The sequence below is a fragment of the Triticum urartu genome, chromosome 4A (assembly GCF_056163025.1).
Source record: "Triticum urartu cultivar PI428250 chromosome 4A, HENAU_Tu73, whole genome shotgun sequence".
Classification (NCBI taxonomy): Eukaryota; Viridiplantae; Streptophyta; class Magnoliopsida; order Poales; family Poaceae; genus Triticum; species Triticum urartu.
The window spans coordinates 513,679,983-513,752,071 of NC_141876.1; the positions used below are offsets into that span (position 1 = coordinate 513,679,983).

Here is a 72,089-nt window from a genome sequence, read left to right on the forward strand (position 1 = left end):
CTTCGACTCAGATTCGTGTAGTCTCCTTGTGACGGAGAGGTTAAGGTTTCTCATTGTCCATGTGAGACGACGAGTTTTGAGCTCTTGGAAAGAAAAACTTGTTTTACTCATGAATGATGTAGGCAAAATACAGTGAGTCATTTCTTGGCATATTTTGATAGATCACATAGTCGTATTGTCGTATGACTAGGCAGTCGGCGGCGCTGGGGGTCTCCCAAGATTTAGGCCCATTTTTTTTCCAATATACATATGTTAGTATTGGCCCAGTCCAAACAGAGGACAAAGCGAGCCACACAGCGAACCAGACAGACGATCGAGCGGGTGAGGAGCCAAGCAGGCGAGCGCCCCTCGTCCTCTCCCAACCCCAGCAGTTCCCACTTCCCAGTCTCCCTCCCCCAATTCCCAATACCAAACCTAGCGGCGGTGGGCGGTGGCAATTCCAGGTCCGACCGGCCCTCTCCTTCCCTCCCCTCGGGCCTCGGCCTCCGGCTCCACTCCTCCCCTCCACGTCCGCCGGCGGCCGGTCCCGGTCCGCCGGCGGCAGGTATGGATGTATTTAGATGTATTTTAGTTCTAGATACATCCATTTCTGGGACGAGTAATTTGGAACGGAGAGAGTACGTAGGATAGATGGATATGTTTGGTGTGTAGATTGATGGAGGTCAACTTGTCTAATGAGCTAGATACATTCTGTTGGAAAATTTCAAGTTCAGGCCTTTTTTCGGTTAAATCTACGTACGTCGGCTTCATCAATATTGGACTAGTCTCTAGGTCGTTACATATCTAGAAAATTAAAATGTCTTTGAAAATGAAAGTCTTTATGTGGTTCATGCACAAGGGAGTGCTTTTGACTGAAGACAACTTGATGAAACGTAGGTGGGAGGGTAGTAAACGATTTGTATCAGGAGGAAATGATTCAACATTTGTTTCACAAATGTCCGTTAGCCATGTTATTGTGGCACATAATACATGTGTCCTTTAATGTATTTTCACCTAGTACCATTTCCAATTTGTTTGCAACTGGTAACTGAGGTTTAGCCTAATACAACGATAAAAAATCACATTGGAGCGTGTGTGCATTACTTTGGGCTATTTGGAATTGTCGAAATGACGTAGTTTTTAGCCGAACCAATATCTGCATTGATCCGTATGTGGCGGAGCTAGACACAATCGGTTGGGGGGCGAAAGGTAAAATATCTGTGTTTGGAGGGGCCAAAGGCTAAAAAAGTTTTCACCTAAGCACTCAAAGAAAATTTTCCTTCACAAGTTGGCCCAATGTCGGGGGTGGGGGTGGGGGGGGGGGGGCACAGCCACCCCAGCAACGTGCATAGCTCCGCCATTGCGTATGTGGTCATTACTCAATAGCGGAAGTCAGGGAACGTATGTCAAAATGATAGATATGGTTGACTAGAGGGGGGAGGTGAATAGGCAACTACCAATTTTTAGCACTTTTAACCAAATTAGGGTTAGCAACAAAATAGGTTGTCTAGATATGCAACTAGGTGGACAACCTATATGCCAAGCACAATATAGCTTGCACAAAGTAAAGGTTAGAGATAAACACAAGTGGAGTCGATGAAGACGAGGATGTGTTATCGAAGTTCATTTCCTTTAGGGGGGGAGTACGTCTCTATTGGAGCGGTGTGAAGGCACAACGCTCCTCAAGAAGCCACTAGGGCTACCGTATTCTCCTCACTCCCTCGTAGAATGCAAGAAATCGGAAGTACCGGGCGAGCCGTACTACCATTGTACATCCACGATACTACTGCTTATATCTTCAGAGTTACAACGAATGGAGTGGTAGTGGGGTAGTAGTATCGCCCAACTACTGTTGAAGCGAAAATCATCACAAAACCCCAAAACAAGCGGCGGTACCGCTTCAGTACTGAACATGCAGCAGTACCGCTGAAGTGATACTACCGCTCCCCAACGTTGTACTATCGTTTGGTTGCTTCAACTAAGCCAAGCAAAGAAGGAAAGATCTCTAAGTTGTCGGAAGGATAGGTAGGTGCAAAGGGAATGTGTACGTGTTGATTTCATCCTTCTTAATAATATGATTTTCCTATGACTCAATTCCACACAAAAATAGAACGTTCGAAACAACCGTCATCAAACACCAAAACCACCCAGGAAGAAATATGGCATAATAGTATGGCTTTTGGGTGCAACTGTCTGGAGACAATAGCACGGGATACATACAACCGATTTGGATAACAGTCCAATAATAGAATAGATATTTAGGCTTCTTGTCCTATTTTTGCCGGCCATGGATTTTAATTTTATGTTTCGTTTTTGCTTCCGTATCTAAGATGAATTTCATACATTCTATTAATGGATTGTATGCATCGCTTGATATAGAGGCCGGATAATCCTCCTTTCAAAGAAAAACTTATGTATATAGTACATAAATCATCATCCTTTCCTTTTTGCGAAATGTTATGCAGCATCATCTGGAAGGCTAACTAACTGCACATTTTCACGCTAAAAATATCCAAGCTAAGCACTGAAGGAGAAGGGACGCCGAATCGCGGGCGGCAAAATGCCATGCACCATTCGTGCAAGATGACAGGCCGCAGACGAAGGGCAGTAGCACAGCGGACGCACGGCAGAAATTGAGATCCAGCTGAAATCACTCTCACTCACCCTCCGGTGCCTCCACGCGAACTCCGCTCGCTTCCACTCACCCGCCCCCATATATACCAGCAGGGAGCACTCCGCCTCCATCACTAGTCAGCTGCCTCCGGAGTTCACCTCACCCACCCACCCACCTCGCCTCACCTCTCCCGCCCAACTCCCTCCATTCCTTCCCATGGCTCTCGTCCGGCAGCGCCGCCAGCTACCCCACCTCACCCTCCCGCTCGACCACTTCGCCCTGCGCGCCCCGCCGCCGCCGCCGCCCCCCGCCGTCGCGCCGTGCGCCCCCGCCGAGGGCCTCGCCCGCCTCTCCGACTACGAGCGGATCTCCCAGCTCGGCCAGGGCAACGGCGGCACCGTCTTCAAGGCGCGCCACCGCCGCACCGCGCAGCACTTCGCGCTCAAGCTCTTCGCCGCCGGGGACGGGGACCCCTCCGCGGCCCGCGAGGCCGAGATCCTCATGCTCGCCTCGGGCGCGCCGCACGTGGTGCGCCTCCACGCCGTCATCCCGTCGCCCGCCGCGGAGCAGCCGGCCGCGCTGGCGCTGGAGCTCGTGTCGGGGGGCTCCCTCGCGGGCCTCCTCCGCGCGCTGGGCCGGCCCATGGGGGAGCGCCCCATCGCCGCCGTGGCGCGGCAGGCGCTGCTGGGGCTGGCGGCCCTGCACGCGCTCCGCGTCGTGCACCGCGACCTCAAGCCGGCCAACCTGCTGGTCGGCGCGGGCGGCGAGGTGAAGATCGCCGACTTCGGCGCCGGCAAGGTGCTGCGGCGGCGGCTCGACCCCTGCGCGTCCTACGTCGGCACGGCCGCCTACATGTCCCCGGAGCGGTTCGACCCGGAGGCCTACTCCGGGGACTACGACCCGTACGCGGCGGACGTGTGGAGCCTCGGGATGGCGATCCTGGAGTTGTACCTGGGCCACTTCCCGCTCCTCCCGGCGGGGCAGCGCCCGGACTGGGCCGCGCTCATGTGCGCCATCTGCTTCGGCGAGGCGCCCGAGGCCCCCGCCGCGGCGTCGGACGAGTTCCGTGACTTCGTGGCCCGCTGCCTGGAGAAGAAGGCCGGGCGGCGCGCGTCCGTGGCGGAGCTGCTCCAGCACCCGTTCATCGCGGAGCGCGACGCGGAGGAGGCGCAGCGCTGCCTCGCCGCGCTCGTGGCGGAGGCGGCGGAGCTGGGCGACCAGTAGCCTAGCCAAACCGCCCGCCGGTTAATTAGTAGTCGGAGAGTTAGGAGTCCATCCATCCAAGCTGATGTGTACATAATCCGCGCCACGGGGAGGAATAAACCTGTCCCATGTGGCGTTTTTCTTTTCACCTTTTTGCCGTACCCAATGATTATTCCTTCGTTGTTTCACGTGAATTTGCAAGGGACAGTTTTGATAATTGATGGCACCTTCTTCATCAGAATCAGAAGCATGGCATATGGCGTCAGTGGAATGTTCTGATCGATCTGTCATGTTTTAAGGAAATTTCTCGAGCTATAAACCTGTGAAAGGCTCAGTTCCTATCGGGAACAGCACAGCGAACAGACTCACGAGAAACATGCATTACACGGACAATGCTTGGGTGCCGTAAGGCAACTACCTTTGTGTCTATGACATGTGGGCCCAATAGATGGCTGGCCCATATGTCAGTGTCTCAAAGGCAGGTGCCTTTAGAAGCTGCGTCCGCATTGCACAAGAGGAGATTGAGGGAGTTGCTGTTTGAGTAAACTGCAGAAAAACGATGGAGCTCTTTTTTTCCAGGGGAGATTGCAAATTCAGAACTGCCACAGGCGACTGGTTTGGTATCCAAATTCCAATCGCTTCTCCTGCTCCTGGTTTGGTGCCATCTCTTGTACGGGGTATCTGATTTGCCATTCTTAATGACGGTACCTGATGTGGCAGGAAGGCCATTTACTAATTTCCAATCTTGATGAGCGATGATCACTGATGACATGGGCTAAGCATACGTAAGAGGGTACCAGTGGGATGAATGGCTTAAACAAAGGCCAATGCTGGGGTTTCTGGATTCTTGTGGTGCTCCAAGTCTCGCGAATATGCCAATCCTTGTGGTACTATTGTACAGTATGATATAGAGAACTGTTGAGATGGCCCGAAATCAGTGCGCTAGCCGATCACAGATTAGTTATCAATCAGTGGCCCGAAATCAGTATGCTAAAAGCATTGGTTGCGCTGATAACGTAGTCCTAACCGTCGATAGGGTTTTCAATTAGATCGACAGCGCACTGTTCTGCACGGAGTAGTTGCATTTCCGTTAGGCAGCGCGTGCAATGGGTGCCACCGCCTCAACGGATCGCCAGCACATTCAAAATGTGCAAATGGCGCGTTCGTTGCCGCTCGGCTCAAGTACGTACTTGGGCATACGCCGAATCCTTGATTTTCTGTATATATAGTGTACTAGCAGCACACGCGCACGACCAGATAGATTCCGATTCCAATTCCAATTCCAATTCCAATTCCAATTCCAATTCGAAGCACGGCCGCGCTTATCCCAGACGATGTGGAACCGGCAGGCCTGCCTGTATCCATCCATCTTCCAACAGCTTCCACCGCTCACGGTCACGGCCTCGGCCTCACGGTGAGGCTCATGGCTGTCATTCTCAATCTGGACGCGGCCGCGGACGAGCAGGAAGGAGGCCCTGGGTACGTAGTCCCCGCTGTAGGATCTCTCTGAACCAGACGCCACCGCCTGCCGGTCGCCGTTTTGTCAACGTGGATGGATATGCGTACGGGGAGCAGAGCAGTACAGACAAGGCAGACCGGTCGCATCAGTTCAGCAGCAAGGATTTTTCTTTCCGATGGCCGGACGGAATCATCGGAGATGGTTCGCAGATGAAACGGAATCGCGTGCGGTGCGGTGCGGTGCGGTGCGCCAGCTGGGATCGGAGGATCTTGCGTGTTGCCCGCCGCGCCGATGGAGAGCCATGGAGGGAGCAAGCGGTGCTGCGTTGCCAGGAAGCGGTAAGCTGACGAGATTGAGTGAATTGCACGTACAGTCCCTGTACTCGCTGGTTTGGTCCAGAACGGTCCTGGAACTTGCGCGTTGCCTCGTTACGATCCCGCTACTTGCGAAACTGGTCCATCGACGGTCCTACGGCAGGCCCACGTACGTACACGACTACAAGTCCTGCCACATCAGCACAGGCCGACGCGGGCCGATTCAGTTTTTGCAAAGGGGGCCCTTGCTTTCAGTCGAGTCCTGCACCCGTCGAGGTAGGCAGAGGCAACGACGAGCAGCGGCGGCGGTTGATTGAGATCGGTGGCGATCGGCAACGCGATAGCGAGCATTGAGGGAGAGAGTAGAAGGCGATCAGCGATGGCTGCGAGGACATAGCCACCGTGAGTCGTCATCGGCGGTGATGGTTCCCGTCCGGCGGCACGACAAGGGGCCTGTACCCAAATATGGTGAGTTCGTTTCCGGCTCATACCTCTCCTCTGGCTGTTGTTAGTAGGGAAATATTGTTTATTGATTTGGAGCCTTTTCATGATCATCAATTTAGTTCAAGTTGGTACTGATTTGGTTAGGGTTTGGATGCAGCCGTAGGGTTTTTGAACGGATAAACTGAAAATTTTGTTTTTCCTTTGTTTGACAGCACACGAAACTGATCACTTCACTGCAGAGTTCGTTCAGGGTGGATTTTTCATGGGGATAGGAGGCAATAGGTCCTATGTTAATGGAAGGAAGGTTTGTTATGATTATTGCGAGGCTGACATGACATGTATGGCCATGTTTGATGAGTTAATTGAGACATTGGGTTATGAAAGGAAAGCAAGTATTAACACGTACTTGTTGCTGCCTGGTATGCAAATCAATGAAGATGGTCTTCGATTGTTATCAAAGGACAGCGACACAACCTGCATCAGGGCAATGGTTAGAGAGGGACATAGGTTTCTCATGTTTTATCTTGAGCATGGGGATAACATTACCACAGAAACATGGGATGTTGTTATTGCAAACCCCACCCCTCAATTGCATGATGTTATCAGGCCTATGAAGTGCAACAGAGAGCAGGAGCATGAGAGTGTTTTGGAGCAGAGCAATGTGCCATACAGTCATGTTGATGAGGGTACAAAAGAAGGGACAAGTACATGCAGAGTGAGAGGAAAAACAGAGAAAGAAGATGACGCGGGCAGTGATGATGAATCGTCTGACTCCGATTATGCTCCATCATTAGTAGATAGTGACTATGATCTAGAGGATGGTGATGAAGATTTGTTCATTCACAGGAAGCAGAATGGTGCGGAGAAGGAATGGAAAGGGAAAGGAAAAGAAGTTGTAGAAGATGACATTTCTGAAGATGATAGACTGGACCTTCCAGATTCAGATGAAGAAGACATGAAATTCAATTTCAAATACTTTACAGAGGCAGATATGAATGAGCCAAAGTTCCATTTGGGTCAAGTGTTCTCGTCTATTGATCAGTTGAGGAAAGCAATTAGAGAGTACAGCTGCAAAGAGAGGTTGAACGTAACATTTCCGAAGAATGACAAAACTAGACTTGGAGCTAAATGCAATGATGGATGTCCCTGGTATTTGTATGCATCATATGACAACAGGACACAATCAATTATGATCAAGACATTCATAGATGAACACACTTGTTGCAAGAAGTGGCAAGTAAAAGCTTTTACTGCCAGATATATAGCTCATAAGTATGTGGAGAAGATCAGAGCAGATGAGAAAATGACACTAAAGGGTTTAGGGTCACTAGTGCAACAAGAATGGAACATGAAAGTCAAGAGGGGAAAACTTGGTAGAGCTAGGAAAATTGCACACAACATAATATATGGAGATGAAATTGCACAATACAATAAGTTGTGGGACTATGGGCATGAGTTGAGGAGATCTAATCCAGGCAGCACTTTCTTTGTTGAGCTTGCCAATGATGGTCAATTTAGGAAATGTTACTTCTCATTTGATGCATGCAAGAGGGGTTTTTTATCATCTTGTAGGCCAGTTCTCTTTCTTGATGGAACCCATTTGAAGACCCAATTTGGAGGCATTCTCTTGACAGCTATTGGAATGGACCCCAATGATTGCATCTTTCCAATAGCTTTTGGTGTTGTCGAAGTTGAGAATACCAAAAGTTGAAGATGGTTTTTGACTGCATTGAAAGAAGACTTAGGCATTGCGAACACCTCGCGATGGAGCATTATGTCAGACAAGCAAAAAGTAAGATCATATGTCTCATGTATTTTATTAATGCTCACATGCATTTTATTGTTCTAATAAATTCTACATGCTTACATAGTTTTATTATCATATTTAATTCGGCATGCTTACATTGCTTTATCTCAACCAGGGATTAATTAGGGCTGTTAAGGAACTATTTAGTGACTCGGAGCATAGATTTTGTGTTAGGCATTTATGGCAGAATTTCACAAAAAACTTCAAAGGTGAAATCTTGAAGAACCAACTGTGGAGATGTGCAAGAAGTACTACAAAAGGTCAATTTAGGGCCAACATGGATCAGATGCTTATTTTAAATAAAGAAGCTCATGATTGGTTGGATGAGTTAGATCCGAAAACATGGGTTAGAGCTTCTCAAAATGAATTCCCTAAGTGTGATGTGCTATTGAACAATAATTGTGAGGTGTTCAACAAGTACATCTTAGAAGCAAGAGAAATGCCCTTCCTAAGCATGGTGCAGACAATAAAGGGGCAGATAATGGCAAGAATTTATTCGAAGAAGGAAGAAGCAGGGAAGTGGCATGGCAAGATATGTCCAAAAATTAGGAAAAGACTTGAGAGGCATGTGGAAGCTGCTAACACATGCACTGCTGACCCAGCAGGACTTGGGATATTCCAAGTTAATGATAGAGGTGCTGATTTTGAAGTGGACATCAAGTCGAGGACTTGCAGCTGCAGGAGATGGGATTTGACTGGAATTCCATGTTGTCATGGAGTGGCTGCTTGTAGGCATGAAAAAAATACCTCCTGAAGAAATGGTGCACTCATGCTACTCCATTGAGACATATTTGAAAGCATATGAGCATATTATCATGCCATGCAGAGATGTGGCTGAGTGGCAGAGGCTGTATGGCAGAGAAATACTTCCTCCACCAATTCTGAAAAAGAAGGGAAGAAGAAAGAAAAACAGGAGGCAACAACCAGAAGAGAAAGAAGGTAGGGCAGGGAGAAAAATGGGTAGAGGAGGGGTTGTTATCCATTGCAGCTATTGTGGTGCTGCAGGCCACAATATTGGAGGATGCACTGATTTCAAGCTTGGTTTGAGACCAAAGAAAAAGGGCAAGATAGTTAGAGCCGAGCCACCAGTTTCCTCTGATTCAGAAAATAAGGATCCTGTCCTAACACAGGTAATATCTCTAATAGTATGTATCATTTCCCATATATATATTTAATTAATTGTGTGTGTCATTTCCCAATGTATTTAATTAATAGCAAGTGTCATTATTAATATAGGAGCAAAATATGCACACCATGGGTTTGAGTCAACCAGAACATACTCCATATGAAGCAGAGGTTATTTCTACATTGATTGTTGAGGTTTGTTTGTATGTGCTTTCTTAGTGACATTTCTGAAATATTTATCTATGCCACATGCATAACTCAAATCCAATATTTAACATTGCAGACGCAGTCACGCCAGAGACAAAATGTGCAGCCAACTGCTTTACCAGAAAATGCTTTCATTCAAGCAAATGTCCAAATGCAGCCCCCTATGCAGGAGACAACTGCCACAATCCATGGAAATGTTCATAGGAAGAGAGAGGTTTTAGCTTTGGCCAAATTGAAGGCAGCTGCTGAGAGAAGGGAGGTTGCGGATCAAGCCAAATTTAATGCAGCAATGGCAAAGCTTAGAGAAGAAGAGAACAAATTAATGATAGCAGCTCAGCGGAGAAAGCAAGAGATGGAAGAAAAGAGGCAAGGTGCTGAAGAGAGGAAAAAAGCAATACTGGAGGAGAAAAAGTTAGCAGCCGAGGCAAGAAAAAGAGCTGCTAAAGAAAAAAAAGGAAAGCTCAAGAGGAGAAATTTGCACTTGCCGAGGCAAAAAGGTTAGCTATGCAAGCCAAAAAGAGAGAAGCACTAGAGGCAAAGCAAAAGAGGTCGGAAGAAAAAAAAAAGAATTCAAGAAGAGAAGAAGAGAGAGGCAGAGCAAGCATATGAAAGGGAGGAAATGAATTTCCTGTTCATGCAACAAGAGGAGCAAGAAAGGCAGCAGAGATGGAAAGAATATCAGCAGCAAGAGGAGAAAGCAAAGCAAAAGGCCTGTGAGGAGCAGATGCAAGCAAAAGAAAAAACATGCGAGACAGAGGTTAATAGGGTTCAAACTACTCCAGTAATGGAAGAGGAGGTTAATAGGCCTCAATCATCTACAACAAGGAAAGCCTTTGAAGAGAAAAAAAAGCTAGATGATATGGCAGCAATGAGGTTAAGAGCTGATGAGGAGAGGTATAGGGCATGGCTGCAAAAAGAGAAGGAAATGGACCAAGCAAATGGTCAACAAGGCACTTCCAACAAAAGAAGTCTTCCAAGCCAGCAAAACACTCAATTTAAGATGCCAAGAAAAGTTAGAATGTTTGATTATTTCAAGTAGTAGTCTAGTTCATGTGATGTGCCAAATTCAGTTTCTTCTGAACTATTATGTAGTTGAAACCATGTTTATTTTTCCACATGATTATCTTATGTTCATGATCATGGTGCCTAGAATGTAATGATCATCTTATTTTGGAGGATATTTGGAAAACTATGACATTTCGTTTCCTGAGATTTTCAAATTTCCTATGATATTTTCTGTCCTCAGATTTGCATATTCCCTGTGATATGTTCATACATTGCCCAGTTTCTATTAACATTGCATCTTTATATATCTAAATCATGTAGAAAATGCAGTGCAACACCAAATGGTACAGCACATAACCATATAATGCCTGCACTATGCATATACATGTACTGTTCATGCTCATACATTGCCCAGGTTCTATGAACATTGCCCAGGCTCATGTCTAAATTATGTAAAAATTGCAGAGAATGACCATATGTAACAGCACATGACCATATAATGCTTGTACTGTTCATACATACATATATATAATCCATGTACTTTATCCTGCACTTGACATGATCAAATGGCACATCACAGTACCAATTCCAGGAGAAAATACACAGCATACATGACCAAATGGCACCTGACCAAATGGCAAAGCTCTAATATAGCCCAGCTCACAACACAGTATATCACATTAGAATTTTTGTTCAAATTACAAAGCTCATGTAAAAACAAGCACAGATCACAACTATGAAATTACCAAAAGATTACACACACCCCAGATCATCTAACTTAACTAACAACATTTCAAACAGGATGGTAACAAACATCCCAATGCCATTACACAAGCCAAAGTACTAAACTTCAGTACTGTCCAGACTTGACACGCCTCCAACAACTCCCGCGTTCTCGTCGGTGACGCCGGAGCAGGCGGCGACCATCCTCCTTGCCAGCATTCCAACCTTTGGCAGAGGCACCACCACCTTGAGCACCTTCCGATCGATACACGAGTCACGCAGCAATGCATTAACCTGCAATTCCCACCTGTCAGAGGGCAGCTCGATGTCAATCAGCTTGCCGTGAAGCTCCTTCAGCACGCCCATGCGAAGTCCGGCTCACACGCACCGTCAGGGAGGCCTTCATTGCGGGTGCGGCTCGGCTCCGGCAGAAGACATGGTGGCTCTCCGCGGCGCCACACCTGCTGCGGGAAACCCACCCGTGCACGTTGACGGTGGAAGGTGGAATCGCAGGCGCGGGCCACTGTTGGGCTAGCTTTGCCTCCGCCCGCACAGGAAGCGGCGCTCATGCTCTAGCCGGGGCGGGTGACGGCTGGGACAGCTTCGCCTCCGCCCGCATAAGAAGGAAGGGGCCGGCGCAGGCTGGGACAACACTGCCTCGGCCCGAAGGACTCCTACTCTTGTCGGGGCCGGGAACGGAGCTACCGGAGGTCGCCGCCGCCGCCGCCGGCGGCGGCCGTGGTTCTAGGGTTAGCGATTTCTATCTAATTTTGGGGATCGAATTAGGGGATTTTCTCTTTTCTCGCTCGGGTTAGGAGAAACTGAATCGGCCCGCGTCGGCTTGTGCTGATGTGGCAGGACATGTAGTCGTGTACGTACGTGGGCCTGTCGCAGGACCGTCGATGGACCAGTTTCGCAAGTAGCAGGATCATAACGAAGCAACGCGTAAGTTCCAGGACCGTTCTGGACCAAAACCAGCGAGTACAGAGACTGTACGTGCAATTCACTCGACGAGATTAGTAGATTGGTGATGTCAGGTGTGGTGTCGCAGGTGTTTCCGTTCCCGTAAAGTCACGCTTGCACCAGGCAGTCCTGGGACAGTGGGACGAGACGAGATGGGCACGTCCCGTGTGGACGAGGTCAGCGCCAAGCGCCAATCGCCAATCGCACTGTTGAGATGGCCCGAAATCAGTGCGCTAGCCGATCACAGACTAGTTATCAATCAGTGGCGCAAATTAAACAACACGGGACAGAACAAGGAGGTGTACAAAACCCAGCAGTTGTCAGCTAAAAGTATTGGTTGTGCTGATAACGTAGTCCTAACGATCGATAACTTACAGCGAACTAACAAAATCATACACAAATTAAAAAACCCTAGAAAAATGATACACTAACTTATCTAACAGCACGTTTTGATACATTTTTTCGTTCATCATAACGGTGCACTGTCGTCGCTGTTAACTGCGTCTACGTGACCGTTTTGCTCTCCCTCTACCCTGTGTGGGTCCCAATCGTCAGTGGGACAGCGACAGCGAAATAAAATCAAAGAAAAATACAACTAGTCTGCGGGTTTCGAAACGGAGACCGACCAACCTACCACACCATTCTACCGCCCACGTTAAAAAAGAGGCAGACTGGTACTCGCTTTTTTTTGACTGTTTTCGTTTTTTTATTTGTTCTTTTTTGCTTGTTTTTTTTTCTTTTATCTTTTTTCAGAACTTGGGTATTCTTCGGGTTTTTCACTTTTTATTTTACATATCTCTTTTTTATGTACCCTTTGCAATATAAGGTGAACTTTTCTTCAATATGGTCGACTTTTTTTCAATATACAGTGCACATTTTTTTCAAATACACACCGGACTTTTTAATATGTGATCAATTTTTGTAAATACACACTAATCATTATTGTATAAATGCACACAAAACATTCTGAATATATGATGAATAATTAGTTATACACATTGGCCATTTTTTATGTCACATTGCCCGCATTTAAAGCGCACGCGCTGGCGGCCCCACTTGGCAGCCACCCGGCCGAGCGGGTCGTCGTCCTTTTTAATGTGGAAGCCATCGACCGGCGAGTCCACACTTTCACTCCCGACGACGCTTGCGTCCTCGGAACCTCACACACTCAGCAAGCCAGAGTTTCGGCCGCCTTCTCTCTTTCACCTCGCCGCCGGCACCATGGGCTGGCATTGGATATTTGGATCCCCGATCACAAGGGAAAGCACGAGCGCGTACGAGGCCGGCTCGTCTTCCGGCCGCCGCAGCCGCTCCACCCCTCCTCAGAGCCCGTCGCGGGCGCGCTCAGCCAGCCGTGCGCGCGCTCTCAGCCTGCTCCGGTCACACGGGCGTCCGCGTGTTCGCGGCCTGACGCCCATCCCTTCCCCCTCGCTGTCCCCACCACCACCACCTCCGATGACCAACAAGGAGGAGGTGGAGCTCATGAGGCGGGTGCTGGAGGACTCCATCCGCACCCATGATGAAGCCCAATGGGAGGGCCTCGAACATATGATGGCTCTCTCCACGACTGGCGACATCACCATCCTGGAGCTTGACCCCGTGGTCAAGGAGGAGGCCATGGAGGACCACCATGGCTAGTCCTGGTCGTGGACAGAGACGATGCCGTGCACGCCAAAGTACTTGTCCGTGTCGCCCGTGTGGGTGGGCGCCGACATGTGGTCACCGTCGCCACAACGGCCAGAGGTTGTGCACGCGCCACCGCAGCCGCCTCCGCCCTGCAAGGGCCGCCAGGCCATCTCCGGTAGCCACCACCGTACGTCGACCTCAACAGGGACGACGACGAGGACGGCGATGGCATCGAGGCAGCAAGTCATTTTTTAATTTTAAGTTAAGTTTAATGTGCGGTCGGGACTTGTTTAAACGGTTTAAAGATTATCATACTGTTTAATTAAGTTTATTAGGATGATTTTAAATGTATGTCCGGTTTTTTATTTTATTGCAAGCTGGACAAAATGCGATGGGCGTGTGATTCAGTGCCCTAGTAGGCGGAGGGACAAAACCGGACACGGCCGTCCGTTTCCCCGGCCCAAACAAAAATCTGGACATCCATTTAAGGTCAACGGTTGAAGTTGGCCTAAGGGTCTGATATCTTGTGAATGAATTGCATTGTGTATTCATTATATGGGATGAAATTTTGTCTTCACGATAGGGCAGACTGGACCTGTACAGTATTTGTCTAGTACACCGTATATTGCAAAATGGTATATAAAAAAGAAATGTGCAAAAAAAAGCCGAAGAATCCCAAGTTAGCGTATCATTTTTCTGGGTTTTTTTAGTTTGTGTATGATTTTGTTAGTTCGCTGCAAGTTCTTGTACAACAGATGTAATTAACTCTTTTCAATTAGATCGACAGCGCACTGTTCTGCACGGAGTACTTGCATTTCCGTTGGGCAGCGCGTGCAATGGGTGCCACCGCCTCACCTGATCGCCAGCACATTCAAAATGTGCAAATGGCGCGTTCGTTGCCATTCGGCTCAAGTACTTGGGCATATGCTGCATCCTTTTTTTTTTTTGCGAAAACTGCAATGTATTACTCAATCACAGGTTCAGTACAGTCTGTTGTTACTAACTCCAGCACCTCTGGAGGACCTGATCCAATCCAAGTCAAAGTCGTACCCTGAACTCTACCAAAAGTAGTTAGACTGTCGCTGGCCTTATTTTGCGACCGCGAAACATGAGTAATATAAGATTGCCGAAGAGTAAGAAGGTATCTAATCTCATTAACTAAAGAAGCATACGCTGAACGGTTCATATCCCCACCAGTGGTCATGGCCACCATCATAGCAGAATCCACCTCAATAGCAATAGGTAGATCGGAACGCCGAATAGACGATGATAGTCCCTCCATGCAGGCGCAAAGTTCTGCTTCAAGAGTATCTCGACAAGAGAATAAGGCTCTACATGCAGAAAAAATAATCTCACCCGAAGAATTCCTCAATATCATTCCAGCTCCGGCAGCATAAGTCGACACAAAGGATCCATCCGTATTGATTTTACCCAGCCCTGCGCTAGTTTCTCCCACCTTCGACATAACGCGTCGGTCTTTGGAACTGGAGGCGCACGATTCAAAGTAACAGAACTCTTTCCTTTCACCGGATCCATGTGCGTGTTGGTACGAACAGCAAACAGAGAACCTAGGTAGGATTGTAAGAAGCGAATAGAGACTTTCATAGGAGGTAGGACTGTATGCTGCATCCTTGATTTTCTGCGAGTATATATATAGTACTAGCAGCACACGCGCACGACCGGATAGATTCTAATTCCAAGGCTTATCCCAGACGGGCCTGCCTGTATCCATCCACCTTCCAAGCTTCCACCGCTCACGGCCTCACTCACGGCGCGGCTGATCGCTGTCGTTCTCGATCTGGACGCGACCGCGGACGAGCTGGAAGGAAGGAGGTCCTGGGCACGTATCCCTCTGAACCAGACGCCACCGCCCGCCGGTCGCCGTTTTGTCAACGTGGATGGATACGTACGATACGGGGAGCAGAGCAGTACAGACAGGCAGAGCGGTCGCATCGGCAAGCAGCAAGGATTTCTATTTGCGACGATGGCCATCTATCTCGTTGGATGGACGGAACCATCGGAGATGGTTCGCAAGAAGGAAAATTGCGTGCGTTGCGGTGCGGTGCGCCAGCTGGGGTGGGAGGATTTTGTGTGTTGCACCTCTGCGCCGATCCAGAGCCATGGAACCAGCGGTGCTGCGTTGCGACGAAGCCGGAGGCTCGCGAGATTGGCGATGTGAGTTGTGGTGTCTTCTTGTCTAAAAAAAAAAAAGAGTTGTGGTGTCTTCTCCCATTTTTTGGCGTGCTTTTCACACCGGCCCAGGCGTATCTTTCTGTCTCAGTAGATTAAACATGCTTGTCTCAAAAAAACTAGATTAAACATGCGTTTCTCAAAAAACAAAAAAGGGTAGATTTAACATGCTTGTCTCCAGAAAAAAAAAGATTTAAACATGCATGAGCATTTAGTGGAAAATTCTTATAGATAGACAAAAACAAAAAAAAGGAAAATAATATATGCGCATCCAGGGAATCGAACCCTGGTCAGTACCGTGGGAGGGTACTATGATACCACTACACCAGATGCGCTTCCATGTTGCTTGCACTCCTGAAGCTTTACTTATCGAAGTGTCACAAGACATGAAAGAGCAACCGCCGCTCATCATGTCAGGCGCTTATATAAGATCATAAAATGTATTTTTGACACGACGACAAGCTCTATATAGATGATTCATGTCTGGGAGCAAATACGATTTCTTATGTTAACGATGCTCGTTGTTTATCTAACACAATATACGTGTGCATCACTGCGTTGCTCTTTGACTCTTTTCGATAACCTCCGATAGAACAACACCCCCTCCACAAAAACAAACGCACCGAGGCGAGCTAGGAAAATATGATGTCTTTATTTAAATCACGTCATATGGATTCAGTATTTTGCATACTTAGGCCAATTTCACTGCGTGACCCCAAACGAACGTCCGTTTTGTCCGGATTCTGTCCGTTTGAGTAGGGCAATGGCGTCGTGTCCGGGCGTGTCTTGGGATACGGTGGCCGTGCGCCCAACTCGCGAACACATCCCGACCGCATCCTGTCTGCATACTTTTTTCTTTGCAAGCCCTGCAACTTTTTTTCATCATTCATTTTTGGTACATGGGAATACATCAACAAATTTTGAATAGAAAAGTAAGACCAAAGAAAATAAGAACCACAATAATACATTTTAGAAGATATCCAACTTCCATAACTGCTCCTGTAAGTTGGATTAGTCTCTCCCCGATGCATTCATTGTTGATCTGCGGAGGAGCCGCCTCCATCTTGCGTGTTTCTTTCTTCTTCGAGTCTAAAGAAGTAGAGGTTGCTTCCTCACATCTAGTTTCGTGTCTAGCCTCTAATCTAGCAACAAGTGCACTTGTCTCACCTACAGCTTCTATGCTAGCTAAAAGTGCACGAACATCTACTAAATTGCGCTCTATCAATATATCGATGTAGTCTTCTTCCCAGTACCAAAACTTGCATCCATTCTACACAACAAAATTTGAAGTTAGCACAACTAGTCAAATCTAGAGCACAAAACCGAAGCTAAAACGAGCACATACCTGAAAGTGCGTTATATCGACTAGAGGGGGGGGGTGAATAGGCGATTTTTATGAAAGTCTTCAAAACGTGGAAGTTATGAAGACAAACAGCAGAGATATGCCTATTACTATGCAACGGAAGTTAGATTATACTAGACAAGCCATGATCAAGTATTCAATAGAGTGAAAGCACAATGACAAAGTAGCTGCAGTGTAATAAGGATCAGGTAGAAAGAAGTTATGAAGCCAAACAAATCATACAGTTACGTTGTGAAGACAAAGGATATAGCAGGTATGTAATGGCTTCACAATGAGTAACAGTAAGTAAAAGGAAGTGAAGATGAAACCAATGACTCGTTGAAGACAATGATGTGTTGGACCAGTTCCAGTTGCTGTGACAACTGTACGTCTGGTTGGAGCGGCTAGGTATTTAAACCTTAGGAAACACAGTCCCGGACACCCAGTCCTGAACACGCAGCTCAGGACACCAAGTCCTCACCGTATTCTCCTTGAGCTAAGGTCACATAGTCCTCGCCCAATCACTCAGGTAAGTCTTCAAGGTAGACTCCCAAACCTTCACAGACTTCGTTCACTGGCAATCCACAATGTCTCTTGGATGCTCAGAACGCGACGCCTAACCGTCTGGAGGATGCACAGTCCTCAAGTGTAATAAGTCTTCAGATCACTCAGACAAGAAGACTTAAGTGATGCCCAATTTACTCTGGCTCTGGGTGGTTAGGGCTTTCTCCTCGCTAGGAATTTTCTCTCAAAGGCTTCGAGGTGTGTTGCTCTCAAACGACAAAAGCCGTGCACTGAAATCTGAGCAGCCAACCGCTTATGGTTGTAGGGGGTGGGCTATTTATAGCCACTTGGCAACCCAACCTGATTTGTCCGAAATGACCCTGGGTCACTAAGGAACTGACACGTGTTCCAACGATCAGATTTCAAACTCACGCGACAACTTTACTTGGGCTACAAGCAAAGCTGACTTGTCCGGCTCTAAACAAGATTCGCTCTCATTGTCTTCACTCGAAGACATAGGTTTTTGGTTTAGGCATCACTTCAATCATTCTGACTGGTTCTCCTGGACCCCACTTAACAGTACGGTGGTTCCTATGACTCAACACAAGAGAAAAAGAATTACGAAAGATCTAAGTCTTCGAGCTCCATTGGTTTCATATCGTGTCTTCTCTTGTCATAGACTTCAATGTGAATATCTTCATATACCACCTTTGACTTCAATGTCTTCATACAATTTTAGGGGTCATCTCTGGTAGTAAAACCGAATCAATGAGGGACTTCTACCTGTGTTATCCTGCAATTCTCACAAACACATTAGTCCCTCAACTAGGTTTGTCGTCAATACTCCAAAACCAACTAGGGGTGGCACTAGATGCACTTACAATACCCCATCGTTTAATCACTTGATAAACACCCGTCTGGGATGTTCCGGCGTTGTAGACACGCGGCGCACGACCATCTTTAGGCAGTGGTCACACTTAATGAGCGGCAACGGTGCGCCAACGAGCTTTTGTGCGTCGGTGTAGATCCGAGCGGCTAGAAGAGGAGCCACTGCCTGCATGTGGCCTTGCGGCCCTGCCATGGCCTTCCGGCCCGGTGCCCGGCCAGTCCATGGCGTGGCGCGGCCTCCCACAGCCCCAAATCCGATCGGCGGGTGCACAAAACAGGTGGCCGTGGTTGGATAGCTCGGGGACGCCGAGGGGAAGGGGAAGGGGCTGGGCGACGGCGCGTCCGAGCTGCACGACTACAATGACAGCGGCGGCGGCAAGAGAAGAGTGGGGAAGAATGGAGAAGAATGGAGGGCGTGCGGCCGGAGGGAGGGAGGGGGGCGGATAGAAAAAGGCGTTCCTGTGCCACCGACGGGCGGGCCAGAGGAGGACACACGCAGACGGCCCGCGCGTCCACGTGCTGTCCGTTTCACCCCCAAAAGCGGCCCGGGATGGTTCGAAAGCGGACAAAAGTCCGTTTGCACCCGCGCGCTGGGCCATCTGGTTCGTTCATTTTACCTCAAACAAACGCACACGAACAGGATAGGATCGCGCGATGGAGTTGGCCTTACACATCCTTTGTTGAAGGCAGCAGCCTCATACTAATAAGTTTCCTATTTCCCACTCGTCTTTTTTTTTGAGTTTTTTCTGCAGTTTTTAACTGACTAATTAGATCTTGACATGTGCATTATTCGGGGATTTGGTTGGGTACGATTTCGGTTTCGCCTTGTGCGATTTTATGGCAACGCGGTCGCTGTTTATACCCACCATATACTCGATACATGTTCCTCCCTCTCTCTCTAGATGACTCCCTTAAAGTGAAGTCCTATGGATAGACTTCTACCGTCCACCGTCTACGCACCGTCAAACCAAGGAAGTGCATTGCATGGTTTCACATCGTCTAATCATAGGTCTCGCGCGTGACCGGCCTGGGATTTCGGCCGGTCGACCTACGCAGAGTACCACCCTTTGAACGGTGCACAAACCGAATTTCATCGAAACGTTTCGCGCTTATATTGCAATCATCAAGGACATCATAACAGTACGTAGCTAAATATTTTTTTCTCTACTCTAAGCATAGTGTATCCATAATCAGACTGTAGGGCGATGTTTTGAATTCCGATTTGCTCGGCAAACCAGAGCATAGACCAGCACGGTGGGCCAACTTGAATTCTGAGGATTTCGTTTTATCAAGGCCCAAAAATGGCAACCCATCGGCCTGAGCCCAGGCCCAGCAAGGCAGCAGCCCGGTCCCAGCTACTTTCTTGCCAATGGATACCCAAGTGATATTGAGGATATCGTTGTGCACTCGTAACATTCCTGACTTCTGGGCTTGGCACCACAAAAAGCACGGTTGCTTCTCAGTAAAATCAGCGTATAATATGCTTGTTGCAACTAGAAACAGAAGGGAAGTATGGCTTGAGGAGGGGCCAGGGCCGTCTAGCTCTAGGGCTGAGGAAGGAGCATGGAAACATTTGTGGAAAACTCAGGTCCCAGGGAAAGTTTGCATGTTCTTATGGCGCCTATCTAAACACTCATTGCCGATAAATGATGTGCGGGCACATCGGCGCATGTCTGATTCACCCTGCTGTGGTCTATGTGCGGCGCGGGACTCATGGCGTCACTCCCTCGTTGAGTGCACTTCTTCGAGAAGCGTTTGGGCTCTAATGAATGAGGAGGTTACACATAAAATCATATCAACAACCGAACCCAAGGCGAAGCAATGGCTATTCACTTTGACGGATTCAATGTCCCACAAAGATTTTGTCCTTGTGGCCGTGACACTCTGGTCGATTTGGTACGCTAGGAGGAAAGCCATCCATGAGGCGATCTTCCAAAGTCCCCACGCCACACATGGTTTTATCATGAGCTTCATCTCTGAACTGGAAGGGATAAAGGGCAGCCAAGAGTAAAGAGGCAGGGTCGTGCCGACGCCCATACATGGAAATTTGAAGCCGAAAAAACCACCAACAGGACACTGCAAAATCCATGTGGATGCAGGAGTCCGGGGAAGGACAGGGGGTGCAGCCGCTGCAGTCTGCAGGGATGAAGGTGGTAATTATCTTGGCAGCTCTGCTCTTGTGATTGATGGTGTTACCGATCCAGCAAGTCTAGAAGCAATAGCATGCCGGGAGGCACTAGCCCTCGCCGAGGACTTGGACATTCATCATTTTGTGGTTGCTTCGGACTGCCAGCAGATGGTGTCGGATATCAGGAGAGAAGGCCGAGGTCCATATGGAGCAATCATCAGTGAGATAAATCTGAAAGTTTCATCTTTCCATTGTACTTTTACTTTCGAAAGTCGTGCTATTAATTATGAAGCACATAGCTTAGCAAAATTTTGTTTAAATAGGGGTCCGGGCAGGCACGGTTGGCTTGGTGCACCTCATGACCCAAGATGTATCCCACTCAATGTGGAATTCCATGAATAAAGTTGGTTTTCCACCCTAAAAAAAGATAAAAAAAATAAAAACCAGTTCCTCTCCTGTCGACAGAGAGGGAGGAGGCGCCCTCGCCGCCACACGGGCACACGGCCGCAGCCAGCGCCGCTCCCCTCCAGGCGTCACCGGTCGGCCGCTGCCTCTGCTCTGGCCCTGTCCTTATCCTCGCCGGCTGTCCCCCACGCTCTGCTGTCCTGTCCCCTGTCGGCTGTCGCCGAGACGCCGACGCCAGCTAGCCCGCTCCCATATCGGCGCCGGCCGGCGGCACGGTCCCCTCCCCTCGCCGGCTCACCTCCAACCTGCAGGGCGTCTGCAGTCCGCACCATTGCTGACTCCTCCGTGGCGCCAGACCGGCACTGCCGACCTACCGTAGCAAGTTAGCAAGGTACAATCGACCTTCCTGCAATTCGGCTTAGAAGATCTGGGAACATGAAGATGAATAGTTGATGCATACAGTGCTCCTGCTTATACTGCCATTGATGTCAATTCATGTTCATGTCAACCATACAATTGAACTTACATACAAATTGATGTCAATCATGTTCATGTCATATTGCCATTGATGCAAATCATGCAATGATGCTTGCTGCTTATATATAATTGAGTAATGAGTAATTGATGCTATTGCTTCCAAATTTGCACATTTGGAATATATTTTCTCAACTGGAATGTCGTGAGACATTTTTTTGAAATAACATACGAACTTTATTCAACCGAGATAACCGATATATCGTTTGTGAGGAATGGTACAATTCCATTCATAGGCTCCTCAAACCAATCAACAGTACAAGAAAATCTAGCCAACCTAGCAAGTTCGTGCACAACCTTATTTTCTTCTCTATTATAATGTTCGAACCTAAATATAGGAAAATCACAAGCCATTAAAATAGAATCATCAAAAACTGCCGCCGCCGCTCCTGCCGACCGTCCGCCATTATTCATGGTTTCAATGACCTCCAAATTATCAGAATTAATAACGAGGCGATTGCTTCCCGCCTGAATATTTGTGTTAGTGTTATTCTTTTGCTGAATATTGTATGACACTTGGATTAGGTCTCTTGGCCTTGCGTGGAGGGAGGGAGAAGGGATAGAGGAGGAGTCCGGCGCATCTGGATCGGCGACGCCAAGCTTACTTTCTCCGCTCCACGCATCCTTCTCCACCTCCTCCCCGCGACCCCGGCGGTGCTATATCACGCGGTCGTTGCGAGGAGGTGCGCCCCATCCCTCCTTCGTAGCAGCTTCAGCAGGAGGAGGAAGATGGTGGCATCGGTGGCAAACGCCGGGGTGCTCGCGCTCTTCGACGTCGATGGCACCCTCACCGCCCCCCGCAAGGAGGTGACGCTGGAGATGCTCGAGTTCATGAAGCGCCTGCGTGAGGTGAGGCCGAATGTGACCCTGCGTCCTCTCATTTCAGTTTCTCTACCCGTAGGATTGTCAGGCAAGATTGCGCCCTCGTTGATTGCTTCCTTGACCTTCCAGTTTTTCCTTGTGGATGCATCGTGGATGAGTGGCGCAATATCCTTCGGTTTGCGGCCATGAACCCAAGGCGCATCCCAGAAGGGTGTTTTAGCCCCATTCCCAACGGTGATAACGGTGGAGGCATAGAAAAAATTGTAATCCTCTTCATCACATGGGTTTCCCAAGCCCACCCACATTTTGGATGGCACCGTCCACTCAAACCATATCCAACGCAAGCGCAGTGCGCGCGCGAATTTGACGGTGTTTAGCACGCCGAGGCCTCCACGCTCGTAAGGGCGGCAAACTAAGTCCCAATTGACCTTGCATTTTGCTCCAGAGGTTTTGTCTGAGCCAGACCACAGAAAAGCGCGTTGTAACTTGCTTGTGTTATGAAGGGTGCTCAGCGGGACGTGGATAGATGTGATGAAGTAAACCAACAAGGAGGATAGCACAGACTTTACCAAGGTGGTGCGACCAATAGCGGTGATGTTGTTGCCGTCCCATGGAATAAGTTTGGCCGCCACCTTGTCTTCGAGGAACTGGAAGTCTACTCTCTTTAATTTCCAAACCGAAAGCGGAAGACCCAAATATTTCATGGGAAAGGATGCTCTTTTTGCAGGTAGATTTTGAAGGATGGGCTCAAGGTTGAGGTGGTGACATCGAATCGGAACGACCGAGCTTTTGTGGAAGTTGGTGGACAGACCGGTGGCATCTCCAAAACAGTCCAAAATGCCAGCAAGGTTATCTGACAGAACAGTTGGTCATACAGGTATGCTGGTTGTATGTTAGAAGCTATTCTTCTAATGGCTATGAAATCAAGGAGACTTTTATATATAGGACAATCCCTGAATGAACAATTTTGCATGATATGAAAGATTGTAGCTTAGGGCCTGTTCGGCAATGCTCCAGCTCCAAGCTTCCTCAACTCCACCCATAAAGCTGAGGCGAACGCTCTGGCTCCTGGAAGCTGGAATTGAGAAGCTAGCGACCTGTCTTAGTGTAAAAAAGGAGAAGTTGGGGAAGCAGCTCTTTTCCAGATCCGTGAAAGGAAGAAGTTGGAGTTGAGACAAATTACGCTGGGTTGCCACCGCCAAGTGACTCTCAGCGTACCGGTTCGAGTTTCTTTTCCGAACTCTCTCTCACATGCGTTGGCAATTTGTATTGGGCCCCAACCTGGCCTGCCAATCCCGCTAAATGGGCTGGCAGCCCCGTGCGTATTCGACAGGAAGCGGAAGCTGAGTTGCCGAACGCTTTCCAAGTCGCCACCAGAAGCGAGAAGTCGTGCGAGAAGCTGAATTTAGGAAGTTTTGGAGAAGCTAGGCAATTTCAGAACATGCCCTTAATAGGAGATTTCTCGAATGGCTGGTTAATAAACAGGAGAGGCAGAGAGAACATCTTTGAAAAACTTTATATCTCAGATATGAACCTAATGAGCTGTACTGCACAGAGCATGCACATAGCAAACAAAATTATTAGTTGCTAACTGATTTCATATTTGGCATTGTGCTCAAGCATGAGGGCAGTATCGTTAATATCCAACTTCTCTGAATTGTTGATGATCGAGCTGTAGTGGCTGTCAGCAACTACCTTTTCACCATCATATTTAATCATCTGGAGCGGTACATTTTCAAGTCACATTTGTCCCTGAAGAGGGCACCTCAGGCTGTAATGGAGGACTGAACCGAGTAAACAATAGGGCATCAATACTCCTTCAGAAACATTGCACAACTCCCATTATGATTTAGTTGCGAAACATTACTCTGTTAGTCCACTTGTTAGTGAGACTAATCTGGTTTCTGGCTCAGTTTTTTTAGCTGAGCCCAACTCATGATTTATTTATCGGTATTTGGTGCTGACTGACCATTTACCTGTGCAGTTACCAGCCCCGACGACACGGTGCAGCAGTGCAGATCTATCTTCCTGTCAAAGTGATCGCCAGACTATCGTCCAAAATAAATTTGTGTTCTCCACACCCCCTCGAATGCTCACTCTTTTGGAATAGTTCCTCAGTAGATAGATCTCCCTTTGAACTCTTACATTTTTTGCATCCCTCCCCTTTGGGAGCAATTTCTCATCATTGTTATTGTAAACAGAACTGTATTGGTACACATTCACAAACAACGGATTTTGTATGCATGCATTTGGCGCAAATGTATGAGGGCATATTTGGTCCATGAGGGAGCCCGCGCCTCTGTTGTTTGTTTTTATGGAAGAAAAAGAGTTAGTGGTTTGAAAGGGTAGTTGGTGAGTGAGAGTTTTTGTGTACCTAGCAGATTCATGGAGTTTTGTTGGTGTTTATTCCATTTGTCACCTACTCCCTCCGTACCAAAATATAAGACGTTTTTGTAGTTTAATTTGAACTACAAAAACCTTTTATATTTTGGTACAGAGGTATAGTAGTAGATATCTCATTTTATTAGTACAACTTTGTACTAAAGTTAGTACGAAGTTAAGACACTTATTTTGGGATCGAGTGAGCATGTCTTTGCAGCGTCTAAAATTTTTGTTTAGGGTAGTTAGATTACCGTTGGTTATATTTCTAAGCGGGGGAATAACTTTTAAGCAAGAGAATAATCTGAAGGAGACCTGTGTGATACGCATATACCTAAATGGAATAATGGTACATATATATAGTCACGAATCTGCATTAGCAACGGTTAAATGCTTGCGGCGAGAATAGTCACGAACATGCTAGCTAGGTGGACCACTTTGTTTCTTTCTTCTGCTGCTTGTTGGTCTGGACGATGATATCTGCTTCTATTGCGTGAAGAGTTGCTGCCGGCTGAGCTGAAAACATAGATTCAGTCGGCAGTTTTCTTTATCCTGAGACGACTTGGAACATTGACTACCTCATCCGTCCGGAATTAGTTTACGCTCAAATTGATAGTGTGTATGTGCAGATAGTGTGTTCATATAAGCTCAGAGCATTGTCAGCGATAGTGATATGTGCTCTGACTGAACTAAATGAGCTGAGATATACTCAACAATTTACAGTGTGCAGAGGCTGCAAGATATCCCCGTTATATCAATCTCAGCTGATTGAGTAATGGTGTATCCAACAGATCCGAATTGAGAGATATTTTTCCTGTTCGTGCTTCTTTGCAACTTCCTTTCTCTGTGCCGGATCAAAGTAAGAATCAAATGGGGGCATGTTACGCCGTTTCTTCTAGCTAGTTATGATATTGACTTGGTGTATCGACAAAAATACAACGGAAAATATCATCATGATTGCAACGTACATGGACAGAACAAACTATAGAAGGGGAGAAACAGTAGGAAAAATCAGTCCTAACATGGAAACCGGGAGAATATCATACGGAAACCAATATTCAATGAAAACTTCGTAAAAACCATATTTTAAAGTTTCAAAAAAATCTAGAAAAAATAGGGGTGTGTGCTAATAAAATATCACCCTCTTAACATCCCGTAATTTTTTCAGATTTTTTGAAACTTCAAAACATCTACTTATCGTGGTTTTCACCGGTTTCCACCGAATGTTGGTTTCCGTATGATATTCACCCAAACCAAAGTCTTTCCTGGCTGTTCTGTCTTTCCTTCCTCCTGTAGCCTCACGTAGTCACACAATGTGCTTCAGATCTATTCTTTTCGTGCTCACTGGAAGAGCAAAAACATTGTAATAAAAAATCACAGACAATAACAATACCATTTAATGTACTCCCTCTGTCCGGAAATACTTGTGAAAGGATCGATATAGTTGACTAGAGGGGGGGTGGGTGGGAATAGGCAACTAACAATTTATCAAAGTAGGTTGTCTAGATGTGCAACTAGGTGAGCAACCTATATGATGCAACAACAACAAACACACAAGCAAGCAAGGGAAGAAACATAAATAAGCTTGCACAAGTAAATGTACGAGATAACCAAGAGTGGAGCCGGTGAAGACGAGGATGTGTTACCGAAGTTCCTTCCTTTTGAGGGGAAGTACGTCTCCGTTGGAGCGGTGTGGAGGCACAATGCTCCCAAAGAAGCCACTAGGGCCACCGTATTCTCCTCACACCCTCACACAATGCGAGATGTCGTGATTCCACTATTGATGCCCTTGGAGGCGGCGACCGGACCTTTACAGACAAGGTTGGGGCAATCTCCACAACTTAATCGGAGGCTCCCAACAACACCACGAAGCTTCACCACAATGGACTATGGCTCCGTGGTGACCTCAACCGTCTAGGATGCTCAAACACCCAAGAGTAACAAGATCCGCTAGGGATTAGTGGGGGAATCAAATTTCTCTTGATGGAAGTGTAGATCGGGGCCTCCTCAACCAATCCCGAGCAAATCAACAAGTTTGATTGGCTAGGGAGAGAGATCAGGAGAAAATAGAGCTTGGAGCATTAATAGAGCTTTGGGGGAAGAGGTGAGTCAACTTTGGGGAAGAAGACCCCCTTATATAGTGGGGGAAACAATCCAACCGTTACCCCCTTGAACAGCCCCGCAGAGGGCGGTACTACCGCTGAGGGCATCGGTACTACCACTGGGACCGCGGTACTACCGCTCCCCCATGCCGTACTGCCGTTCGGACCCCTGCGCGGTACTACCGCGGTGGTAGGGCGGTACTACCGCTCTCGAGTGGCACTACCGCATCTACTGCCGTAGCTTAGTGCCGCACAATCCGACACGAGAGGCGACCCCCTCGAATCGACGCGGTAGGAGCTCGGTGCCGCAACGGTACTACGGCTGAGGACCCATAGGCGGTACTACCGCTGCCAAGCGGTACTGCCGCCCGTGGCTCTTGAGCGGTACTACCGCTGGGACCCAAAACAAGCACAAAGGAAGGGGAATGAGCTCTCCATTGAAGCGGAAAGGCTCAGAGGGTGTGAAAAGGATGTGTACATGTTGATTCCACCCTAGCCTTACCAAAGCGGACCCCCTCTTGATAGTACGGTGCCTCCTACGAAACTAGTCCACCAAAATAGAAACGAAAGAGCTACACCGTCTTGAATAACACTCCGAGGGGAAAGAAATCGTCTCGTGCCAAAGGATGAAACTCTGAAATGCTCAAAGCACACGATTAGTCCGCAAACATGTTGTCATCAATCACCAAAACTACACCGAGAGAGATATGCCCTAATAATCTCCCCCTTTTTGGTGGATTGATGACAACCAGGGATTTGCACAAAGATAAGACATGAAAGTAAAGATACTTAGAACTACAAAATATAGACGAGCTCCCCCTGAATGTGTGCACCTAGTTAGTAGTGCCTTTGGAATGCAGGACACACACATTATGTCAACACTCCCCCTATATTTTATAGTCCAACATCCTAAGCAAAGGATACATGAGAGCAGGGTATATAACAGGATAAGCATGCAACTCATAAGATACTAAAGTACTAGAAAGACATAGATAATGATAAGGTAAGGATAAGGTAGCATATGTCTCACACCATATGTCTGGAACTTAGGTCTCACGGGGACAACACCAAACAACGCAAACAACGAGAAAACACAACGACACCACAAACCAAACCACAAAGACACACTCGCAAACACAGCAACAACACAAATCCCTAAACTCTCTCCCCCTTTGGCATCGAGACACCAAAAGGGTAAAGAGCGTTGCTACGGCTCCAGGTGATAGCAAGCCGAGGATCCCGAACATCACATCCCAGCAGGATCGTCTGCACCACCGTCATCGGTCGGAAACTGCTCGGCGTCTGAATCGGTCCATGGGCAATGCTGCTGAACCCACTCCTCCTCATCAGTGATTCTTTCCTCAGATCCGCTGTTAACAGTGGCACCCAACTGTCGCATGAGCTGCTTGTGACAGCTGCGGGCCTTCTTCTCAGAGACATGAGACATGTACTGGCCATGAGACTCCATGCAGAAAAATTTCTTCAACTTGCGCTTAATCTTCTTAGCCCATGAGGGCTCCACGCCGGAGGGCTCATAGTCCTCATCCATGTATGCCTCAGCCTCGTCCTCGGTCTCCATGTCAGCCTCAGCTCCGGTTGTCTCGGTGGGATCTCCAGATGGAGGGGCCGGGGTGCCCCAATTGTCCTTCTTCCTCAGACGCTTGATCTCATGAGAAATCAATTCTCCAGTTTCCAGTGCAGTCCTGGGATAGTGATGAGCCCAAGCCTTCTCAATGAGCAGCATGATGAATGGACCATAGATAGGGCACTTACGCTCGGAAATGGCAGATAGGAGTTCAGACCACATAACATGAGAAATGTCCAGGGACTCTCCAGTGTTTGCTTCCTTCTCACGCTGGCAGAAGAGAAGCATGTCTACAAGATAGGAGTGGACCATATCCAGATTCCCAATGCGAGGGAAAATAGTCTCTCAGAAGACGCGGTGAAGGATGTCCAGAAAAGTAGGCAGCTCATAGGTTACCTTCTTAGTCTTGGGGTTAACTTTCATAGTACAGTAGGGCCAGAGGGCTTGCTTGTAAGTGGTGACATTGTGGTGAGGGCGGAAGCTGACTGGTTTCTCAAGCTCGTGATCTTCCACCCCAAGTAACTCCATGAAGGCCTTCCACTTGACAGTGAGCAACTTGCCATTCGTCATCTAAGTCAGAGTCCTTTCTTCATCAGTTCCAAGATGGACAGTGGCATAGAACTGACATATCAAATCTGCAGCAAAGTCCTTGTTGAACTGCATGATTCTGAGAATGTTCAACTGAGTGCACATCTGAAGGGCTTTGCCAAAGTACTCAGGGTCCTTTTCCATAGGATCGGTGTCGATGGAACGAACATCAACATAGAGATTCTTCTTAGCCTTGATCACATCGAAGAAGATGGCGAACTGAAAGCGGTTCCAGAATGGGCGGTTGACCAAAGTGGGGTCTTGGTCTTCCTCATAGGGGTTGCGGCGACGTCTCAGGCATAGTCTTCCCCTTTGGCTTGCTGGCAGATTTCTTCGAGAGCTTTGGAGCACTTGAGGAAGCACCCGCTGGCGGCGGTGGAGCACTTGAGGAACCACCTGCTGACTTAGATGTGCGGTAGCGCTATGACGTTGCACGACCGGGGTTGACACGGTGGACCTGCTGCTCAGGATGATCATCACCTGGAACCAAACACACGAGCAAAAGAAACAAAACGAAAGAAAGGGCATAAGCCACCAAACAAAACACCATGGATCAAAATGTGGTAGGAAATGATGGAACTGGGAATCCAGCGGTAGTACTACGACCCAACCGCGGCAGTACCGCTCGCGCGGTAGTACCGCTCAAGACGGGGAACGACAGTTCCCTACTACCGTGGACATATCCGGCACTACCGGAGATGCCAAATTCAAAAATAGGCCTACCAAACATCAATCCAAAGGGCCTAGACACCAACTCCATCCTACTCAAGCCTCGACATAGCCAAAAGACAAGAAAAAACAATGCCTATTGCCCCTAAAAACTAGATGCAAGATCTAGGCAAAGAGAGAACGGGAGCGGGGGCAATACCGGCATCCATGGCTAGAGGACGAGGTGGGGATCGACTCTACCGGAGGAAATGGAGAGGGACAACACGAAAACGGCGGCCGACCGAAGACCTCCTGCAGTGATACGTCGCTGGAGCGACGAGGAAGACGAGCGAGTGGGGGCGAATGGGTATGGGGGAGAAAACAACTCCCCCTGCCCCGACATAAGCCCCCATCACCCGCCCCGTAGCGGTAGTACCGCTGGGTGGGCGGTAGTACCGCTTGACGCTCATCAGCGGTAGTACCGTGCATGCAGTGGTAGTACCGCTCAGCCGCAAAAAGGACTGGCCAAAAAGGCTTAGCTCAAGGAAAGAAACCGAGAAGAAAACGAGAACAAACACACACACAAAACCAACAAAAGGGAATGAGAAACACACACCTCTCCAAGAGAGGGCGGTGGCCGAGGCCACCTATGTTTGAGTTCAGTGGTGTGGCGCCGCGAAGATCTTAACCTTGGGCCCATGACCAACACTCATCTTTGAAGCACAAGTAGCACTAAAAATGGCTATTGTGAAAGAGTTTGATTAGTTTATGCATTATGGGGGGAGGGAAAGTTCATTGAGAGAACAACACTCCCCCTATGACCATGCCTACACCTAAACTAGACAACAAGTTGAGTGTGGTGGAGTGTGCAAGGGTTCAAGTCACATTGCTCGAATCAATGATATTTAGCTCATGCCTTAACTCGCGAAATCTTGCTTCATCCAAGGACTTCGTGAAAATATCTGCAAGGTTATCATGAGTGTTGACATAGTTGAGCTCGATCTCCCCTCGCCTAATGTGATCCCGGATGAAGTGATATCGAATCTCAATGTGCTTCATCTTGAAGTGTTGTACCGGGTTGAGAGAAATCTTGATGGCACTTTCATTGTCACACCAAAGAGGCACTTTATCACAAATGACACCGTAATCCTTTGAAGTTTGCCTCATCCATAGGAGTTGTGCACAACAACTACCGGCTGCCACATACTCCGCTTCGGTGGACGAGAGTGTTGGGGAACGTAGTAATTTCAAAATATTTCCTACGCACACACAAGATCATAGTGATGCATAGCAACGAGAGGGGAGAGTGTGATCTACGTACCCTCGTAGACCGACAGCGGAAGCATTATGACAACGCAGTTGATGTAGTCGTAAGTCTTCACGGCCCGACCGATCAAGCACCGAAACTACGGCACCTCCGAGTTTTAGCACACGTTCAGCTCGATGATGATCCCCGGACTCCGATCCAGCAAAGTGTCGGGGAAGAGTTCCGTCAGCACGACGGCGTGGTGACGATCTTGATGTTCTACCGTCGCAGGGCTTCGCCTAAGCACCGCTACAATATTATCGAGGAGTATGATGGAAGGGGGCACCGCACATGGCTAAGAAAATGATCACGAGGATCAACTTGTGTGTCTAGGGGTGCCCCTGCCCCCGTATATAAAGGAGAAAGGGGAGGAGGCCGGCTGGCCCTAGGGCGCGCCAAGGAGGAGGAGTCCTCCTCCTAGTAGGAGTAGGACTCCCCTCTTTCCTACTCCTACTAGGAGGGGGAAAGGAAGGGAGGGAGGGAGAAGGAAAGGGGGGTGCCGCCCCCCCTCTCCTAGTCCAATTCGGACTAGAGGGGGAGGGGGCGCGCGGCCCACCCTGGCCGCCCCTCTCTCTCCACTAGGGCCCATAAGGCCCATTACTTCTCCCGGGGGGGGGGTCCGGTAACCCTCCGGCACTCCGGTTTTCTCCGAAATCATCCGGAACACTTCCAGTGTCTGAATATAGCCGTCCAATATATCAATCTTTATGTCTCGACCATTTCGAGACTCCTCGTCATGTCCGTGATCACATCCGGGACTCCGAACTAACTTCGGTACATCAAAATTCACAAACTCATAATATAACTGTCATCGAAACCTTAAGCATGCGGACCCTACGGGTTCGAGAACAATGTAGACATGACCGAGACATGTCTCCGGTCAATAACCAATAGCAGAACCTGGATGCTCATATTGGCTCCCACATATTCTACGAAGATCTTTATCGGTCAGACCGCATAACAACATACGTTGTTCCCTTTGTCATCGGTATGTTACTTGCCCGAGATTCGATCGTCGGTATCTCAATACCTAGTTCAATCTCGTTACCGGCAAGTCTCTTTACTCGTTTCGTAATACATCATCTCGCAACTAACTCATTAGTTGCAATGCTTGCAAGGCTTATGTGATGTGCATTACCGAGAGGGCCCAGAGATACCTCTTCGACAATCGGAGTGACAAATCCTAATCTCGAAATACGCCAACCCAACATGTACCTTTGGAGACACCTGTAGAGCTCCTTTATAATCACCCAATTACGTTGTGACGTTTGGTAGCACACAAAGTGTTCCTCCGGCAAACAGGAGTTGCATAATCTCATAGTCATAGGAACATGTATAAGTCATGAAGAAAGCAATAGCAACATACTAAACGATCGGGTGCTAAGCTAATGGAATGGGTCATGTCAATCACATCATTCTCCTAATGATGTGTTCCCGTTAATCAAATGACAACTCATGTCTATGGTTAGGAAACATAACCATCTTTGATCAACGAGCTAGTCAAGTAGAGGCATACTAGTGACACTCTGTTTGTCTATGTATTCACACATGTATTATGTTTCCGGTTAATACAATTCTAGCATGAATAATAAACATTTATCATGATATAAGGAAATAAATAATAACTTTATCATTGCCTCTAGGGCATATTTCCTTCAGTCTCCCACTTGCACTAGAGTCAATAATCTAGTTCACATCGCCATGTGATTTAACATCAATAGTTCACATCACCATGTGATTAACACCCATAGTTCACATTGACATGTGACCAACACCCAAAGGGTTTACTAGACTCAGTAATGTAGTTCACATCGCTATGTGATTAACACCCAAAGAGTACTGAGGTGTGATCATGTTTTGCTTGTGAGATAATTTTAGTCAACGGGTCTGTCACATACAGATTCGTAAGTATTTTGCGAATTCTATGCCTACAATGCTCTGCACGGAGCTACTCTAGCTAATTGCTCCCACTTTCAATATGTATCTAGATTGAGACTTAGAGTCATCTAGATCTGTGTCAAAACTTGCATCGACGTAACTTTTTACGACGAACCTTTTGTCACCTCCATAATTGAGAAATATTTCCTTATTCCACTAAGGATAATTTTGACCGCTGTCCAGTGATCTACTCTTAGATCACTATTGTACTCCCTTGCTTAACACAGTGTAGGGTATACAATAGATCTGGTACACAGCATGGCATACTTTATAGAACCTATGGCTGAGGCATAGGGAATGACTTTCATTCTCTTTCTATCTTCTGCCGTGGTCGGGCTTTGAGTCTTACTCAATTTCACACCTTGTAACACAGCCAAGAACTCTTTCTTTGACTGTTCCATTTTTTAACTACTTCAAAATATTGTCAAGGTATGTACTCATTGAAAAAACTTATCAAGCGTCTTGATCTATCTCTATAGATCTTGATGCTTAATATGTAAGCAGCTTCACCGAGGTCTTTCTTTGAAAAACTTCTTTCAAAACACTCCTTTATGCTTTGCAGAATAATTCTACATTATTTCTGATCAACAATATGTCATTCACATATACTTATTAGAAATGTTGTAGTGCTCCCACTCACTTTCTTGTAAATACATGCTTCACTGCAAGTCTGTATAAAACTATATGCTTTGATCAGCTCATCAAAGCGCATATTCCAACTCCGAGATGCTTGCACCAGTCCATAGATGGATCGCTGGAGCTTGCACATTTTGTTAGCACCTTTAGGATTGACAAAACCTTCTGGTTGTATCATATACAACTCTTCTTTAATAAATCCATTAAGGAATGCAGTTTTGTTTATTCATTTGCGGATTTCATAAAATACGACAATTGCTAACATGATTCGGACAGACTTAAGCATAGATACGAGTGAGAAACTCTCATCGTAGTCAACACCTTGAACTTGTCGAAAACCTTTTTGCGACAATTCTAGCATTGTAGATAGTAACACTACTATCAGCGTCCGTCTTCCTCTTGAAGATCCATTTAATCTCAATGGCTCGCCGATCATTGGGCAAGTCAATCAAAGTCCATACTTTGTTCTCATACATGGATCCCATCTCAGATTTCATGGCCTCAAGCCATTTCATGGAATCTGGGCTCATCATCGCTTCCTCATAGTTCTTAGGCTCGTCATGGTCAAGTAACATGACCTCCAGAATAGGATTACCGTACCACTCTGGTGCGGATCTCACTCTGGTTTACCTACGAGGTTCGGTAGTAACTTGATCTGAAGTTACATGATCATCATCATTAGCTTCCTCACTAATTGGTGTAGTAGTCACAGGAACAGATTTCTGTGATGAACTACTTTCCAATAAGGGAGCAGGTACAATTACCTCATCAAGTTCTACTTTCCTCCCACTCACTTCTTTCGAGAGAAACTCCTTCTCTAGAAAGGATCCATTCTCAGCAACGAATATCTTGCCTTCGGATCTGTGATAGAAGGTGTACCCAACATTTTCTTTTGTGTATCCTATGAAGATTTACTTCTCCGATTTGGGTTCGAGCTTATCATGTTGAAACCTTTTCACATAAGCATCGCAGTCCCAAACTTTAAGAAACGACATCTTAGGTTTCTCGCCAAACCACAGTTCATACGGTGTCATCTCCACGGATTTAGATGGTGCCCTATTTAACGTGAATGTTGCTGTCTCTAATGCATAACCCCAAAACGATAGTGGTAGATCGGTAAGAGACATCATAGATTGCAACATATCTTATAAAGCACGGTTATGACGTTCGGACACACCATTACATTGTGGTGTTCCAGGTGGCGTGAGTAGTGAAACTATTTCACATTGTTTTAACTGAAGGCCAAACTCGTAACTCAAATATTTTACTTCTGCGATCATATCGTAGAAACTTTTATTTTTGTTATGATGATTCTCCACTTCACTCTGAAACTCCTTGAACTTTTCAAATATTTCAGACTTGTGTTTCATCAAGTAGATATACTCATATCTGCTAAAATCATCTCTGAAGATTAGAAAATAACGATACTTGCCATGAGCCTTAACACTCATCGGACCACATACATCAGTATGTATTATTTCCAATAAGTCAGTTGCTCGCTCCATTGTTTCGGAGAACGGAGTCTTTAGTCATCTTGCCCATAAGGCATGGTTCGCAAGCACCAAATGATTCATAATCAAGTGATTCCAAAATCCCATCAGCATGGAGTTTCTTCATGCGCTTTACACCAATATGACCTAAACGGCAGTGCCACAAATAAGTTGCACTATCATTATTAACTTCGCATCTTTTGGTTTCAATATTATCAATATGTGTATCACTACGATCGAGATCCAATGAACTATTTTCATTGGGTGTGTAACCATATAAGGTTTTATTCATGTAAATAGAACAACAATTTATTCTCTTACTTAAATGAATAACCGTATTACAATAAACATGATCAAATCATATTCATGCTCAACGCAAACACCAAATAACATTTATTTAGTTTCAACATTAATCTCGAAAGTATAGGGAGTGTGCGATGATGATCATATCAATCTTGGAATGTCGGTGTACTAGAGTAGGGGTACCCTAGTATCCCGAACTCGTGCACGGGCAGTCGCAGCATCCCGCGGCAAGGCTTGCCGGGTGACCGCCAAGACCCTCCGTGGTTCCTTTGAAGACCATTCAAGAACAAAGTACTCAAACCAAGGCCCCGGCAAGAGAAGCTTGCCGGGAAGGAGACAAGACCCCGGCAAGAGGAGCTTGCCGGAAGGCCACTCAAGGCATACCAAGAAAGCTTGCCGCGACGTGCCGCGCGTCCCGGCAAGGCCCGGTGAGCGACAAGCTCCCGAACACGACAAGACGACGACCGCGGCAAGGAGCTTGCCGCGGGAAACCCCCACTTCGTGCCCGCGCTCCAGCACACCTACCAACGTGTCGCTCTAGGACTCTCCCAAGCACACGTGGTAGGAGGCCGTGCAGCTAGGGGTGCGCGGTGGCAAGCAGGCGCTGACAAGATAACCATCATGGCAAACGGTGGCGTCCCTAACGGTCCATTTCGGTACTGTTTAGGCGACACAGACGGGCAATTAATGCCCTTGTCCCCTGCCGCCAGGGTTAGGTATGATAACACTGTACAGGTAGCTGTACCAACCACCACTCTTCCATTTTTGCCCTTTACCTCCGTTGCCACCTGTGGGTAACCCCTTGAGCATATAAAAGAAGGCCCGTGTGCAACGTAGGGAGGGGGTTAGCCACTTCGAACACTCACGCTCGGTCTTGCCAGCCGCCGGTGTGTACTGTAGCACTCCGCGCTCCCGAGCTAGAAATCAATACAAACCACAAAGCAGGAGTAGGGTTTTACGCATCCGTGCGGCCCGAACCTGGGTAAACCGCTCGCGTGCCTCGCCTCGATCTGCTCTTTGCGTGACCTCCGCCCCCCGCCGAACCGAAAGGGACCCGGTCCGCCGGTCCCATAGGGAGTAACGTTGCAATCGTTACCCAAAATAAAGTTATATTACAAAAATAGCTTGTCGCAGCTCTGATAAATTGTTTTCATGACGAGGTAAAAAGCGACAAGGGAAGAAGAAATGAGCAGCCTAATCTACGCGATCGCCCTCGACCCGCCTGATCCCGCTCACCTTGTCCACAATGGGTGCGACAAGGGCCTTGAGCTCATCCAGATCAGCTTCTGGCGGCAAGGACCTGAGGATGTTGGTGAGGCGGAGGCCCGGATTGCGGAAGGCCACCTTCATCAACACTTTCTCGAGGGCTCCTGCGCAGATCTCGCGCGACTCGTCAGCTAGTTGCTTGGGGATCCTCTCTCGGAGTCGCTGAAGGGCCGTCGCCACGCCCTTGAAGAACAGAGTGAGCTTGGCGCTGGGTTGGAGGTTGTCGTCGGAGGAATACCCGAGATCCTCCACCCCCAGTTGCGCCAGCTCCTTGTCGATGTCCGTGGCGGCGTCTACAAGGCTCTCCGTCCAGTGCGTCACGATCTCCCTGAAGGCGTTCTGGGCGGTGGCAGCGCTCTCCAACAGCGCCTTGTCGGCCTTGATTTCCTCCTTCAAGGCCGCCTCCCGCTCCTTGGCGCTGTCTAGAGTCTTGGTCAAAGTGGTTAGCTTCAACTAAAGATCCACGTTGGAGACCTTGGCGGCGCTGAGCTCCTTGCCCTTCTCGGAGAGATCGGCCTCCAGCCGCGCCACCTTCGTCTTCAACTCCTCCTTGGCGGCCTCAGCGGCGGCGGCAACGTCCTCCGCTTGCTTGAGGGCCCCGCCAAGCTTCTCTTCGCGCGAGGCAAGCTCCTCCTTGTGGGCGTCGAGATTGACCTTCCGCTGCGCCAGCTCGCCCTCCTCCGCGGCTAGCTTCACAGCGGCAAGTCGCTGGCGCTATTCGGCTTCGGCCTTCTCGAGGAGAAAGGCCTTCTGCGCTTCAACGAGCCGCTCCCGCTCCTCCGCCAGGGATCGGAGGGCTTCCCGGTGGAAACCCCGAGCTCTTCCGCGCGCTTTTCGATGTCTGCCCCCGCCTTCACGACAAGTGCCTCGCGGGACTCCAGCTTGGCCTGTCGCGCGCGGTAGAGCGACATCAACCTGCGCAGCATCCGCTCTTCTTCGGGCTCGTTGCTGCTGCTGCTTGGCGCGTCGACCAGCTTCAGCCCCGCGGAGGCGAGCACTTCTCCGTCGAAGACCTCCCCCTCGACCGGCGCTCTGGAGCTTGATGCCCAGGGAAGATTGATGAAGACGTCGTCGCCGGCCTTCAGGTAGACGCCTGGCTGGGGCTCTCCGAAGCCTCGCGCTACGGCAGCGGCGGACGGATCGACGGTCGGTGTAGCGCCTGGCGCTCCTGCGGCCTCAGGGCCGCCAGTACGGTCGCCGGACCCCTCGCCAGTTGCCGCGGCGTCTGCTTTGGCGGCCTCTGCGCCGGCAGCATCGCCACCACCGGCGGCTTCGTCAGCGGCGGCCTCTGTCTCCATCTGCTCCGCAGCGGATGGATCTGGCGGCCGGAAAAGGGGAGAAGAGTCAAACAGAATCCAGCAGAAACTCATAAAGATCAAGAGAAGAACCCAAGGGAAGTTTTGAAGCAAGAGGAGTACCTGCCGTCGTGGTCTTCGCCATCGGGGGGCCACTGGCGTTGTCCCTGGCCGGAGAACCCTCCCTCGCCGGAGACTTCTCCCTTACCGGGAAGCCCTCCCTTGCCGAAGAATTCTCCCTTGTCGGGGGATTTTCCCTTGGCTCCCGGTGGGGCTGCTCGGCTCCTGCACAAGTCAACAAGCAAATATCAGCAAAGACAAGTACCCATGCGTGCCTCGCCGCAGAAAATAATTCGCACACTTACGCTGGGGGCTGCCATGGAGGAAAGTCGCCAGGTCCGGCAAGCTCGTCTCGGGCGCGCCACCTGCTGTCGCAGTGGGCTCGTCCTCGACAACGATCACCGGGGGCTTGGCTCTCTTTGCCGCTCTCTGGGCCAGAGTCCTGAGAAGGAACGAATTCAAAGCAAAGCGAATGAGATACAAGACAAACAACAAGATTTGAAGAAATGCAAGTACAACAAGAGAAGCTTACTCTTCTTCTTCTTCCTCGTCGGAGCTTCACGCGGAGAAGTCGAAGCCCGGCGCGCGCCCGGCGCGAGGAGGCGAAGGAGAAGCTTCCCTTGGCCGCTTGCCGGGAGCAGTGGCGGCGGTCCGAGACGACCCCGCTCCGGCTGTTGGCGCAGCGTGAGTAACGGCAGGGACTGAAGCGGTGGTCCGGCTAGACTCCGCTCCAGTTGCCGGCGTAGCATGAGGCACTCCCGCGGCAACGGTGTTTGCCGTGGTCGAGCGTGTCACGCGGCGTGGCGACTGTTGGCCCGCTTGCCACTCCGCCACATCGCCAACCTTGCGGAGGCGCCTTCTTGGTGGGGATGGAGGCCCTGCTTGCGGCGAGCTGCCTGAAGACGAGGAGGAAGAAGAGTTGATTTCCAACGAGCCGCTCGTGTCCCTGGTGGGCTCGCTCGGCTCGGCATCACGCCCGACAAGCTCCTTCTTGCCGGGGGCTTCCCCTCACTCGGCACGGCTTGCCGCTTCCGCTACATCGGCCTCCTCCACAGTAAAACCGAACTCGCCCGCGGCTGCGGCTGCCGCTGCCTCCTCCATCCTGGTGGCGATGAGCGCCAACTCTGCATCCGTGGTGTCGCGGGTGAGGCCGTCCTTCTCGTCGAGGCGGATTGGCACTTCCACCAAGTCGTCGAAGAATTGCTGCACGACCTCGTCTGCAGGCTCCCGCCAAGTTGGCACAATCCCGTGCGAGTCGCACTCCGGCATCATTGCACGGATGCGGTCGAGCTCGGAATTGTTGCACAAAGGCACGACGCCCCCCGGCAACCTGAACACCTCGGGATGCTGGGGGTCATATCTGAACAGCTCCTGCAGCATCGCGTCGAGCTCCAGGACCGTGAAGTTGTAATTGAGGCCTGGCCGCAGCCTCATGATGTCTACCGCGTTCTTGAACTCCCAAGTGGGCCTCCCCCGCTCCTGCAGGGGGGCGATGCGGCGGCGAAGGAAGTCTGCACCAACAGCGCCAACAGTAAGCCCGGCAAACCTCAGGCGCAGGATCCTGGTGACGGCAATCTTCAGCCTGGCGTCCTCCGGAGCCATGTCACTCCAATCGCCGCCGCGTGCAACTGGGGTTTTGCGCTGGGCGGTGAATGGCTGCGGACCCTCTTCGTCAATCCAGCACCAATCCGCTCTCCACTCCTCCCACTTGCCGCGGAACTCTCCATCCAGATAGGTCTCCTTCTTGCCGGCCCTTGAGATCCAGGCAATCCCGCCGGACAGAGGCTCTCCTCTCTCTACTCGGGGTATGAAAAAGTGGCGGAAGAGGGCTACGTTGGGAAGGACTCCGACAAAGTTTTCGCAAAGGTGTGCGAAAACTGCCATTGTCAGGACGGCGTTGGGAGTGAAGTCAAGGAGATGGAATCCATAGGTGTTCATGATGTCGCAGAAGAAATCAGAGAAGGGCGGGCAGAGCCCGCAGTAGAAGAACAGAGCGAAGAAGGGGTATCCGTTCGGAGCCTTCTTCCAAGCAATGGCGGGGAGTACCTTTGTGCGCGGATGCGCGCGCGTCTCCGCCGACCAGAAGAGGTAGTACTTCTCCTTCAGCTCCTTCGCGGCGAGCTTGGGGGGGAAAACTACCCGCTCCTTCCGCAGCGCCGCGAGCCGCTGCGCCTCGGTCGACTTCACGGCCTTCCCCTTGTCGGCCCTCGGAGCCATGGCGGAAGCAGTGGAGGAGGCCGACGGCGTTGATGATGCTGGCAGAAATGGGGGGGGGACGGGGCGCTGCTCTCTCTCTCTCTCTCTCAGCTTTGGGGAGGCAAGGGAGCGGCGGAGATTTTTGAGAATTGGGAACGGCAACGGGCGAGTAGGCCAACTACCCCTGCTTCCCCTGCTTATAAAGGAGAAGGGGGCGGGCGTTCCACATTTCCGAATAAAATAACCACCCATGATCTCGCCCACGACGCCGCATTCAACGCGTGCCGTTCGGGGTGGGCGCGGTGGGTACGGAGTAAGATATGCGGCGTGACCTAGGCCGCGCGTGCCCGTGCACTGTTTTGGGCCTGGCCCAACAGCGCTCGGCACCGTGTCTGGCCCAGGCCCGGGGGCTCCTGTCGGTGTACTAGAGTAGGGGTACCCTAGTATCCCGAACTCGTGCACGGGCAGTCGCAGCATCCCGCGGCAAGGCTTGCCGGGTGACCGCCAAGACCCTCCGTGGTTCCTTTGAAGACCATTCAAGAACAAAGTACTCAAACCAAGGCCCCGGCAAGAGAAGCTTGCCGGGAAGGAGACAAGACCCCGGCAAGAGGAGCTTGCCGGAAGGCCACTCAAGGCATACCAAGAAAGCTTGCCGCGACGCGCCGCGCGTCCCAGCAAGGCCCGGTGAGCGACAAGCTCCCGAATACGACAAGACGACGACCGCGGCAAGGAGCTTGCCGCGGGAAACCCCCACTTCGTGCCCGCGCTCCAGCACACCTGCCAACGTGTCGCTCTAGGACTCTCCCAAGCACACGTGGCAGGAGGCCGTGCAGCTAGGGGTGCGCGGTGGCAAGCAGGCGCTGACAAGATAACCATCATGGCAAACGGTGGCGTCCCTAGCGGTCCATTTCGGTACTGTTTAGGTGACACAGACGGGCAATTAATGCCCTTGTCCCCTGCCGCCAGGGTTAGGTATGATAACACTGTACAGGTAGCTGTACCAACCACCACTCTTCCATTTTTGCCCTTTACCTCCGTTGCCACCTGTGGGTAACCCCTTGAGCATATAAAAGCAGGCCCGTGTGCAACGTAGGGAGGGGGTTAGCCACTTCGAACACTCACGCTCGGTCTTGCCAGCCGCCGGTGTGTACTGTAGCACTCCGCGCTCCCGAGCTAGAAATCAATACAAACCACAAAGCAGGAGTAGGGTTTTACGCATCCGTGCGGCCCGAACCTGGGTAAACCGCTCGCGTGCCTCGCCTCGATCTGCTCTTTGCGCGACCTCCGCCCCCCGCCGAACCGAAAGGGACCCGGTCCGCCGGTCCCATAGGTGCCCGTGGATCAGCTACCCCAGCATGGAACCACTTCCAACACACATCGTCACTTCACCCTTAACTAGTCTCTGTTTATTGTGCAACTCCCGTTTCGAGTTACTAATCTTAGCAACTGAACTAGTATCAAATACTGAGGGGTTGCTATAAACACTAGTAAAGTACACATCAATAACATGTATATCAAATATACTTATGTTCCCTTTGCCATCCTTCTTATCCGCCAATCACTTGGGGTAGTTCCGCTTCCAGTGACCAGTCCCTTTGAAGTAGAAGCACTTAGTGTCAGGCTTAGGACCAGACTTGGGCTTCTTCACTTGAGCAGCAACTTGCTTGCTGTTCTTCTTGAAGTTCCCCTTCTTCCCTCTGCCCTTTTATTGAAACTAGTGGTCTTGTCTACCATCAACACTTGATGTTTTTCTCGATTTCTACCTTCGTCAATTTCAGCATTACGAAGAGCTTGGGAATCGTTTCCGTTATCCCTTGCATATCATAGTTCATCATGAAGTTCTACTAACTTGGTGATGGTGACTAGAGAATTCTATCAATCACTATTTTATCTGGAAGATTAACTCCCATTTGATTCAAGCAATTGTAGTGCCCAGACAATCTGAGCACATGCTCACCAGTTGATCGATTCTGCTCCATCTTTTAGCTATAGAACTTGTTGAAGACTTCATATCTCTCAACTCGGGTATTTGCTTGAAATATTAACTTCAACTACTGGAACATCTCATATGGTCCATGACGTTCAAAACGTCTTTGAAGTCCCGATTCTAAGCCGTTAAGCATGGTGCACTAAATTATCAAGTAGTCATCATATTGAGCTAGCCAAACGTTCATAACGTCTACATCTGCTCCTGCAATAGGTCTGTCACCTAGCGGTGCATCAAGGACGTAATTCTTCTGTGCAGCAATGAGGATAAACCTCAGATCACGGATCCAATCCGCATCATTGCTACTAACATCTTTCAACACAATTTTCTCTAGGAACATATCAAAATAAGCATATGAAAGCAACAACGCGAGCTATTAATCTACAACATAGATATGCTAATACTACCAGGACTAAGTTCATGATAAATTAAAGTTCAATTAATCATATTACTTAAGAACTCCCACTTAGATAGGCATCCCCCTAATCCTCTAAGTGACCACGTGATCCAAATCAACTAAACCATGTCCGATCATCACGTGAGATGGAGTAGTTTCATTGGTGAACATCACTATGTTGATCATATCTACTATATGATTCACGCTCGACCTTTCGGTCTCCGTGTTCCGAGGCCATATCTGTATATGCTTGGCTCGTCAAGTATAACCTGAGTATTCCGCGTGTGCAACTGTTTTGCACCCGTTGTATTTGAACATAGAGCCTATCACACCCGATCATCACGTGGTGTCTCAGCACGAAGAACTTTCGCAACGGTGCATACTCAGGGAGAACACTTCTTGATAATTAGTGAGAGATCATCTTAAAATGCTACCGTCAAACAAAGCAAGATAAGATGCATAAAAGATAAACATCACATGCAATCAATATAAGTGATATGATATGGCCATCATCATATTGTGCTTGTGATCTCCATCTTCGAAGCACCGTCATCATCACCATTGTCACCGGCACGACACCTTGATCATCATCGTAGCATCGTTGTCGTCTTGCCAATCTTATGCTTCCACGACTATCGCTACCGCTTAGTGATAAAGTAAAGCATTACAGCGCAATTGCATTGCATACAATAAAGCGACAACCATATGGCTCCTGCCAGTTGCCGATAACTCGGTTACAAAACATGATCATCTCATACAATAAAATTTAGCATCATGTCTTGACCATATCACATCACAACATGCCCTGCAAAAACAAGTTAGACGTCTTCTACTTTGTTGTTGCAAGTTTTACGTGGCTTCTACGGGCTTAAGCAAGAACCAATCTTACCTACGCATCAAAACCACAATGATAGTTTGTCAAGTTGGTGTTGTTTTAACCTTCGCAAGGACCGGGCGTAGCCACACTCAGTTCAACTAAAGTTGGAGAAACTGACACCCGCCAGCCACCTGTGTGCAAAGCACGTCGGTAGAACCTGTCTCGCGTAAGCGTACGCGTAATGTCGGTCCGGGCCGCTTCATCCAACAATACCGCCGAACCAAAGTATGACATGCTGGTAAGCAGTATGACTTATATCGCCCACAACTCACTTGTGTTCTACTCGTGCATATAACATCAACACATAAAACCTAGGCTCGGATGCCACTGTTGGGGAACGTAGTAATTTCAAAAAAATTCCTACGCACATGCAAGATCATAGTGATGCATAGCAACGAGAGGGGAGAGTGTGATCTACGTACCCTCGTAGACCGACAGCGGAAGCGTTATGACAACGCAGTTGATGTAGTCGTACGTCTTCACGGCCCGACCGATCAAGCACCGAAACTACGACACCTTCGAGTTTTAGCACACGTTCAGCTCAATGACGATCCCCGGACTCCGATCCAGCAAAGTGTCGGGGAAGAGTTCCGTCAGCACGACGGCGTGGTGACGGTCTTGATGTTCTACCGCCGCAGGGCTTCGCCTAAGCACTGCTACAATATTATCGAGGAGTATGTTGGAAGGGGGCACCGCACACGGCTAAGAAAACGATCACGTGGATCAACTTGTGTGTCTAGGGGTGCCCCCTGCCCCCGTATATAAAGGAGCAAGGGGAGGAGGCCGGCCGGCCCTAGGGCACGCCAAGGAGGAGGAGTCCTCCTCCTAGTAGGAGTAGGACTCCCCTCTTTCCTACTCCTACTAGGAGGGGGAAAGGAAGGGGGAGAGGGAGAAGGAAAGGGGGGCGCCGCCCCCCTCTCCTAGTCCAATTCGGACCACAGGGGGAGGGGGCGCGCGGCCCACCCTGGCCGCCCCTCTCTCTCTCCACTAGGGCCCATGAGGCCCATTACTTCTCCCGGGGGGGTTCCGGTAACCCTCTGGCACTCCGGTTTTCTCCGAAATCATCCGGAACACTTCCGGTGTCCGTATATAGCCGTCCAATATATCAATCTTTATGTCTTGGCCATTTCGAGACTCCTCGTCATGTCCGTGATCACATCCGGGACTCCGAACTAACTTCGGTACATCAAAACTCATAAACTCATAATATAACTGTCATCGAAACCTTAAGCGTGCGGACCCTACGGGTTCGAGAACAATGTAGACATGACCGAGACATGTCTCCGGTCAATAACCAATAGCGGAACCTGGATGCTCATATTGGCTCCCACATATTCTATGAAGATCTTTATCGGTCAAACCGCATAACAACATACGTTGTTCCCTTTGTCATCGGTATGTTACTTGCCCGAGATTCGATCATCGGTATCTCAATACCTAGTTCAATCTCGTTACCGGCAAGTCTCTTTACTCGTTTCGTAATACATCATCTCGCAACTAACTCATTAGTTGCAATGCTTGCAAGGCTTATGTGATGTGCATTACCGAGAGGGCCCAGAGATACCTCTCCGACAATCGGAGTGACAAATCCTAATCTCGAAATACGCCAACCCAACATGTACCTTTGGAGACACCTGTAGAGCTCCTTTATAATCACCCAGTTACGTTGTGACGTTTGGTAGCACACAAAGTGTTCCTCCGGCAAACAGGAGTTGCATAATCTCATAGTCATAGGAACATGTATAAGTCATGAAGAAAGCAATAGCAACATACTAAACGATCGGGTGCTAAGCTAATGGAATGGGTCATGTCAATCACATCATTCTCCTAATGATGTGATCCCGTTAATCAAATGACAACTCATGTCTATGGTTAGGAAACATAACCATCTTTGATCAACGAGCTAGTCAAGTAGAGGCATACTAGTGACACTCTGTTTGTCTATGTATTCACACATGTATTATGTTTCCGGTTAATACAATTCTAGCATGAATAATAAACATTTATCATGATATAAGGAAATAAATAATAACTTTATTATTGCCTCTAGGGCATATTTCCTTCAGAGAGAGACACACAACTTTGCTTCTTGAAGGACCAACTCACCAAAGAGCAACCAAGAAATTGGCACCCTCCGGAAGTGGACTTCCTATCCACTTTGTCTCCCGCCCAATCGGAGTACGAATATCCTACAAGCTTGAAGTTTGCTCCTCTTGGGTATGTGACGCCCCGAGACCGGTGTGCTAGGTGTCCTCCAGTTATTCGCTGTTGTTGCCTTGTCATTTGCTTGCGTGTTGCATCTTGTCATGTCATCGTGTGCATTGCATCATCATGTTTTCAAAACTTGCATCTGTTCCGGTCTCCTCGTTCTCCCTTTTGTCCGTTCTGAGCCCAACCACACTTGCACGCGCCCGCGGCATGTCCGAAATATTATTTTATAAGTGGCTGGAAAATGTTCTCGGAATGGGATGAAAGTTGGCGTGCGGTCTTATTATAGTGTAGGTAGACCGCCTGTCAATTTTCGTCGCATTCGGAGTTCGTTTGATAGCCTAACCGTTAAACTATAGCGACACTATAGTCGGTCTAACGTCGGACGTTTTCGGTCTCCGGAAACAGTTGCCGGGCTGCACTCCTCTCCTCTCATCTCAGCCCAACCTCTCTTCACAGCCCTCTAGCCCACCTATCTAACCCCCTCCGCTCCGGGTCGTCCGATCGAGATCGAACGGCTCCGAAACGGACTAAAACCCCCAACCCTAGCTCCTCCTGCTATATATAGCAGCCCCCCTTGCCATTTTGGGCCTTCCCCTTCCTCCTTCTCGAAATCCGCGCCCCCAATCATCAGCCAGCCGCCTCCCACCTCCTCTGCCTCGTTTTCCGTGCCGGCCAAGTCCTCCGCCGCCACTTGTCGCGCCTCCATTAGCCCCGCCGCCACCTGACCGCGCCCTCCACCAATCCTACGCGGCCACGTCGCCTCCCCGCGCCCCACATCGCCCAGCGCCGCCAGGCCCGCGTCAGGCCTGCCCAGGGCCCCGATCTGGGCTCTGAGGCCCGCGCTGCACCGCCCTGCTCCCTGAGCTCCAGATCGGGAGAGGAAGTTCCCGATCCGAGCTCCTCCGCCGCCAACAGCGCCCCGCCCCCGTCAGCTCGCCGTACGGTCGCCGGAGACCTCGTCACCGGCAAGCCTCGCCGGAGGACCTCCCAGGCCGGATCCCGCCGCCCTGCTCCTTTTTCCCTGGCCATCTTCCTTCTCCTCCCTCCTTCGGCCTCTCCCTCTAATTCTCCCTCTCTCTCGCAGGCGCCCGCTGCCGCCGCCCAGGGAGCTCGTCATTGGCCCCATCTTCGCCAGATCCGGCCGGATCCACCGGATCCGGGGCCCCGCGACCCGTTCCCGGCCTCTCCAGCTTCGCCGAACCCCGCCGTCGCCGGAGCTTTGTCACGCCGCCGCCGTCTTCTTCGCAGAGCCAGGGACGAGCGCGCCCGCTCGCGTTGACTCCCGCGTGGGTCGGATTCCTCTCCGCCGGCCCAGCCGCTCCCCTGTGCCGCGCAAGGCCCAGCGCCGCTGGCCTCCTCTGCCAAGCCGGGCCGAGGCCCATGGTGAGGCCACCCCAGCGCCCGTCCTTTTTTTTCCTTTGTTGGGCTTCCTATCCAGATGCGGCCCATGTCACGTTTTTTTTCCGTTCTGCGTTTTTCTGAATTATCCTGAGACTGCAGTTTTACAGAGGAGTCCCTAAACTTCATGCATTTAATAACTCACTAACCGTGCATCGGATTAAAATGTTTTATATATTAAACTTGCTCAGAATTTTGTGTAGATTAATAATATCCAACTTTCATCTATGTTTGAAATGTTAAAAATGTTGTTTGCATTAATTTTCTCCTATGCCATGTTAAAATGATTTAATTCATAACTAAATAACCGTAGCTCCGATTTTAATAATCTTTATATGTAAATGGGGTAGAAAAATGCCTAGTTTAACATGGTGGCATCATCTTGCATGTTTAATAACTCTAAAATCTGGTTTACGGCAGAACAGTACCTAACCTAAAATATGCATATGAGGATTTACCGGAATTGTTGTTCGTTGCTTCCGGCCTCATTTAAACTTGCCTAGATAGGTAGTTTTGTTGTGCTTCACCTCTTGCCATGTTAAACAACATTTAATATTGTTGGGGTACATAAACGAGAGAGAACTAAATAATTGACGTGGTGTCTTGTCAATATGCATCCCGATGCATATTGAGCTCCACTTAATTTGTAGGATTGCTTGTGCTCCTTGCCATGCCATGCATACTTAAACCGGACATGCATCATACTTGATTGTGCATCATGCCATGTTCATGTCGTGGTTGTTTACTATGTTGTGTGCTTCTTTTCCGGTGGTTGCTTCTTCGGGTTGGTTCCGATAACGTCGAGGTTGTGAGGATCCGTTCGTCTACGTCCGTTTGTCTTCTTCATGGACTCGTTCTTCTTCCTTGCGGGATTTCAGGCAAGATGATCATACCCTCGAAATCACTACTATCTTTGCTATGCTAGTTTGCTCGCTCTTGCTATGCCAATGCTACGATGCCTACCATTTGCTTGTCAGCCTCCCAAATTGCCATGTCAAACCTCTAACCCACCATGTCCTAGCAAACCGTTGATTGGCTATGTTACCGCTTTGCTCAGCCCCTCTTATAGCGTTGCTAGCTGCAGGTGAAGATTGGAGGCCGTTCCTTGTTGGAATATTTATTTACTTGTTGGGATATCACAATATATCTTATTTAATTAATGCATCTATATACTTGGTAAAGGGTGGAAGGCTCGGCCTTATGCCTGGTGTTTTGTTCCACTCTTGCCGCCCTAGTTTCCGTCATATCGGTGTTATGTTCCCGGATTTTGCGTTCCTCACGCGGTTGGGCTATAATGGGAACCCCTTGACAGTTCGCCTTAAGTAAAGCTTTTCCAGCAATGCCCAACATTGGTTTTACCATTCGCCGCCTAGCCTTTTCTTTTCCCTTGGGGGTCGCGCGCCCAAGGGTCATCATTATTTTAAACCCCCCCGGGCCAGTGCTTCTCTGAGTGTTGGTCCGAACTGAGCTGCCTGCGGGGCCACCTCGGGGAAACTTGAGGGTTGGTTTTACTCGTAGCTAGTCTCATCTGAGTGTGCCCTGAGAAAGAGATATGTGCAGCTCCTATCGGGATTTGTCGGCACATTCGGGCGGTGTTGCTGGTTTATTTTTACCCTGTCGAAATGTCTTGTTGTGCCGGGATACCGAGTCTGATCGGAATGTCTCGGGTGGAGGTCTATTCCTTCGTTAACCGTGAGAGCTTGTGATGGGCTAAGTTGGGACACCCTCCAGGGATTTGAACTTTCGAAAGCCGTGCCCGCGGTTATGGGCAGATGGGAATTTGTTAACGTCCGGTTGTAGAAAACCTGAAGTCGACCTTAATTAAAATGAATCAACAGCGTGTGTAACTGTGATGGTCTCTTTCCGACGGAGTCCGGGAAGTGAACACGGTTGTTGGAGTTATGCTTGACGTAGGTAGTCCAGGATCACTTCTTGATCATACTTTTATCGACCGTGTTTTGCCTTCTCTTCTCGCTCTCATTTGCGTATGTTAGCCACCATATATGCTAGTCGCTTGCTGCAGCTCCACCTCATACCTTTACCTTACCCATGAGCTTAAATAGTCTTGATCGCGAGGGTGCGAGATTGCTGAGTCCCCGTGGCTCACAGATACTTCCAAAACCAGCTTGCAGGTGCCGATGAGTCCGTGCAGATGACGCAACCAGGCTCAGGAGGAGCTCGATGAAGATCTTGTCCTTTTGTGTTGTTTCGTTTCAGTCGATCAGTAGTGGAGCCCAGTTGGGGTCGATCGGGGCTTTGTCGCATTTGGGGTTCTTCTTTTATTTTGGTTCCGTAGTCGGACCATGAGTGTATTTGATTGATGTAAGGTTTATTCATGTAATTGTGTGAAGTGGCGATTGTAAGCCAACTATGTATCTCTTTCCCTTATTATATTACATGGGTTGTGTGAAGATTACCTCACTTGCGACATATGCCTTCAATGCGATTATGCCTCTAAGTCGTGCCTCGACACGTGGGAGATATAGTCGTATCGAGGGTGTTACAGGGTACCATAAGCCAAAGTTTGGGGTATGAGCCAAATATCGAAAGATTCGCTTGACCGCCACAAAGTGGCTTTCCTTAGGTGCGGCTTGAAACCGTGCACAAATCCCCACACTCAACATGATATCTGGTCTAGATGCACAAAGATAAAGCAAGGAGCCGATCATGGAGCGATATACCTTTTGATCCACCGTTTACCATTGGGATCAATGTCAAGTTGGCACTTAGTGGCATGGGAGTGGAAGCCGGCTTGACATCACTTAGCTTGAATCTCTTGCGCATGTCTTGAGTCTATTTGGTTTGGTTGATGAAGGTTCCTTCTCTCCTTTGCTTCACTTCAAACCCGAGAAAGAACTTCAACTCTCCCATGGAAGACATCTCGAACTTTGAGGTCATGAGGGGGGCAAATTCCTCATTGAAAGCTTTGTTAGGGGAACCAAAGATAATATCATCAACATATAATTGACACACAAACAACTCCCATTTGACCTTCTTAGTAAAAAGAGTGGGGTCGATTAGCCCAACTTCAAAACCACGGTCTTGTAACAACTCGGTAAGGTGGTCATACCACGCATGTGGGGCTTGTTTAAGGCCATAGAGTGCCTTATCAAGTTGATACACATGATCGGGAAAGTAGGGATCCTCGAACCCGAGGGGTTGCTTGACATAAACCAACTCATTAATGGGACCATTAGGAAAAACACTCTTCACATCCATTTGTTGTAACTTAAAGTTATGATGGGAAGCATATGCAATCAACATGTGAATGGATTCAAGACAAGCAACAGGGGCAAAGGTTTCACCGTAGTCGATACCCTCGACTTGGGAGTAGCCTTGTGCTACCAACCGAGCCTTGTTGCGAATGATAATCCCATGAGCATCTTGCTTGTTCTTGAATATCCACTTGGTCCCAATGACATTGTGGTTCTCCGTTGGCCTTGGCACAAATCTCCACACCTTGTTGCGCTCGAAGTTGTTGAGTTCTTCATGCATGGCATTGAGCCAATCCGGATCTTCGAGCGCCTCATAGACCTTTTGGGGTTCAACACAAGAGACAAACGCGTGATGTTCACAATAGTTTGCTAATTATCTACGAGTGCTTACCTCCTTTATTAAGCTTCCAAGCACATTTGTCATGATATGATCCTTGGTGGAGAGCTTGTAAGCAATATTGGCGGCACGACGCTCCAATTCTTCCTCGGGGGTGAGACGAGGAGTGGCCACTTGATCATCTTGAGCGCCGTCTTGAGCTTGTTCTTGATCTCGAGGAAGCTCTTGATCTTGAACTTGCTCGAAGGAGAGAACTTGACCTTGGGCATCACTTGATGTTACAACACCATCTTGAGATTGACCTTGCCATTGGTCTTGTTCTTGAGGTTGAGGGCCTTCACTTTGTTCTTCGGAAGCGTGTGGGCCTTGGGTTGGTGATGGCTCCACAAGAGTGGAGCATTGTCCTTCTCCTTCGGCCACAAGGGGTTCCTCAATGGGTAGGATAAAACAAACACCCATTCTTCTTATGGCTTGGGGAGGAATTTCATCACCTACATCACAAAGTGCCACTTTGCTCCACTTGGGAGCCGTTATTCTCATCAAACTCCACATTACAGGTCTCCTCAATAAGTCCCGTGGACTTATTGAGGACACGGTAAGCATGGGAGTTTGTAGCATAACCAACAAATATACCCTCATGAGCTTTAGCCTCAAATTTAGACAAACGAACACCTTTCTTGAGAATGAAACATTTACACCCGAACACCCGGAAGTACTTGAGGTTGGGCTTGTTCCCGGTGAGTATCTCATATGGAGTCTTGTTCAAGCCTTTGCGGAGGTAGAGTCGATTTGATGCATGACACGCGGTGTTGATGGCTTCGGCCCAAACGTTGTATGGAGACTTGAACTCCGCCATCATGGTCCTTGCCGCATCCATCAACGTCCGGTTCTTCCTCTCCGCTACACCATTTTGTTGAGGGGTGTATGGTGCGGAATATTGATGCTTGATCCCCTCATCACTAAGAAACTCATACAAGGTGTAGTTCTTGAACTCGGTGCCGTTGTCACTTCTTATAGTCAAGATCTTTGCATTGTGTTGACGTTGAGCCTCATTTGCAAAGTCGATGACGGTTTGTTGGGTCTCACTCTTCCTCTTGAAGAAATATACCCAAGTGTATCTTGAATAATCATCCACAATCACCAAGCAATACTTCCTACCCCCAAGACTATCAAAATATGGAGGCCCAAAGAGATCCATGTGAAGGAGCTCCAAAGGCCTCTTCGAGAAAATGATAGTCGTGGGAGGGTAAGCCTTTTCAGGCAGCTTTCCTTCGATACACGCACTGCAAGCACGATCTTTGGCAAAACTAACATTTGTTAGTCCACGGACATGGTCCCCCTTGAGAAGACTTTGCAAAGATCTCATATTGACATGGGCAAGACGGCGATGCCAAAGCCATCCCACGTCAACTTTAGCCATTAGGCATGTCACGGTCTTAGTGAGTCACTCCGAAAAGTTGATCACATAGAGACCGTTTTCGACATGCCTGACAAAGGCTACTTTAAGAGTCTTGCTCCACAAGAGGGCCACGGTATCGACATCAAAGAAGGTGGCAAAACCCATGAGTGCTAGTTGACGAACGGAAAGTAAATTGTATACAAGGGACTCAACAAGCATGACCTTCTCGATCGTAAGATCATGAGAAATGACAACCTTGCCGAGTCCCAATACCTTAGAGGACGAGGCGTCACCCCACTCGACGTTGGTGGGCATGGATGGAATCTTTTGCACGTCCACCACCAAGTCCTTGCTTCCGGTCATATGATTAGTAGCTCCACTATCGAGCAACCATGAACCCCCACCGGAAGCAAACACCTACACGAGATTAATGCTTGGTTTTAGGTACCCATTTTGTAATGGGTCCTTTGATGTTAGTAACAAGGGTCTTAGGAATCCAAACAGACCATTCAATGTACTCATAAGGAGAACCAACAAATTGTTGGGGATCGTAGCAGAAATTTAAAATTTCCTACGCATCACCAAGATCAATATATGGAGTCATCTAGCAACAAGAGGGAGAGGAGTGCATCTACATACCCTTGTAGATCGCGAGCGGAAGCGTTCAAGATAACGGGGTTGATGGAGTCGTACTCGACGTGATCCAAATCACCGATGATCCTAGCGCCGAACGGACGGCACCTCTGCGTTCAACACACGTACGGAGCGGAGACGTCTCCCGTGCCTTGATCTAGCAAGGAGGAGGGAGAGGTTGAGGAAGAGAGCTTCAACAACAGCACGACGGCGTGGTGGTGGTGGAGCGGCAGTACTTTGGTAGGGCTTCGCCAATCTCTTAACGGAGAAGGAGAGGTGTTGGGGAGGGGAGGGGCTGCGCCTTTGATGTGGTGGTCAGCCCTCCCCTTGCCCCTCTATTTATAGGGGAAGGAGGAAGGGGGCCGGCCCCCTCTAGATGAGATCTAGAGGGGGGGCGGCCAAGGGGGTGGCTTGCCCCCCAAGCAAGGGGGCGCCCCCTCTAGGGTTTCCCCCCAACCCTAGGTGCATGGGCCCAAGGGGGGAGATGCGACCAGCCCACTTGGGGCTGGTTCCCTTTCCTCTACGGCCCATGAGGCCCTCCGAGAGAGGTGGCCCCTCCCAGTGGACCCCCGGAAACCCCTCCGGTGGCCCCGGTACAATACCGATATGCCCCGAACCTTTCCGGTGACCGTATGACAACTTCCTATATATAAATCTTCACCTCCGGACCATTCCGGAACTCCTCGTGACATCCGGGATCTCATCCGGGACTCCGAACAACATTCGGTAATCACATACAAGTCTTCCTAATAACCCTAGCGTCATCGAACCTTAAGTGTGTAGACCCTACGGGTTCGGGAACCATGCAGACATGACCGAGACAACTCTTCGGCCAATAACCAACAGCGGGATCTGGATACCCATGTTGGCTCCCACATGTTCCACGATGATCTCATCGGATGAACCACGATGTCGAGGATCCAAGCAATCCCGTATACAATTCCCTTTGTCAATCGATACGTTACTTGCCCGAGATTCGATCGTCGGTATCTCAATACCTCGTTCAATCTCGTTACCGGCAAGTCACTTTACTCGTTCTATAACACATCATCCCGTGACCAACCCTTAGTCACATTGAGCTCATTATGATTATGTCTTACCGAGTGGGCCCAGAGATACCTCTCCGTCATACGGAGTGACAAATCCCAGTCTCGATTCGTGCCAACCCAACAGACACTTTCGGAGATACCCGTAGTACACCTTAATAGTCACCCAGTTACGTTGTGACATTTGGCACACCCAAAGTATTCCTACAGTATCCGGGAGTTGCACAATCTCATAGTCTAAGGAAAAGATACTTGACATTAGAAAAGCTTTAGCAGACAAACTACACGATCTTGCGATGTGCTTAGGATTGGGTCTTGTCCATCACATCATTCTCCTAATGACGTGATCCCGTTATCAATGACATCCAATGTCCATGGTTAGGAAACCGTAACCATATATTGATCAACGAGCTAGTCAACTAGAGGCTCACTAGGGACATGTTGTGGTCTATGTATTCACACATGTATTACGATTTCCGGATAACACAATTATAGCATGAAGAATAGACAATTATCATGAACAAGGAAATATAATAATAACCATTTTATTATTGCCTGTAGGGCATATTTGCAACAGTCTCCCACTTGCACTAGAGTCAATAATCTAGTTACATTGTGATGAATCGAACACCCATAGAGTTCTGGTGTTGATCATGTTTTGCTCGAGGAAGAAGTTTAGTCAACGGATCTGCGACATTCAGGTCCGCATGCACTTTACAAATATCTATGTCTCTATTTTGAACATTTTCACGAATGGAGTTGAAGCGACGCTTGATATGCTTGGTCTTCCTGTGAAACCTGGGCTCCTTGGCAAGGGCAATAGCTCCAGTGTTGTCACAGAAGAGAGTCATCGGGCCCGACGCATTGGGAATAACTCCTAGGTCGGTAATGAACTCCTTTATCCAGATTGCTTCTTGTGCTGCCTCCGAAGCTGCCATGTACTCCGCTTGACATGTAGATCCCGCCACGACGCTTTGCTTGCAACTGCACCAGCTGACTGCCCCACCATTCAAAATATACACGTATCCGGTTTGTGACTTAGAGTCATCTAGATCTGTGTCGAAGCTAGCATCGACGTAACCCTTTACGACGAGCTCTTCGTCACCTCCATAAACGAGAAACATATCCTTAGTCATCTTCAGGTACTTCAGGATATTCTTGACCGTTGTACAGTGTTCCATGCCGGGATTACTTTGGTACCTTCCTACCAAACTTACGGCAAGGTTTACATCAGGTCTGGTACACAGCATGGCATACATGATAGACCCTATGGCCGAGGCATAGGGGACGACACTCATCTTTTCTCTATCTTCTACCGTGGTCGGGCATTGAGTCGTGCTCAATCTCATACCTTGCAATACAAGCAAGAACCCCTTCTTGGACTGATCCATGTTGAACTTCTTCAATATCTTGTCAAGGTACGTACTTTGTGAAAGACTAATGAGGCGTCTCGATCTATCTCTATAGATCTTGATGCCTAATATATAAGCAGCTTCTCCAAGGTCCTTCATTGAAAAACACTTGTTCAAGTAGGCCTTTATGCTTTCCAAGAATTCTATATCATTTCTCATCAATAGTATGTCATCCACATATAATATGAGAAATGCTATAGAGCTTCCACTCACTTTCTTGTAAACACAGGCTTCTCCATAAGTCTTCGTAAACCCAAATGCTTTGATCATCTCATAAAATCGAATGTTCCAACTCCGAGATGCTTGCACCAGCCCATAGATTGAGCGTTGGAGCTTGCACACCTTGTCAGCATTCTTAGGATTGACAAAACCTTCCGGCTGCATCATATACAATTCTTCCTTAAGGAAACCATTAAGGAATGCCGTTTTGACGTCCATTTGCCATATCTCATAATCATATAATGCGGCAATTGCTAACATGATTCGGACGGACTTCAGCTTCGCTACGGGTGAGAAAGTCTCATCGTAGTCAACCCCTTGAACTTGTCGATAACCCTTAGCGACAAGCCGAGCCTTATAGATGGTCACATTACCATCCGCATCTGTCTTCTTCTTAAAGATCCATTTATTTTCTATGGCTCGCCGATCATCGGGAAAGTCAGTCAAAGTCCATACTTCATTTTCATACATGGATCCTATCTTGGATTTCATGGCTTCCAGCCATTTGTGGGAATTTGGGCCCACCATTGCTTCTTCATAGTTCGAAGGTTCACCATTGTCTAACAACATGATTTCCAGGACAGGGTTGCCGTACCACTCTGGTGCGGAACGTGTCCATGTGGACCTACAAAGTTTAGTAGCAACTTGATCTGAAGTTTCATGATCATCATCATTAACTTCCTCTCTAGTTGGTGCAGGCACCTCAGAAACATTTTCTTGAGCTGCGCCACTCTCCGGTTCAAGAGGCAATACTTCATCAAGTTCTACTTTCCTCCCACTTACTTCTTTCGAGAGAAACTCTTTCTCTAGAAAGGATCCATTCTTGGCAACAAAGATCTTGCCTTCGGATCTGAGGTAGAAGGTATATCCAATAGTTTCTTTAGGGTATCCTATGAAGACGCATTTTTCCGATTTGGGTTCGAGCTTTTCAGGTTGAAGTTTCTTGACATAAGCATCGCATCCCCAAACTTTCAGAAACGACAGCTTAGGTTTCTTACCAAACCACAATTTATACGGTGTCATCTCGACGGATTTCGACAGAGCCCTATTTAAAGTGAATGCGGCTGTCTCTATAGCATAACCCCAAAATGATAGCGGTAGATTGGCAAGAGACATCATAGATCGCACCATATCCAATAGGGTGCGATTACGACGTTCGGACACACCATTACGCTGAGGTGTTCCAGGCGGCGTGAGTTGTGAAACTATTCCACATTTCCTTAAGTGCGTGCCAAATTTGTGACTCAAATATTCTCCCCCACGATCTGATCGTAAGAACTTGATTTTCCTATCACGTTGATTCTCAACCTCACTTTGAAATTCCTTGAACTTTTCAAAGGTCTCAAACTTGTGTTTCATTAAGTAGACATACCCATATCTACTCAAGTCATCAGTGAGGGTGAGAACATAACGATAGCCACCGCGAGCCTCAACACTCATTGGACCGCACACATCAGTATGTATGATTTTCAATAAGTTGGTTGCTCGCTCCACTGTTCCGAAGAACGGAGTCTTGGTCATTTTGCCCATGAGGCATGGTTCGCACGTGTCAAATGATTCATAATCAAGAGACTCCAAAAGTCCATCTGCATGGAGTTTCTTCATGCGTTTGACACCAATGTGACCAAGGCGGCAGTGCCACAAGTATGTGGGACTATCATTATCAACCTTACACCTTTTGGCATTCACACTATGAATATGTGTAACATCACGTTCGAGATTAAATAAGAATAAACCATTGACTAGCGGGGCATGACCATAAAACATGTCTCTCATATAAATAGAACAACCATTATTCTCAGATTTAAATGAGTAGCCATCTCGCATTAAACGAGATCCAGATACAATGTTCATGCTCAAAGCACTAAATAACAATTATTGAGGTTTAAAACTAATCCCGTAGGTAAATGTAGAGGTAGCGTGCCGACGGCGATCACATCGACCTTGGAACCATTCCCGACGCGCATCGTCACCTCGTCCTTCGCCAGTCTCCGTTTATTCCGCAGTTCCTGTTTTGAGTTACAAATATGAGCAACTGCACCGGTATCAAATACCCAGGAGCTACTATGAGCGCTGGTTAGGTACACATCAATAACATGTATATCACATATACCTTTGGCATTGCCGGCCTTCTTATCCGCTAAGGACTTGGGGCAGTTCCGCTTCCAGTGACCGTTTCCCTTGCAATAAAAGCACTCAGTCTCAGGCTTGGGTCCATTCTTTGGCTTCTTCCCGACAGCTTGCTTACCGGGCGCGGCAACTCCCTTGCCGTCCTTCTTGAAGTTTTTTTACCCTTGCCTTTCTTGAACTTAGTGGTTTTATTCACCATCAACACTTGATGTTCCTTTTTGATTTCCACCTCCGCTGATTTCAGCACTGAATATACCTCACAAATGGTCTTTTCCATCCCCTGCATATTGAAGTTCATCACAAAGCTCTTGTAGCTAGGTGGGAGCGACTGAAGGATTCTGTCAACGACCGCATCATCCGGGAGATTAACTCCCAGCTGAGACAAGCGGTTGTGCAACCCAGACATTTTGAGTATGTGCTCGCTGACAGAACTATTCTCCTCCATCTTACAACTTTAGAACTTGTCGGAGACTTCATATCTCTCGACCCGGGCATGAGCTTGGAAAACCATTTTCAGCTCTTGGAACATCTCATATGCTCCGTGTTGCTCAAAACGCTTTTGGAGCCCCGGTTCTAAGCTGTAAAGCATGCCACACTGAACCAGGGAGTAATCATCACTACGCGTCTGCCAAGCGTTCATAACGTCTTGTTCTGCTGGGAAAACAGGTGCTTCACCTAGCGGTGCATCAAGGACATATGCTTTCCTGGCAGCTATGAGGATAATCCTCAGGTTACAGACCCAGTCCGTGTAGTTGCTGCCATCGTCTTTCAACTTGGTTTTCTCCAGGAACGCATTGAAGTTGAGGGCAACATTAGCGTGAGCCATTTGATCTACAAGACATATTGCAAAGATTTTTAGACTATGTTCATGATAATTAAGTTCATCTAATCAAATTATTAAATGAACTCCCACTCAGATAGACATCCCTCTAGTCATCTGAGTGATACATGATCCGAGTCAACTAGGCCGTGTCCGATCATCACGTGAGACAGACTAGTCATCATTGGTGAACATTTTCATGTTGATCGTATCTTCTATACGACTCATGTTCGACCTTTCGGTCTTCCGTGTTCTGATGCCATGTCTGTACATGCTAGGCTCGTCAAGTCAACCTAAGTGTATTGCGTGTGTAAATCTGGCTTACACCCGTTGTATGCAAACGTTAGAACCTATCACACCCGATCATCACGTGGTGCTTCGGAACAACGGACCTTAGCAATGGTGCACAGTTAGGGGGGACATTTTCTTGAAATTATTGCGAGGGATCATCTTATTTATGCTACCGTCGTTCTAAGCAAATAAGATGTAAAACATGATAAACATCACATGCGATCAAATAGTGACATGATATGGCCAATATCATTTTGCTCCTTTTGATCTCCATCTTCGGGGCGCCATGATCATCATCGTCACCGGCATGACACCATGACCTCCATCATCATGATCTCCATCATTGTGTCTTCATGAAGTTGTCTCGCCAACTATTACTTCTACTACTATGGCTAACGGTTAGCGATAAAGTAAAGTAATTACATGACGTTTATGTTGACACGCAGGTCATAAATAAATTAAGACAACTCATATGGCTCCTGCCGGTTGTCATACTCATCGACATGCAAGTCTTGATTCCTATTACAAGAACATGATCAATCTCATACATCACATATATCATTCATCACATCCTTTTGGCCATATCACATCACATGGCATATGCTGCAAAAACAAGTTAGACGTCCTCTAATTGTTGTTGCAAGTTTTACGTGGCTGCTATAGGTTTCTAGCAAGAACGTTTCTTACCTACGCCGAAACCACAACGTGATATGCCAATTTCTATTTACCCTTCATAAGGACCCTTTTCATCGAATCCGATCCGACTAAAGTGGGGGAGACAGACACCCGCTAGCCACCTTATGCAACTAGTGCATGTCAGTCGGTGGAACCAGCCTCACGTAAGCGTACGTGTAAGGTCGGTCCAGGCCGCTTCATCCCACGATGCCGCTGAATCAAGATAAGACTAGTAACGGCAAGTAAATTGACAAAATCGATGCCCACAACAACTTGTGTTCTACTCGTGCATAGAAACTACGCATAGATCTAGCTCATGATGCCACTGTTGGGGATCGTAGCAGAAATTTAAAATTTTCTACGCATCACCAAGATCAATCTATGGAGTCATCTAGCAACGAGAGGGAGAGGAGTGCATCTACATACCCTTGTAGATCGCGAGCAGAAGCGTTCAAGAGAACGGGGTTGATGGAGTCGTACTCGACGTGATCAAAATCACCGATGATCCTAGCGCCGAACGGACGGCACCTCTGCGTTCAACACACATACGGAGCGGAGACGTCTCCCGCGCCTTGATCCAGCAAGGAGGAGGGAGAGGTTGAGGAAGAGAGCTCCAACAGCAGCACGACGGCGTGGTGGTGGTGGAGCGGCAGTACTCTGGCAGGGCTTTGCCAAGATCTTAACGAAGGAGGAGAGGTGTTGGGGAGGGGTTGCGCCTTTGATGTGGTGGTCAGCCCTCCCCTTGCCCCTCTATTTATAGGGGAAGGAGGAAGGGGGCCGGCCCCTTCTAGATGAGATCTAGAGGGGGGCGCAAAGGGGGTGGCTTGCCCCCCAAGCAAGGGGGGGTGCCCCCTCTAGGGTTCCCCCCCCCCCAACCCTAGGCGCATGGGCCTAAGGGGGGATGCGCCCAGCCCACTTGGGGCTGGTTCCCTTTCCTCTACGGCACATGAGGCCCTCCGAGAGAGGTGGCCCCTCCCAGTGGACCCCCGGAAACCCCTCCGGTGGCCCCGGTACAATACCGATATGCCCCCGAACCTTTCCGGTGACCGTAAGACAACTTCCTATATATAAATCTTCACCTCTGGACCATTCCGGAACTCCTCGTGACGTTCGGGATCTCATCCGAGACTCCGAACAACATTCGGTAATCACATACAAGTCTTCCTAATAACCCTAGCGTCATCGAACCTTAAGTGTGTAGACCCTACGAATTCGGGAACCATGCAGACATGACCGAGACAACTCTCCGGCCAATAACCAACAGCGGGATCTGGATACCCATGTTGGCTCCCACATGTTCCACGATGATCTCATCGGATGAACCACGATGTCGAGGATTCAAGCAATCCCGTATACAATTCCCTTTGCCAATCGGTATGTTACTTGCCCGAGATTCGATCGTTGGTATCTCAATACCTCGTTTAATCTCGTTACCGGCAAGTCACTTTACTCGTTCCGTAACACATCATCCCGTGACCAACCCTTAGTCACATTGAGCTCATTACGATGATGTCTTACCGAGTGGGCCCAGAGATACCTCTCCGTCATACGGAGTGACAAATCCCAGTCTCGATTCGTGCCAACCCAACAGACACTTTTGGAGATACCCGTAGTACACCTTTATAGTCACCCAGTTACGTTGTGACGTTTGGCACACCCAAAGTATTCCTACAGTATCCGGGAGTTGCACAATCTCATGGTCTAAGGAAAAGATACTTGACATTAGAAAAGCTTTAGCAGACGAACTACATGATCTTGCGCTATGCTTAGGATTGGGTCTTGTCCATCACATCATTCTCCTAATGATGTGATCCCGTTATCAATGACATCCAATGTCCATGGTCAGGAGACCGTAACCATCTATTGATCAACGAGCTAGTCAACTAGAGGCTCACTAGGGACATGTTGTGGTCTATGTATTCACACATGTATTACGATTTCCGGATAACACAATTATAGCATGAACAATAGACAATTATCATGAACAAGGAAATATAATAATAACCATTTTATTATTGCCTCTAGGGCATATTTCCAACACAAATTTGGCATAAACATGCCCATCTCTAGCACGACACAACACATAAGAAGGGTTAAAGTCGCCGGCTTTATTGGGAAGGGAAGCGTTGCCCTTCTTGGCATCACTACCCCTCACGGTGTTCTTCTCCTTCTCCTTAGTAGCACCCTCTCCCTCCTTCACAAAGGTTTGCTTGAGAGGAGGAGGTCGTTTGGCCTTGTCATTCTTCTTCTTGTTCTTGGACTTGGGCACGTACCCAACCCCTTCCTTGGCCACAACTCCCTTTTGGTTGGTCAAAAGGTCGTTGAGGTTCTTCTCGCCTTGTATGCAAGACACAAGACCTTTCTCAAGTTGCACCTTTAACTTAGCGTTCTCCTCAACAAGATGCACATGCTCACAACATGGGTTAGTAGCATTTGCATTATCAATTAACATCATACGAGGAAAAGTGGCTTTCTCCTTGGTTAGCTTTACTTGAAATTGATCATGAGACTCTTTAAGGCTAGCATGAGCACCCTTCAAGACCTTGTGAGCCTTGTCAAGTAGGTCAAACTCCTCTTTGAGTCTAACAAGATCAACCCCAAGCTTGGCCTTCTCGGAGTTTAGCACACGAGAAACAACAATAGCATGATAAAAATCTTTCTTTAACTTAGCGTGGTCAACGTTGTGTGACTCCTCAAGAGCCAAACGAAGACCACGCTCTTCCTCAAGAGCATTGGAAAGATCTGAAATCTCATTGGCATAGTCATGACTATGCCCCTCCATCTTGGAGATAGTATCTTCGCGAGCCTCAATCATGTCATTGGCTTCACCAAGTTGTTCCAAGAGAGCAACGAAATGCTTCTTGGATTTACCCTTGAGTTTACCCATAAAGGACTCAAACTCATTTTCCTCCACACTAGATCCCTCATATTCATCAATGCAATCCGTCAAGGAAGGATTATTAATGATGGTAGTTTTGATGTTGGGGGTTACCTTGTTGGTGGCTTTAGCCATGAGGCACTTGGCGGTGATGTTCTCATTGGGTGAGTCGAAGAGAGACACTCGCAGAGTTGTTGCAATGGCGACGGAGGCCATGGTAACCGACTAACCATCTTCATCATCATCATCATCCTCATGGTACTCTTCTTGAACCACCAACGCCTTGTGAGGGGTCTTCTTGGTGAAGTTGCTCTTGTTTGGAAAATACTTGGCTTTGTCCTTTCGGATGAGCTTGCCACCATTGTCTTCCCTCTTCTCATACGGGCACTCCGCGCCAAAATGGCTCACATTGCCACAATTGTAGCAAGTCCTCACACGTTGCTTGCTCTTCGTGCCATTTGAGATGTTCTTGTTGAAGTTTGGCCTTGAGTTTTTCTTACTCCAAAATTGCCTTGAAGCAAGTGCCATGTGTTCATGATAGGCATACTTTGTATCTTCGGGTTGCTTTCCTCTTCTTCCTCTTCTTCTTCTTCTTCAACACAAACCTTGCCCTTCAATGCAAGGTTGGGCTTCTTTACCCTTTGAGAGCGAAGCACCGCATTGTCGGAGGTCTTGTCCAAGATGCTCATAGCCACAAACTCATCCAACACCTCACTTGAGGACAAGGTGTGGAAGTCCGGCCTTTGACGAATGACGGAGGACATAGCCTTGTGGTAAGGCAGCATTGCCTTGAGGAATTTGTGCTTGATCCAATTGTCATCCGTGTCCTTGCTCCCATGATCTCGGAGTGAAACCGCGAGTTTGGTTACTCTTCGATAAAGCTCACGAGGTTCTTCATCTTCATTCATAGCAAACTCATCGGCTTCATCTTGCACCACTTCATAGTTAGAGCGTTGAATGCTTGCGCTTCCCCGGTAGAGAGAAACAACTTGGTGCCATGCATCTTTTGCTATGGCGTAGGGCCGGAGGTGAGGAAGATCTTCGGGTGGAATTGCATCTTGGATGATGAAGAGAGCATTCTCATTGAATTGATTATCCGCGGCTTCTCTTGGAGTGAAGTTGCTTCGGTCATGTGGATAGAAACCTTCTTCAATGATTCTCTAAAGATTAGTATTCACATGATTTAAATGACGCTTAAACCGATGGACCCAAGAATCAAAGTCCTCATTTTTCACAATCTTAGGGGGAGGACTGGCATGATTCAAATGAGTAGAGGGAATCGGTCCACCATACACAAGTGGAGGTTCCACATGGCCAATGGTGCCGGTGCCATTCTTACCACTAGATGAAGGAGCTTTTTCACCAATAGCACCCCCCTTGTCGGAGTTAGCATCCGTCACCTTGTTAATGGGATCACCCACTTTCAAAGATGTGGTGGATAGTTTAAGACCTTCTATGAATTTATTAAACATGCTTTCAACCTCGGCGTCATGGAGGTTTTCAATGTTTCCAAGGCCACATTGAATTCCTCATGAGAGACCACGGTTTCCCCATCGCCCGTAGACGAGATATGATTCACACCGGAGTGCTCCTCCACACCGTCTACGGTAAAGTCCTTAGTAAAGAGACGAGGCTCTAATACCAATTGAAAGGATTGATATAGTTGACTAGAGGGGGGGTGAATAGGCAACTAACATTTTTTAGCTTTTCTTTACCAAATTAAACTTTGCATCAAAGTAGGTTGTCTAGATGTGCAACTAGGTGAGCAACCTATATGATGCGACAACAACAAGCACACAAGCAAGCAAGGGAAGAAACACAAATAAGCTTGCACAAGTAAAGGTACGAGATAATCAAGAGTGGAGCCAGTGAAGACGAGGATGTGTTACCGAAGTTCCTTCCTTTTGAGGGGAAGTACGTCTCCGTTGGAGCGGTGTGGAGGCACAATGCTCCCCAAGAAGCCACTAGGGCCACCATATTCTCCTCACGCCCTCACACAATGCGAGATGCCGTGATTCCACTATTGGTGTCCTTGGAGGCGGCGACCGGACCTTTACAAACAAGGTTGGGGCAATCTCCACAACTTAATTGGAGGCTCCCAACAACACCATGAAGCTTCACCACAATGGACTATGGCTCCGTGGTGACCTCAACCGTATAGGGTGCTCAAACACCCAAGAGTAACAAGATCTGCTAGGGATTAGTGGGGGAATCAAATTTCTCTTGGTGGAAGTGTAGATCGGGGCCTTCTCAACTAATCCCGAGCAAATCAACAAGTTTGATTGGCTAGGGGGAGAGATCAGGCGAAAATGGAGCTTGGAGCATTAATGGAGCTTTGGGGGAAGAGGTGAGTCAACTTTGGGGAAGAAGACCCCCTTATATAGTGGGGGAAACAATCCAACTGTTACCCCCTGAACAGCCCCGCAGAGGGCGGTACTACCGCTGAGGGCAGCGGTACTACCGCTGGGACCGCGGTACTACCGCTCCCCCACGCGGTACTGTCGTTCGGACCCCTGCGCGGTACTACCGTGGTGGTAGGGCGGTACTACCGCTCTCGAGCGGCACTACCGCATCTACTGCCGCTGCTTAGTGCCGCACAATCCGACATGAGAGGCGACCCCTCGAATCGACGCGGTAGGAGCCCGGTGCCGCAGCGATACTACGGCTGAGGACCCACAGGCGGTACTACCGCTTCCGAGTGGTACTGCCGCCTGTGGCTCTTGAGCGGTACTACCGCTGGGAACCGCGGTACTACCGCTGGGAACCAAAACAAGCACAAAGGAAGGGGAATGAGCTCTCCATTGAAGCGGAAAGGCTCAGAGGATGTGAAAAGGATGTGTACGTGTTGATTCCACCCTAGCCTTACTAAAGCGGACCCCCTCTTGATAGTACGGTGCCTCCTACGAAACTAGTCCACCAAAATAGAAACGAAAGAGCTACACCGTCTTGAATAACACTCCGAGGGGAAAGAAATCGTCTCGTGCCAAAGTATGAAACTCTGAAATGCTCAAAGCACACGATTAGTCCGCAAACATGTTGTCATCAATCACCAAAACTACATCGAGAGAGATATGCCCTAATAACTTGTCTTGGAAATAGATAAAATTGATGTATCTATAACTAAAATAAGTCTAGATACATCCATTTCTAGGACAAGTATTATCGGACAGAGGGAGTACAAGAAAGCGAAAAGTGGAATAGTAGTCTCCAGAGGAACAGCAATCGCTTGTAGAAGAAGAGGCTACAACAGGCGACAACCACGACAGACAGGAGACTTACCCCTTCACGGTGACCGACTTGATCCTAGGAATCCGCCGTCTCCTCGCCTGCCTCCTCATCCAGATCGATCTGGTTTCAAGCGCTCCCCATATAGCTCCAGGCAGCAAAACAACTGAACAAAGGGGTATGTTGAGGGCTTGGACAACTCTGGTGCTTGGGCCTTGACCGAGTCGAGGATTCGCTTCTGGGAGGAGGGAGATGGGGAGAAGCCCCTGCAGCAATTCCTCCACAGCGGATCACGCTAGCGGATGGCCTTGGCGGGCATGGAGAGAGGAGACCGCGAGTTGAGGCAATGCCTGACGGCTACGGACAGACATGACCGACGGCACTGGCGGACGCGACCAGGAGGGCCAGCAGCGGCAAACCCTAGACCAGTCGATGGAGACGTGAGGCAATTTGCGGGCTGAGCGAAAGCAGAGGAGGGCTAGGAAGAGAGGAGATGGCAGAGAGGGGTGGAGACACGACGCCGGCATGGGAGGCGACCAACCAACCGTGGCCGCGGAGCAGGATGCCCTGCTCCCCTTTCTCTCTGTCTCTGTCTCTGCCCATCTCTCGTTCTCTCTAGAATAAAGAAGAAGTGGTGGCCTCTAATCGGTAAGTCAGCAGCGTCAGTAAGGGTCTGTTTGGTTGGAGACTAGTGTGGCCAAACCAAAGTGTGGCCAGCCACACGAGTATGGCAAGCCACACAGATGTGGCTGAGAAATTGGATGCCAAACTTTGGCAAAAAATTGTCTCTATGACAAGTGGGCCATAGAGACAATAAAGTGTGGCAAAAACCAAACACGTGCCAAGTAAACTGTGGCTGCCAAATTTTGGCTTCGCAAACTGTGGATGGAAATCAAACAGCCCCTGAGAAAAAGAGCGGAACACGCATCATGTTCTCCTCAAAGTATCGATCCACACATGCGTCAAACCAGGAGAGCGCACACCCGAGCATTTCAAACACACCGGGTTGCCGATAGCTTAGTCATCTTTAATTTTGTACATATGTACTCCCTCTGGTCTTTTTTAGTCGCATATTAGATTTGTCTGAAGTCAAGCCTAGTAAAGTTTGATCAACTTTATAGAAAAAATACCAACATTCACAATGTGAAATCAATACTAGTAGATGTGTTATGACTTAAAGTTTCATGTTGTATAACTTTATTATGGTAGATGTTGATATTTTTTTTGTATAAAAATGGTCAAACTTTGTAAAGGTTGACTTCAGACAATTCTTATATGCAGAGTAAAAAGGACCGGAGAAAGTATATAGTCAGTTGACCATTGCACCATTGGCACATTGGCTTGTCATGCTCAGCATTGCCGAACAACTCTGGGACGTGCGGCCATTTAGCAACCGAGCACCACAAAGTGCACGATAATGACCACTAGAGCACAGATTTGGTTTCATTTTGATAATGGAATCAGGGATGCCTTCTGGGCAACTAGCTCTTATTGGTACGGAGGGACAGAAAAGGCTAGGTTAGCTGAAAGATGGTTATAGGTTTAAAAACACTCCTACCCTTTCCACCTCCTCCTCCCTTGACGTTCACGCGGGCGGCTCCAAAGGTTGAAACCTTAGCCCCGTGAGTCCCTCCTCCTCGCGCTTCCCTGATCGCTGCTGGCAGTGGCGGCAGCACCCGGGCACCGAAGGCGGCGGGCTGGATCGGCGCGCCTCGATGGGCTCCCTTCGCACGGGGGTGAGGCGTCACACGGGCGGCGCATGGTGCGAGACGTAGCGGTGGTGGCAGAGCTCGGCAGGGAATTGCAGTGGAGGCTCATGGCGCTCGGGTTGGTCTCCTGGGGCGCCGGCGATGCGGCTGGGCCAAGATGGTCACAGCGTTGCGAGTTCAGCCAGGAGGGGCTGGGCTAGCAGTTGTCGGGTGCAGCAGTGACGTCCAGGTGTGGGAGTGCCGTGGGGCGGTCCTCTGCTTGAGTTGACGTGGATGATGGATGTGGTGGTGTGCACTTCATCCGTGCGATCTGTAGTCGGTATGGTTGGCGGCTACGTGTGGTGCCGGTGGTCCTTGGCTGTGCTACCATGTATGGAGGTCCAAAGTTGCAATGTTTCTCGGCTGATCGGGAGATGGAAGTTTGGTTGCGTGCTCTTGGCTGTGCAGGGTTGCTGTGCTGCATAGTTATGGCCACGATAACGATGTGTTGCGGCGGCAACAGAGTGGCCCTTCATGGACGATGTGCCTCAATCCAGTGAGGAGCGTTGGAGATGTGTGACATAGATGAAAATCTTGCCCGCCTTTGGACGGTGTTGGCGGCGATGGCGTCTGCCGGTGTCGCTACCCTCCTTGGAGGCGTCACTAAGTTGTCTCCGGGCGAAAGCCCTGGTTCGTCCCGGACTAGCGATGGTGGTGTCTTTGGAGTCGTTCCTCTGTTGGGATCATCGTGTGTGGAGACATGGTTTAAAGGTATTGTGATGAGGTTCTTCCGTGCTCGCCGCTGGTCCGAGTAGATCTTTTTCGGCGCTATGTACGTCGGCGCCAGTGAGTCCAAGACGATGGCTGTCTCGGGACCGACCGAGTCCCGCCACCCACTCCCATTCCTTTTTCGGCATTCAAGGGTGGTTAGTGCGTCGGCAAGGGGAGTCCGGTGGTAGTTGTTGCTTTTCGAGGTGACCGGTGTTGGTCGAGACGCGGCTTTGTTGTATTTAGGAAGAATTTCTTTGCATTGTGTTTGTAATGTGTGTGGTGGCTTTTCCTCAACTTAGTTCGGGTGTAGAGTTTGTACTATATTTGTTGTTCGTAGTGAGAGATAGTCTTTTGTAATTGTCTAATATATGGTACGCGTGTGGCGTACTCCGAAAAAAAAAGTTTGAGGACTGTGGTGACCCTGCTTTTTCAGGGTCTGATGTCTCTAAAAAAAGATTGTCATCAGTGGGGATTTTCACGTAGGCATGGCCAGGTAAAATATCCGCACTTTGTCTCCATCTTTGAGTGTCATGCCTCATACCTTGCTATACTTCATGGTGGTGATGAGCCAAAAGAACTGCTCATGTACGCTGATTTGGCAGGGAGTAGTATACATTAAGCCTGAATCTTTGTTGTGGGGCTATGAGGGCTTCTTGCACCAAATGATTGGAGTGAACACTATGATTTCACACACAAGAGAGGCACTATAAATGCAAATATTCATAGTAGTAGTTCGGAATAAGAGAATTCCACTTGTAATACAAGCTGCGACGCACTAGTGCCCGGCCGTTTTCATCACGCAAGCAAGCAGGCATAGCATACGCTGCAAAATTAGACTAGGATGCTATGCAGATTCGAAACCGTCTAGGAGATATAGACAGTTACGGTTTCGCCGTACTTCCGTCCATATAATGGGAGCACTGCCCCGATAAGTCCCGCCATAGCAGCCAGCGATCCACCGCTTCAACTCCAAACGTAGCTGCGAGCGGAGCCATGTCGAAGCGGCGAAGGTCCGACGAGGAGGGCGGCTCAAGATCCAGGCGATCTCGACACCCGCGGCACTATCTATATTTTGTCGTGGATGACTGGACCGACGGGTACAGTATATACAAGGTGGACGTGGCCGACTTGGACGGTGACCCTAGCGCCGACTTGGACTCGCAGGCTAGCCGTCTTCCCGGCCCGCCGGTCTTCCGCCTGGAGTGCTCCCACAGCCGCTGCCGTAACCCGCGTTTCGCCGCCCTGGGCAGCCGAATCGTCGCCATGGACTACCGCCAGAACAAGGCGACCACCCGCGTCCTCATGTTCGACACGGCGACAGGAGGCGTCGCCGTCGGCCCTTGCGTCCCCCCGGAGCTATGGCGACTCTACAGGTTCGTGCCCGCCTGCAACAGCCTATAAGTCGTCGGCACTCTGACGTCAGAGGACCCGGCGTACTTCCGGTTCGGGGTGCTCGCCGCCGACCCCGAGAAGGGAGGCTGGGCCTGGAACGCCGGGCTGGGCGGGCCGTGCAATTTGGCAGGTCGTCTGTACCGCCGCGCACCCAGACGGCCGCACCATCTTCTTCTCCACGTACTATGGCATAACGCACTCGTTCGACACCGAGACCCGCGAGTGGAAGCACCACGTCGACTGGATGCTGCCTTTCCAAGGGCACGCCTGCTACGACGGCGAGCTGGACGCGTGGGTGGGGCTCCGCCTAGGCCCCGGCGAGCTCGAGCCGGGGACCGTGTGCTGCTGCGACGTGGTGCCCGCGGGCGGCGGCCGCCGCCGTCGTGGAAGATCGTCAAGGAGAAGATTGTGTGCGAGGACAGGGATAGGACACTGGGTACCACGCTTACCCGTGTCGGACGCGGCACGTACTGCCTCGTCGAGTATCGGGCGGGGAAGGGCGGCGGGCCGGGAGACTCGCGCCTGTTTTACGCGACGGCGTTTAGGCTCCGGTACGACAAGGACGGGGAACTTCGAGCCACGGCGCGCCGGACTCGCTCCTACACCAGCCCCAGAAAATCGAGGGATTGGAAATTTAATTGGTGGGCGTTTGGCATGTGATGATACACGGAGCAAGCAGAATGCTTATTTCTCTTTCCGTCAAGTCAACACACGTCGGGCATTGCAGGAAGACTTACAAGTTGGTGGTGATAACACATGGAATTTCGGTTTTAGTGGCGTTATTTTCGAGTACCAGAGGACTAATGCGAGGATAACACATGGCGGACAATGCTTAGTTGCGTGGCATACCATCTGTAGGCCTAAGCCGTACGGTGGGCTGGGAGTCAAGAACCTGAGGACTCAAGGCCTGGCCATGCGCGTTCGCTGGGAGTGGCTCAGGAGGACAGATCCCTCAAGGCCTTGGCAAGGGCTACATCTCATGGTGGACAAAGAAGTCAAAGCGGTGTTCGACAGTCTGGTCCACATCGAGGTTGGAGAGGGCAGCAAGATCTTCTTCTGGACGGACAGATGGATTCACGGGTTTGCGGCAAAAGATATCGCCCCTTTGATCGCCGGCATGGTGGACAAGCTCACGAAGAGAAAAAGAACGGTCCGGGATGTGCTTTTCGAGGACTCCTGGGTCAATGATATCACGGGCGAGCTATCCTTCACGGCCCACCTGCAGCTCATACACTTGCAGCATGCCTTGGCGACGATTCAAAGGAATGCTTCGGACGATGATGCTTTCTACTGGCCCTGGAGTGCCTCGGGTTCCTATAGCACTAAATCCACTTATAGTATGCTTTGCCAGGGCATGACTCGGTTTGCCGCTGCCCAATGCATATGGAGAAGTTGGGCGCCCCTTAAATGCAAAATCTTTGCATGGCTTGCCTCTCAGTATCGGTTATGGACTTCGGACCGACGTGCGAGGCATGGTCTCCAAGATACGGCTTCTGCATGTTACACATGCTACCAAGAGGAGGACACAACAGACCATATCCTCGCTGGATGCGTCTACGCGAGACAAGTTTGGAATGGTTGTTTCCGGCTGCTTCAAATCAACGTCCAAATTCCAAGCTCCAAGGATACTTTCATGGTGTGGTGGGACAAGGCACGGAAGTTCTTCCATGGAAAGCTCAAGAGAGATTTTGATTCGCTTGTCATCCTAATCGCGTGGCACTTATGGAAGCAGAGGAACGCTCGGGTGTTCAACCGCAATGATCAAGTCCGCTCGGAGACCAACCTTGTTCATCTCATACATGACGAGATCAAGCTTTGGAAGAAGGCGGGCCTAGGAGTTGAGGGGTTAGATCCTTTCGTGAGAGAGTAGGCTTTTGTATTTTTTTAGGAGTAAGCGTTTTCGTGGTAGGCTTCTTCGTCCAACCGCGGAGTCTTGTACAACTTTTTCTCCCCTTCTATAAAGATAAGGTACGCCTTTGGCGTACTCTCGAAAAAAGTTCGGGTACCAGGTCTCGAGTCCATGGTGAAAACCCTTTGTTTGATCTTCACTAATTAATTGTATATCTAGCAGTGGTGGTGTATGCTCCTTTGTTGAAGGCGCAATATAAAGTATGTTCAGGCTTTCTGTTCGGGTGAAAATCCATAATTTGGTCTATGTGATTGGATCCGATGGCGATGGCATTCAAGCACCGTTCTCTTGCTCAAGGTGTTGTTGTGTTTTGCAATCGTGGGTTGTTCGTATTGTCTAGACCTTTACGGGTCCTTTTCATTTCCTTGTTGACGATATCATCCTAACCATGTAGACACGTGTTTGTATTTTCTTGATGTCACACTAAAAATTAATAAAAAACATTCTTTACCAACAAAGGTCAAGACACATTTTTATATAAACAGAGCGCTTTTTTTGATTCTACTATAGAAACCACAATGTCTGGTTACAACAACTAGAATTTTTAAACCAAACAAAAGGGGAACTACGATGCATGATCTAACGAGGACAAACAGGGGTATCCCTGATTTGCCTTAGCAAGACCACAAGGGCTACACCAGGTGACAGCATGCTGGAGAGACCTACCAAAAGGCGATAAACTCCTAGTTTCGTTTTTTTAGAGAAAAGGTATACGCCCGACTTTATAAGTAAAGCCACATACAGAGTCACAACACAAACACCAAACGAACAGAGTACCAAGCAACAGCTAGCAAGTACGATTGCATGGCACCCTAGCCAATCATGGCACGTAGGCCAGCACCGAAACAAAAAGGGCAATTACTAAGACGTCGTCCAAGAGTGCCGCAGCAGGGAGGAAGCGGTCGACCGCATCTTAGATAGCATATAGTCAAAAGCCTCAAGGTCCGCCTCCTTAGTCAATAATCTCCAATGCTGCAAGAAGACATTAGCTTTAAATAAGCAGCTCACAGGGTTAGCCGGGAAGACATGCTCAATAGTAAACTTGTTTCTAATAGTCCACAGCGCCCAACATATCACAGCCCAACCAACCCAAAAAGCCCTTTTG

The 72,089-nt window shown here is 48.9% G+C and overlaps 2 protein-coding genes, 1 long non-coding RNA gene and 1 other non-coding gene across 5 annotated transcripts; 3 read left to right on the forward strand and 1 right to left on the reverse strand.

The window, feature by feature from the left end:
* Positions 1–2,730: 2,730 nt before the first annotated feature.
* LOC125551143 (mitogen-activated protein kinase kinase 9) lies at positions 2,731–4,017 on the forward strand. The gene has a single exon (XM_048714298.2). It carries the CDS (start codon positions 2,810–2,812, stop codon positions 3,815–3,817), a length of 1,008 nt encoding a protein of 335 aa, XP_048570255.1. The 5' UTR covers positions 2,731–2,809; the 3' UTR covers positions 3,818–4,017.
* Positions 4,018–6,235: 2,218 nt separating this feature from the next.
* Positions 6,236–7,788, forward strand: LOC147976357 (uncharacterized). The gene has a single exon (XM_087519761.1). The coding sequence runs from the start codon at positions 6,276–6,278 to the stop codon at positions 7,722–7,724; it is 1,449 nt and encodes a 482-aa protein (XP_087375887.1). The 5' UTR covers positions 6,236–6,275; the 3' UTR covers positions 7,725–7,788.
* An 8,135-nt stretch (positions 7,789–15,923) lies between these two features.
* On the reverse strand, positions 15,924–15,994 carry TRNAG-CCC (transfer RNA glycine (anticodon CCC)). Its single transcript has one exon. It is a non-coding gene; the product is annotated as a tRNA-Gly (tRNA).
* A 4,943-nt stretch (positions 15,995–20,937) lies between these two features.
* LOC125551142 (uncharacterized) lies at positions 20,938–24,564 on the forward strand. Of its 2 annotated transcripts, none has more exons than XR_015601461.1 (4): positions 20,938–21,317; positions 21,986–22,309; positions 22,786–23,159; positions 24,267–24,564. It is a non-coding gene; the product is annotated as an uncharacterized LOC125551142 (long non-coding RNA). The 2 variants fall into 2 exon arrangements; XR_007302211.2 differs by having other exon boundaries at positions 20,939–21,317; positions 23,010–23,159.
* Positions 24,565–72,089: the final 47,525 nt, after the last annotated feature.

Coding starts and splice junctions, on each gene's coding strand:
- LOC147976357 (XM_087519761.1), top strand. CDS start 6,276: ATGGGGATAGGAGGCAATAGGTCCTATGTTAATGGAAGGAAGGTTTGT.
- LOC125551143 (XM_048714298.2), top strand. CDS start 2,810: ATGGCTCTCGTCCGGCAGCGCCGCCAGCTACCCCACCTCACCCTCCCG.